Source organism: Amaranthus tricolor, chromosome 3 (genome assembly GCF_026212465.1).
Source record: "Amaranthus tricolor cultivar Red isolate AtriRed21 chromosome 3, ASM2621246v1, whole genome shotgun sequence".
NCBI classification, from domain to species: Eukaryota; Viridiplantae; Streptophyta; class Magnoliopsida; order Caryophyllales; family Amaranthaceae; genus Amaranthus; species Amaranthus tricolor.
The window spans coordinates 29,402,284-29,474,372 of record NC_080049.1 but is presented as its reverse complement, the minus strand read 5'-3'; the positions used below and the strand labels follow the sequence as shown (position 1 = coordinate 29,474,372).

The 72,089-nt window shown below is 30.6% G+C and overlaps 4 protein-coding genes across 5 annotated transcripts; 3 read left to right on the top strand and 1 right to left on the bottom strand.

The window, feature by feature from the left end:
* Nucleotides 1-1,083: 1,083 nt before the first annotated feature.
* LOC130807491 (uncharacterized) lies at nucleotides 1,084-2,158 on the top strand. Its single transcript, XM_057672706.1, has one exon. It carries the CDS (start codon nucleotides 1,215-1,217, stop codon nucleotides 2,049-2,051), a length of 837 nt encoding a protein of 278 aa, XP_057528689.1. The 5' UTR covers nucleotides 1,084-1,214; the 3' UTR covers nucleotides 2,052-2,158.
* Nucleotides 2,159-35,149: 32,991 nt separating this feature from the next.
* Nucleotides 35,150-36,732, bottom strand: LOC130807490 (adenylate isopentenyltransferase-like). Its single transcript, XM_057672704.1, has one exon. It carries the CDS (start codon nucleotides 36,356-36,358, stop codon nucleotides 35,354-35,356), a length of 1,005 nt encoding a protein of 334 aa, XP_057528687.1. The 5' UTR covers nucleotides 36,359-36,732; the 3' UTR covers nucleotides 35,150-35,353.
* A 4,926-nt stretch (nucleotides 36,733-41,658) lies between these two features.
* Nucleotides 41,659-46,122, top strand: LOC130807488 (caffeoylshikimate esterase). 2 transcript variants are annotated; one of them, XM_057672702.1, is made up of 8 exons: nucleotides 41,659-42,053; nucleotides 42,148-42,177; nucleotides 43,350-43,452; nucleotides 43,550-43,696; nucleotides 43,797-43,927; nucleotides 44,292-44,429; nucleotides 44,829-44,927; nucleotides 45,017-46,122. In XM_057672702.1, exons 1-8 carry the CDS (start codon nucleotides 41,745-41,747, stop codon nucleotides 45,230-45,232), a joined length of 1,173 nt encoding a protein of 390 aa, XP_057528685.1. In that variant the 5' UTR covers nucleotides 41,659-41,744; the 3' UTR covers nucleotides 45,233-46,122. The 2 variants fall into 2 exon arrangements, with proteins under 2 accessions (XP_057528685.1, XP_057528684.1); XM_057672701.1 differs by having other exon boundaries at nucleotides 41,660-42,053; nucleotides 43,323-43,452; nucleotides 45,017-46,118.
* Nucleotides 46,123-47,014: 892 nt separating this feature from the next.
* On the top strand, nucleotides 47,015-58,500 carry LOC130807489 (uncharacterized). Its single transcript, XM_057672703.1, has 6 exons — nucleotides 47,015-47,498; nucleotides 50,949-51,081; nucleotides 51,179-51,282; nucleotides 54,995-55,166; nucleotides 55,282-55,422; nucleotides 57,629-58,500. Exons 1-6 carry the CDS (start codon nucleotides 47,449-47,451, stop codon nucleotides 58,004-58,006), a joined length of 978 nt encoding a protein of 325 aa, XP_057528686.1. The 5' UTR covers nucleotides 47,015-47,448; the 3' UTR covers nucleotides 58,007-58,500.
* The last annotated feature ends 13,589 nt before the right edge of the window (nucleotides 58,501-72,089 follow it).

Below are 72,089 nucleotides of genomic sequence, written 5' to 3'. Positions count from 1 at the left end.
GTGCTCGGTGGGGGAGTAATTTTAGGATGGTTGTCCTCCTGGGAAGTTTTTCCGGGTGCGCACGAGTGAGGCCAAAGTGCGCTAGAAAAACTTGTGTTTGTTTGTGGGCCAGTCTACAGTCTCCATGAATAGTCACCAACCGTCCGTTGGGCGGGGTGTTACAAATGGTATCAGAGCAACCCTGGGACCGTGGATGATTGTGTGTTCAATGCACCTAGCAGGGAAAAAGGTCTTGAAACTACGTACCAACGAGTCGTTGTATAAATAAGTGGGGGTGAGTGTGATACCCCAGATTTAGCTTGAAAATGATTGATAAACTACTCATATAAATAAGGTGCATCTTCTTTTCATGGGAGCCCATTTGCTAAAAACTCCACAGTTAAGCGTGCTTGGTGGGGGAGTAATCTTAGGATAGTGACCTCCCGGGAAGTTTTCCCGAGTGCGCACGAGTGAGGACAAAGTGCGATGAAGAGACTTGTGTTGGTCTGTAGGATCAGTCTACAGTCTTCATGAGTAGTCATCAGTCGTCCGTTGGGCCGCGATGTTATTGTAGAGTATAATTATTGTCAAACCATAGTGGAAGACAATGAAGTGATGCATTAAATAATTTGATTCTATTTTACTTTGAATATAATTATTGTAGAGTATAATTTTTTGGGTGTGGGTCGGATTTCCTTTCTTGAGTATATATATTGGTAATTTTATTTTGATTTTTATATATAATTATTTCGACAAATGGAATCAACTCATTTTAGAATAATCAGATTAATTTTGGATCATTATAAATATATGAGTTAGGTGCATGCTAACTATGAAAAGAAAAGTGCAATTAGAAACAACTCCAATTAATTAGATGGTTACAAAATGATTATGTATACTTGATTGGGATTTTAATGTTTTTTATTAAAACCAAATAATCAATTAGATTAAATTAATCAATATAGTTGGAAAAGTATTTATTTTAGTTGATAATAAAATAATAATTAGTTTATTTTTTTAGGTGATAATTTTTGAAGTCTTTATCTCCTAACCACCACAAAGCACCAAGTAAGCAAAACTATTTTGCTCCTACGCTCAATTATATAAACCTCATCTTCTCTTCAATTCAATCCTCTCCTTCCTTTCTTTCTTCCTATCTTTCTTCATTTTCCAATTTCTCTATCCTCTGTTTCTACGTCAATCCAAACAAATCCATTTTCTTCCAATCAATTGAAATGGAATTTCCTGTAATTAATCGAATGACGGATTCTTTAACAAACCCATCATTGATTTCTCGGGTTTTCTCTACATTCGAGCTGGGGAAACTCTCCCATGCTCATAGATTATGGAAATGGGGTGCTCTGTTTTTAGCTTTACTTTATGCTTTAAGTAGTCTTGTTAATAAAATCAAGCTTTTAATGCTTTTTTATCACAATAAATCTAAAGCTTTGTTAGCTAAATCAGAACCGTTTTTATCTCATTTTGACGACGTTTTTCTTACTGATGATGACGAAAACGACGGCGTATGCTCTGTTTCTGGGTCTTCTTCTGATGATGAAGAAGAAGAAGAAGAAGACGAAGATGAAAGTATATCAGAAGACGTTTCTAGATTTTTCTACGATGATTTCAATGTCAAGGGTAGTTTCCGTAATTTCTCATTATCAGATCTGGTTAATGGGAGCAGCGTTGTAAAACTTTGGGATGGGTTAGATTTAGGAATTGTAGAAGTTCATGATGCATTTTCCTTTTTAAATTTTAATAATTATGAAAATAGTAATTGTATTAGCAGTTCAATTTTTAGTGGTATTCCGGCGGTTTCATCTTCTCCAGCGGTTTTTATTTCGGGTCATGAAAAATCCGGGATGAATATTTGGGACTTACGAACCGGTGGAAAATCACCGGCGGTTCATTCAGAATGGAAATCCGAAAACTGTGGAAATGTAATCCGAGTGGATTCGGGTCGAACCGGAAAAGTGTATGTAAGGGATGATGTGAGTAGGTGTTTGACAGTTGGTGATGTGAGGCGAGTTAAATCGCCGTTGGCTGAATATGATGAGTCAACTCACGAGTGAGTATATTGTGTTGCTCCCACGGTCCTTTTGAAATAGTTACAAAAACTGTTGATAAAATTTTAATGTAATTTGTGAATTACAACTTTAAAATTTAGAATTTTTACGAATTATAATTTTAATATTTATTTTTACGAATTACAACTAATAAAGTAATAAAGTTTACGGTGTTTAGGTCCATTCACATACTTTCAATCATTTTAGTGGTTGCAATTAAAGGTTAGATGGTTGAAACATTAAAACTGTAATTTATAAAAATTTAATTTTAAGATTGTAATTTTAACAATTTCAATGGAACAAAGGATTACGTGAAGAATGTGGGGGGAATGACGTTTGATGGGGTAGAATTCACATGGAGTTGTCATTGGGGACAAGATGACAGCTAAATTCAAAACAAATGTGTTTCATGTTGATGATGGAAAAGATTTTAAAACTCTATTTTCTCTAGATTTATTATATTTAAATTTGTAATTTTATTTGAATATTGATGTACTTGTAGTAAAACATTGAATTGGTTGAACAAGTGTTGTGGGGACAGGGGATACGGGTGAGTTGAAAATGATGAACTCTTTCCTCCCTTGCATTATATATATATATATATATATATATATATATATATATATATATTGTACATTAGTAAAAAGAAATTAAAAATTACAATGGTAACTAATTAGAGGTTGATTGGTTGACATAGCAAATAAAGAGAGAGTTTGTATTTTTTAAGAAAAAATTGGATATTTAAAAATATATATGAAAAAAGATAAAAGAGAAAATAGTAAAGATAAAGTCAGATAACTTATGTTTCTCTAGAGAACGATTTAGTCATTTAGATAGTGTTTGACAAATGATTGATAGTTGATAGCTAGTTGTTAATAATTTATAATTAATTACAGGGATTAATTTGACTAGTTAATTTTATTAATTAATTTAATTAATCGGATATAATCTACTAAATCATTCTTAGACAGATATTTTTCATTTTATGTCCAAATTTATGGCTGCAACTTAATCAAAAGAAAAAAGACAAAATAGGAAACTACAAAATCGCTATGCTTGGAAAATGAATAGCCGAATCTCAGCTGGGCCTATTGACATTTAATGTTTGATAAACTAATGAATTGGAGTTTTTTAATAATCACGAATTGTTCTGAGAGAATGAGAAATCTTTTCTAATTGAGCTGATTTATTATATATTTTTTAAAATATTATAAGTAGGTATTAAAAATTATGTAAGTAAATATTTAAAATATTGAAAGTAGGCATTAAGAATACGGCAAGTAAATATTAAGTATAATGTAAATAGATATTAAGAATACGATAAGTAGGCATTACTTTTTAATGGGTCGGGATTAAGATACGTTTTACAAAAAGACAATCTCTCAAGAGACCAGTTGATTTTTTATAATTTTTAGCTACATAATTTAATTATAGCAAGTACAATGGAAACAAACATATTTAGTACTACCTTCTATTCAACCCATTAGTCTCATTTAGATTTTCACACTTGTCGAGACAACATTTTAACATTTAAATTTAATATCTCTAATTATTCTTAATTAAAAATTATAAAAAATTAATATTAATAATCTTTGTATTGAGATGAATTACACAAAATCTTATAACTATGTCTTAACTTATAGACTAAGAATAAAATACAAATTAAAAGTGATAAGTAAATAGTGATAAAAAATAAGTGGGACTAATGGGCAAAATAGGAGGGAGTAACACTTTTTCATGGAATTTTTTATTTTATAGATCTCTTAACTTATTTTCCCATTCCTCTACATAATTCAGTTTTGTGTACCTACCGTGCCTGTTTCTCCTCGCGCGGCCAGCGCGTGGTCGTCACAGCCACTCTCATAGCGGCTCTAATGGTTGTGACGACCTCATTCATCACATCATCAAAACTTATGGACCCTTTTCAGCTGAATCGTGGTACTATCAACTAGAGCCGGTTATAGCCCTTATCTGCATGAGCTTGAGCATCGGGCCCCTATTTTGTGGGGTCCAGTTCAGATTTTTTTTATCGAATTTATATAGGTATAGTCATATAGACGTGAGATAACTTTAGCACTACTGACATAATTATCTACTGGGAAATTTGTAAAGAAACACCTTTTAAAACCACTTTTTTGTAAAGAAACACCTTTTATAATTTTTTTTGTAAAAAAACACCTTTTAAGAGACTTTTTTTAAAAAAAAACATCTTAAATCAGTTTCCGGTGAGTTTTGTCAACTTTCCGGCGTTGACTATGCCAGTCAACGCCGGAAAGTTGACCAAAGTCACCGGAAACTGATTTAAGGTGTTTTTTTTTTAAAAAAGTTTCTTAAAAGGTGTTTTTTTACAAAAAAAATTATAAAAGGTGTTTCTTTACAAAAAAGGGTTTTAAAAGGCGTTTCTTTGCAAATTTCCCTAATTATTATTATTATTAATTTTTTTTTAAATTTTTTTTTATATAATAATAAAAATAAATTTTTTTTAAAAAAATAATATTAATAATAAAAATAAAAACAAAAATTTTAAAAAAAATTAATAATAATAATAATAAGGGAAATTTGCAAAGAAACACCTTTTAAAACCCTTTTTTGTAAAGAAACACCTTTTATAATTTTTTTTGTAAAAAAACACCTTTTAAAAGACTTTTTTTTAAAAAAAACACCTTAAATCAGTTTCCGGTGACTTTTGTCAACTTTCCGGCGTTGACTGGCATAGTCAACGCCGGAAAGTTGACAAAAGTCACCGGAAACTGATTTAAGGTGTCTTTTTTTAAAAAAAGTCTCTTAAAAGGTGTTTTTTTACAAAAAAAATTATAAAAGCTGTTTCTTTGCAAAAAAGGGGTTTTAAAAGGTGTTTTTTAGCAAATTTCCCTTATCTACTGCTACTTATTAGTCATTTTAGTAGTACTATTTTATTAATAAATTTACCTATCGTATTTTATTAGCACTATTGACAAAACAAACTAGAAAATATTATTTCTGTTAAGAGGTAGGGAGAATATAAGGAGAAATATTAGTATAACAGATAAATTTATATCTGTTTTTATCTTTCTACTACTTCTCGTATATTTACATTACAATACCATGTAGGTATTTATAGAAAAGGATGGGTGAAATGTTACAAATGTAGCACTATTCATGAATGACAATGCATTCACTTGTATTGTCAATCACAACACTCCCCCTTGAATGCATTCTAATTATGTAAAAAAAGTAAAATATTATTACAATATTTTATTTAATACTGCCTCGTTAAAAACCTTGTCAGGAAAAACCCAATAGGATAAAAACCTGAAGGAAGGGAAAAAGAGTGCAGTGAGAATGATTCTCCCCCTAAGTTCAACAGATATCTCGTAGATGACGCATTCCAATTTTATAAACAAGTTGCTCGAATCTCTTTGATGGAAGGGACTTTGTGAATAGATCTGCAAGATTTTCACTTGATTGAATTTGTTTCACCTTTACTATTTTATACTTCTGGAGGTCATGTGCAAAGAAAAGTTTTGGTGCTATGTGTTTGGTTTTTTCCCCTTTTATGAAGCCTCCACTAACTTGTTCAATACACCCGGTATTATCTTCAAAAATTATAGTTGGAGAATTTATTATCGAGTTTATCCCACATTCTTCTTGAATGTGACCAATTACTGACCTTAACCAAACGCATTCTCTACTTGTTTCATAAAGGGCGATTAATTCTGCGTGGTTTGATGATGTAGCTGTCAGTGTTTGTTTCGTGGATCTCCAAGATATTGCGGTACCTCCATATGTGAATACATATCCATTTTGTGATTTAGCCTTATGGGGATCTGATAAGTATCCAGCATCTGCATATCCAACAAGTGTAGCATCTTGCTTTGATCTATAAAATAGTCCAAGATCTTTAGTTCCTCGAAGGTAGCGCAACAAATGTTTTATTCCGCTCCAATGTCTATTTGTTGGTGAATTACTATATCTAGCTAATAAATTAACAGCGAAAACAATATCAGGTCTTGTATTATTAGCTAGATACATCAGAGCTCCAATTGCGCTTAAATATGGCACTTCAGGGCCAAGAATCTCCTCGTCTTCTTCACAAGGTCGAAATGGATCATCCTTTTGTTTTAATGATCGCACTATGATTGGGGAGCTCAGCGGATGAGCTTTGTCCATATGAAATCTTTTTAGCACCTTTTCTGTATAGTTGGATTGGTGCACAAAGATTCCACCCCTTAAGTGCTCCATTTGTAACCCAAGACAAAACTTTGTTTTCCCAAGATCTTTCATTTCAAATTCTTTCATCAAATATTTTGCAGTTTGTTCAAGCTCTTTGGGAGTTCCAATGATATTTAAATCATCAACATAAACTGCAATTATAGAAAATCCTGATTGAGTTCGTTTAATAAATACACAAGGACTGATTTGATCATTTTTGAATCCTTCTTTCAGGAGATATTCACTAAGACGGTTATACCACATTCTTCCAGATTGTTTTAGTCTATAAAGTGACCTTTTCAGCTTTATGGAAAACATTTCTCGTGACTGGTGGTTTTCTGGCAACTTAAGTCCTTCAGGGACTTTCATATAAATGTCTGTATCAAGTGAACCATATAAATATGCGGTCACAACACCCATAAGTCGCATTTGCAAACTGTTTAAGACAGTTAGACTTATCAAAAATCTTAGTGTAGTCGCATCTACTACTGGAGAATATGTTTCTTCATAATCAATCCCTGGTCTTTGGGAAAAACCTTACGCTACAAGTCGTGCCTTATATCTAACCACTTCATCCTTTTCATTTCTTTTTCTTACAAACACCCATTTATAGCCGACCGGTTTTATACCATTTGGTGTTTGGGTAATTTGTCCAAAAACTTCTCGTTTCTCAAGTGACTTTAATTCTGCTTGAATAGCATCTTTCCATTTTGGCCAATCATTTCTACGCCGACATTCTTGTATCGTTCTTGGTTATATATCATTTTCATCAAGTGTTATTTCGGTGGCGATTGAATGAGCAAGTGCATCATTAACAATAACATTCTTTCGATTTATTTGCCTTTTAGCTGAAATGTAATTAATCGAAATTTCATTGTTATCTTTGATGTTATTATTTTCTTCTTCTATAAGATTTTCATCCTCATCTCCAAAACTTGTTTCTTTATGATTCATTGAAGAAGTAATATTTATAACATTTGCCATTTCATTCAACCTTTTGGATTTTCTTTGTTTCAAATCCTTTGAACCAAGTGGTCTTCCACGCTTCCGGCGTGCAATAGATTCATTTTCAGTGGCTTTGTTATCAGTGGGAATTTCAATTCGTGCCGGAACATTTGCCGCAGGAATATATGATTTTGTCACTTGCTTTGTTTCTACAAATGCATCAGGTAATCTGTTTGCAATATATTGATTATGGAAAATTTTTCTAACTTCTTGTTCAGAAGCATTCGTTTTTGGATCATATCTTTTCAAATGCATTGCATTCCATGTGAGATCTATTTCCTTCTTATTTGGGTCCACTTTCTCTCCCCCTAAGGATGGGAATATTGTCTCATTAAAATGACAATCCGCAAATCTATCATTAAATAAATCACCACTCATTGGTTCTAAATATTTGATAATTGATGGGCATTCAAATCCAACATAAATTCCCATCCTTCTTTGCGGACCCATTTTTGTGCGTTGGGGTGGTGCAATAGGGACATATACTGCACATCTAAATATTTTCAGGTGTGATATATTTGGCTCTTGACCATGCACTAATTGTTGTGGTGAATATTTATGATAAGCGCTTGGTCTTAATCTTATCAATGACGATGCATGTATTATTGCATGGCCCCACGCAGATGATGGCAATTTTGACCTCATTAATAATGGTCTTGCTATTAATTGGAGTCTTTTAATCAATGATTCAGCCAGACCATTTTGAGTATGAACATGAGCTACTAGATGTTCTACGTCAATTCCAATTGACGTACAATAATCATTAAAAGTTTGAGATGTAAATTCTCCGGCATTGTCAAGCCTTATTCGTTTAATCGTATAATCTGGAAATTGATTTCTCAATCGAATGATTTGAGCAAGTAATTTCGCAAATGCCACATTTCTAGATTGTAGGAGACTTACATGTGACCATCGTGTTGAGGCATCAATCAACACCATAAAATATCTAAATGGTCCAGAAGCAGGATTAATTGGCCTACATATATCTCCATGAATTCTTTCCAGAAATTTAGGAGTTTCAGTAGCAATTTTATTTAAAGATGGTCTAATTATCAATTTTCCTTGTGAGCATGCACAACATGATAATTCATTTGGTTGGGGAATTCTTATTTTCTTCATTGGATGCCCAATTGAATTTTCAATAATTTTTCGCATCATTCCCACACCAGGATGACCCAATCGGTCATGCCATAAATTTATCATTTCTTTATTATCTAACTTCTGGTTAGATACCATGTTTATCTCAACCGGTTTTATATTAATGCGATATAATCCCGATGAGTATGCTGGTAATTTTTCATGAATGCTTTTCTTGCCGCATTTTTCAGATGTGATGCATAAATATTCAGTATGATTTTCGGTCATTGTTTCTAAATGATAACCATTTTGGCGTACATCTTTGAAACTTATGAGATTTCGTCGAGATTTACTCGAATATATAGCATCATTAATTACTAGCTTTGTCCCATTAGGAAGCATTATTTGAGTTTTTCTATATCCTTCTATTAGTGTAGTGGTTCCAGAGATTGTGGTGACATCTGCTTTCACCATCTTCAACTCAGAAAAATATTCTTTGTGCTTTAGGATAGTGTGAGTTGTTCCACTATCTAGGAGGCATTGATATTTGACTCCATTTTCAAACTGATCCATATCTTCATATTAAATAAATAGATAGTTAAAATAAAATTTCATTAACATAAGGTGATATCAATACATAAAAAGGGAGATTGCATATAAAAAGAAATACAACTAAATAAGCATCACAACATTGTTAAGAAAAATTCAAATATCTTCGTCATATTCTTTATCATTTTCATCGCCATCTAAATAGAAGTCTGAAAGGTCAAGATTAGGCATTGACGTGCTTGCTTTATTGTAAGGATCGACATTAGGCATTGAGGTGCTTGCTTCATTAAAGTTTGTTTCCACACCCTTTCCCTTTTTCTTTTGGGAAGCTAGATACAGCTCCACCAAATGTTTGGCAGTACGACATGTACGTGACCAATGCCCTGTCATGCCACATTTGTAACAAATACTTTCTTTTCTTTCTTGATGGTTATTTTTATTGTGATAACCAATTTGTTTTCCCCTTCGAGAATTATTATTGTAATAATCATTTTGATAATATTGGGGAAAGTGGCCTCTACCGGATCCTTGAAACTTTCTACCGTATCCGTTAAAATTTCCACGGCCTCGTCCTCGTCCTCTTCCTCGGAAATTTCCGCGTCCTCTACCACGGTTATTATAATTTCCACGGCCTTTATTTTCAACAGCATGTGCTTCAGGCACATGTGTTTTAGTAGAGTGTGTCTCACGGATAGCTTGAGATCCAATAGGTCTCATATTATGATTTTTCCAGACAAGATCATTATGCTGTTCAGCCAGTGAGAGTACTACACTCAGATCTGAATATCTTTTGAAATTTCTTTCTCTATATTGTTGTTGCAGAATAATGTTTGATGGATGAAAAGTAGATGATGTGAGTTCAATCATTTCTGCATCACTCACCGAGTGCTCACAATATTTCAACATTGATGCAATCCGGTATAATGTTGAATTGTACTCACTGAGAGTCTTAAAATCAGAAAATCTTAAATTCTTCCACTCATGGCTAGCTTGTGGAAGAAGCACCCTTTTGTGGTGATCAAATCTTTCAACGAGAGAGTCCCACAATGTTTTGGGATCTTTTATAAATAAATATTCAGATTTAAGGCTATCATGAATATGATGCCTCAAGAGGACTAAGGCTTTGGCCTTTTCTTGATTTGTAGCTACTTTTATTTTGGCAGCTTGAGTTCCATCAATTGGATTCTTTACTTCCAATACAGTATGTTCAAGTCCCTGAGCTTCTAAATTCATGATGGCATCTTCTTTCCATTCTAAGAATTTTTGTCCAGTTAAATCTAATATGTTGAATAGCCTTTTGGTAATTTCTGCCATACTTTGCTACATAATATATAATTGTTTTGTAAGTATATGACAATGCAATAATTCTTATATTTTCATAATAATAAACCATTAGAAAAATTATGATGTTTTAATTTCATAATCTTCTCCCCCTTGGTTTATTATTATGAATTTGTTATAGATAATAAATTTAGAAATAAATCAAGAACAAGAGAAATAATAATGATAATAATAATAACAATGAGAAGAACAAGAAAAAATTAAAGACAATAAATGCTAAAGAGGGTAAGAAAATAGTAATTACATAATATATTAGTATAATTTATCATACAAAATGCACTAACAAACAAAAGAAAATATGACAAAGAAAATCATGTGCATTTTATTTCTTCTTCTTCAAAATAAATTACTTCTTCATAATTATTACAATTCCTAATGATACAAGGAGGACCACCAAACCCATAATTGAGGAGATATATAATTTGAGTTTGGCAAAATTTTCATCAAATCTAAAGGTATGGGAAGAGGAAGAAGATGGATTGTTTTTGTGATGGTGGTACATTGTCGGTGGAAGGAAGAGGGAGAAGGAGTGTTTTTGATGTAAAGAGTAAAGTTGAAAGGATAAGGGGTATGTGGTAAAAAAATTGGGGTAATCCTATTTTATAGAGGGTTATCCCAAATTGTACAATATACCGTATTATTTATGTATACTTAAAAGAAATACGTAAAGTAAAAGGTAAATGAAAAATGCACATGGATATAAATGCAAATACTGCAAATAAAAAAATGCACATATAAATATACGAGAAAAAAAAATAATACTAACTGTCCATTTAGGCGGTAAAAGAAATACAATTAACCAACCATATAGGCGGTTTAAAGAATAACAAAAATAAATAAATAATACTAACCGTCCATTTAGGCGGTAAAAAAAGAAAGACAATTAACCAGCCATATAGGCGGTATAAAATAAAATAACAACAAAAGCAATAAAGTGTCCTTGTCATCCGTAAAGGTGACGTATTGTCCAATAAATTATTTTATGGGTCATTTAAATTTATCTTGCAACGTTTAGTACTTGTTTCTCCTTCATCATCTTTGGTTCTTTTATTACTTGGTGGGGGTTTATTTTCATTTGTTGTTGTTGGGGTATTATTAGTTGGTTGTGTTGATGAATTATTTGTTGGTCGTACTGGTGGAATATTAGTCGGTGGAACTAGTGGATTATTAGTTGGTCGTACATGTGAATTACGAGTTGGTGGTACTGGTGGACCATTAGTATTATTGGGATTATTATGTCGGAGCTGATTTAAATCAGTCCTTGCTGGGTTTGTAGTGAATGGTATGGAATTATGCTCAATTATAAAATATAAAAATGTGTTAGAAACACCTTGGATGATGATGTTGATACCATTTGATTGTTGGTCCATTTGTGGATGCTGATGAAGAAAAAAAAATGCTTAATTAGGTTTGTAAAAATATTACCTTCTTGATTATTAAGGGTAGAGCTGGTGCTGATAACGTGTTAAGAGGTAGGGAGAATACAAGGAGAAATATTAGTATAAGAGATAAATTTATATCTGTTTTTATCTTTCTACTACTTCTCGTATATTTACATTACAATACCATGTAGGTATTTATAGAAAAGGATGGGTGAAATGTTACAAATGTAGCACTATTCATGAATGACAATGCATTCACTTGTACTGTCAATCACAACAATTTCTGATTTTATTGAGGAATTATTTATCAAAATCATTGGTATTGTTTAGGGGTTCTATTTTAAAAAATTTCTCTAGACCCCTAAAATGATCAAGAAGGATCTAGTATCCGCCTTTAAGATATTGGGCTCATCTCCCTTTGCCCATCTCTTCTTGTTCATACCCGTTAGTTAATTGGCAGTCTAGGTCAACTTTTAATACCTCATTCAACAGCCTGGTCTATTAGGCCACTTATATCCCAAGGCCCAAGGGTACATCACTACAGAGTACAGACCCAATAAAAGTTCCTTTTACAGGCTACATTTGTGTTCCTCAGCTAGTCTCTTGAGAAATTGTTTATTTAAGAGACGTATCTCAAAACCAACACATTAAAGATTAATGTCTATTTACCGTATACTTGATGTCTACTTACATTATCCTTAGTGCTTACTTATTGTATCCTTAATATCTACTTTCAATATTTTAAATGTTTACTTATATCATTCTTAATGTCTATTTACAATATTCTTAAAAATATATATGGACCGACCTAATTAGAAATAGTCTCTCAAATAGACCTTCTCTCACAAGAATTTGTGTTCCTACATATATTGACTGGGTGATGTATACTCTTTCCATGTACAATCCAAGTGAGAATTATTACAGGGACACTGGTACTTGCTACAATTTATATGAAATATTCGCAAAACATTTTTTTCTCTTACAATAAAAATGCATAAAATTAATGCAATTATTATCGGTAATTATAACATGTTCTTAAGTTCATAGATACAGTCACACGTATGACTATTTACTTAAGGCCACCTTGGGCAAGAATAAGACGGGCTTGTATCTAGGGCCAACGAAAAATTAGACAAAAATTGCCCCGAGATCTTGTGAATGGAAAGTACTACATTGAGAGACAGGGCCCGCATTGAAAGATAAAAATGAATCTATATTTTATTTTTAGTTAGGGGCATAGGCCCATATTATATTTTTCGCTTAATATTTGAGAGTCAGTCTTGCTTTGGTTTTACTACCACTAACTACTAAAATGTCTTTTAATACGCTAATCTTGTTATGAATGTTATTTTCATCAGAATTTAGTATTGATACAATATGTTGAGTTTAATTAATTTGATTTTTCCATTAAGAATTTGGACATGAGGAACAAAATTTTGAGATGTGATAGTAAGGGCAATCTTTATCCATTCACTTAACTCTTGGAGCCAAAAATTTTTTGTAGCTTCTTATTTATCAATTCTTTCTTTCAAGTATTTGGCCTTCACACTAAGGTCATTGTAGTGATGTCATTTTATAGTGTTTACATAGATGTAAATTGGTCTAAAAAGCTCTAAAGATTCACTTCATTTCTACGATCACTGTCTCGCACTAATTATTACTGCCGTGACAATTCGTTATATAATCTTAACGTGGCCTATTCGTGTGAACATGGGATACTGTGGGTTTATGGGTTTGGGCTCATAAACCCACGGTTCAAGAGCGTTGACTTGCACATATACTTGGTGAGGTTCATTGTATCCCAAAACCATATGGTAGTAGGAAGATTAGCCCATCCAATATACATGCAAGTCTACAACCCAGTATTTTATTGATGTGGGATTTTTGTATTACACGTGATGTATTTTCAACACTCCCCATCACATGTGAGCTACAACATATCCAAGGAACCACCATCGGCTCTGATACTATATTAGGCCGTAACAATTAGTCACATAATCTCACCATGGCCCACTCGTGTGGACACGGGACACTCGTGTAGACATGTGATGTATTTTCAACTTTAGGGGGTATTCGTCTAAAGTAAGTTTGGGTAACCTAATGACCTGTTATTAGTTTGTATAAATGATACTCCTATTTGTTTAAACTTGATATAAAAATTTTAATATAAAAATTTGAACTTGATAGCATCAATAGTATACATTTGCACCATTGTTTAAAAACATATTTTTGTATGTCTATACTAACAATTATATATTAACATTTATTTTCTAATATTTACGGAAGTCATATTATATAAATATTTTAATCTATTACATGTGGGCATATATAAAAGAATTTTTGCAATTGATGACATTCATAAATTCAAAAGAAAAATATTAGACAATTAATTATAATTTGATTTTAACGTGCAACTCCTTTTCTTCATTGAATATAGTTGGAGCCCTTTCTTACATGCTGGAAGCTAGATAATTGGAATGAAGTACATGTGTCACCATTTTATTAAATAATCAATGTTAATTACCATTATACCAGTACTATCAGTATGAGATCGTCTCATTATGAGATATATTTATATAATAAGTCTATATTTTTAAATAATTACGTTAAAATTGTAGCTACATCATGAAACCATCTCACTTAATATTTTGTGATAATAAATTTTTGTCAGATTATAATTATACGACTTACTAGGCAGGTATATAAGTAATTTAAATTAATAAATAGGTATTGTAAGCATGCCTAAGCTAAGACAATTAAAACAATGATCAGACAAACATAGCATTACCAACCCAATGACTGAGGTTAACAGTAACATACCACCTTCAGCCCACTAACAGTAGCAGAGTCACTAATTAAGAACACAACTGTACACATTCTTCCCTTCTTGCTCACTCAAAATTATACACTTACTCCGTTTTAAAGTATTTGTTAAATTATCGTTATTGACAGAATTTATCATTTATGCCTATTATATATATTGCAGCTAATATGCAGAAAAAATATAGTTAAGTTGGATTTTGTTTGAATCGTTTATTCACATATTGTTATAATACTACCAACTATTCATATTTCAATATATGTGTTGGCATACATAAAGTATTAAATTTTTATAATTTTTGGTTATGCATATTTCAATATACATATGATTAAAAATACACATTGAATTATGTAAAAAGTCAAATACAGCAAATATAGATGAATGGAGGAAGTACTTATAGCTCGTTTAGTTATCAGTATTAAGTAATAATAAAAAATTATGAACAAAAAATTTTTTTTTTATCAAAATTTCATCGCCATAAATCACAAATTTTTACACAATCAATAATTTACATTACCAATGGTAATAGACGTGCAATTGAAAACATAGTCTAATACTAGGATCGTGCGCAAGCAAGTGCACGCGTGACTGATACAGTTCACTAGGTTGGGGTTTGTTTTAATGTCATCATCATGTGTTGTTGTATGTTTGTGTCTTTCACATTGTTCAATTGTTATAGGAGTTGTTTGATGAAAGTGGATATTTAAATTTTAGCATTTTTATAACATAAATTCTTATGAGAGATGGTTTTTTTAAAAGACTATTTCTAATTAGATCGGCCTATTATATAATTTTTTAAATATTGTAAGTAGATATTAAAATGATGTAAATAGGCGTTTAAAATATTATAAATAAGCATTAAGAATACAGTGAGTAGACATTAAAATAATAAAACTAGACATTAAATTTTTTAATGAGCTAGACTTGAGAAGACACTAGCTGTTTTTATAATCTGGGGACAATCCAATTGCTTACACAATGCTCCATCGACTCCACTTCTCTATGCTTTTGTCTTTCACTCTTTTTGGTTCATCCTCGGATCTCGCATCCTTTAAGGACTACTCATTATTACTTCCTCCGTTCCGTTTTAGTCGCTACATTTACATGGACACGGGTATTAAGAAAAGTGATTGACCTACACTGTAGCTGATTGTTTACTTTATAGAGTATAGTATTTTATTATTGTTAATTGAAAAAGAAAAAGGAAAAATAGGTTGTTAGGTTACTTTATAGAGTATAGTATAGTATTTTATTATAGAGTATAGAGTATAGAGTAGGATAAAAATAGGGTAGGTAGAATTTTAAATGATTGTTTTATTACTAAAAACAGAAATGTAGCAAGTAATATGAAATTGCCAAAAATAAAAAATATAGCGGGTATTATAAAACGGAGGAACTATTAGACATTGCCTCCTTTTTCTAGGGCATGTATGCTCATCTTCACAATGTGTTTGTCCACCACGCCCCCATTATTCCTCCACGCCCTTACCTAGTATGTGTCCTACTTTATTTGCGGCTCTTTGTTCTTGAGTTCTTGTCAGGTCGTTAGTTTTAAAATGCAACTATCTTATCTATTTTGATTTTTTTGTTTTCTTGTTTAGAAATCATTTAGGAAGAAAATAGTGATAATAATAAAATATAAGACTCTATTAATGTTATATTTGATAATGATGATTTTATTTGGATATTATAATTAAATTAAATTAAGTGTTTGATAAATTAGGAAAAATTAAATTTGGATTTGAGTGAATTCTACAATTTGTTCTTGACTTCTTGAGTTAATCCTTATTATTAAAATTTAGTTTGTGCATAAGTAACTTATTATTATATGATCATAAATTTGTAAATTTATTTGATATTTATCATGTGATGGAAAATAAATTATAAGATGTATAGTTGGAGAAAAAAAACATAAACTTTACTTATACAAGGGCCCTTTTATGTTTCGCCTAGGACCCAAAAATGGTCAGATATGACACTGATTCTTGTCTTACTTACTTCGATCTTTTTTGTTCTTTTTGTTTGGAAATTATTTAGGAAGAAAATAGCGATAATAATAAAATATAAGATTCTAGTAATGTTATGTTTGAGAATAATGATTTTATTTGGATATTAAATTTAACTTAAATTAAGTGTTCGACAAATTAGAAAAAATCGAATTTAAATTTGAGTCAATTCTACAATTATTAAGAAAATACTTATTTGTTTTTCCAAACACAACCTAAAAGTAATTATTATTTAGAATAGATTAATAAAGATTATTGTTGCTTGAAGTCATAAAAAACGAGTTTGAACAAAAAAGAGTAAAAAAGGATTGAAAGAATTTAATAAAAGAGGGAAAGTTTATAATGAGGGGAGTGATATGATTAATACGTAAGAATCAAGCAGATATTCAAGATTAAAAATGTAAGTATATGATCTTTTAGTAAAATTTATTCGGTAAATAAGTTTGATGTTATCCAAAAATATGTCCTAACATAGAAAGATTCAAATAGAAAGAAATTTGTAAAATTTCTATTTGAAGAAAATAGAAAGAATAAATAAGACTATAAGAAGTATTTTTGAGTTTTTTTTTCAAATAATGCATTCATGTATTTTTTTTTAAATAAAGTACTGTCATAAAACATTATTTTCATACTTATATTGAGTTCATATCATTTAAAAACTACTCCCTCGTTTCATTTTGTTAGTTACGTACGTTTTAAATATTTCATATAAGGAAAAATAAATTTATACATGGTTCTTCATGGATAAAAAAAATTAAAATATATTTATGCATGAGCTTGTTACATCAATCTCGAAGTGTACGCTTTTAAGACAAAATTTTATACATGTTTATCAAAATGTATATGTAGATATTTAGACTTGAATTAATTATGCTTTGAAATTTGCGTAAAATTGTTGTAGCTGTTGGCTTAAATTATTGGCTAATTTAATCAGCTGAATGTATTGACAGATGAGTTAGCTGTTCAAGCTAATTGCTTAAGCCTTAAGCCAGCTGTTAGAGAGGTATTTCACAAAAATTATATGTTGAGAAAATATTGGCCAAAAGCCGATGAAAAAAAACTTACATTGAGTAATTTTTTTGTTTTAACTTAAAAGTCAATTTTTCATTTAGCTTTAAATTTATTTACTAAATACTTTTTTTAATTGTTTGACTAATAATAAGCAAAAAGCCAAAAATAATTTTAAAAAATTAATGAAAAGCTAATTGGCAAAAATCTCATAATTATGGATGGTATGGACTAATGGAATATATACATTTCTAATTTCTACTTGCATGTGTTTATTTTTCGAAATACAACTTGTTCTCAGATGCACCTACCGCTCGTTTTGAATTAATACCCATTTAGTTGGCGTATGTATTTTTAAACTTCAAGTTGGTATTTATACTTGAACATAATCATATACTATATACTAAAACAATAAAAAAAAAATAGACATGTGTCACTACAATAAATGTTTTCATTTCTAATTTTAAGGTTATTTTAGGTACTTTTATCTTTAATTTTTTTAATTCATCATACTATCTATTTATCTATATAATATAATAAATAAACAATTAGGACGCATGTCGACTTTACGATTAAATTTTTCTTACTCTTTTCATCTTTTTATCAGGCAAATAATTTTTTAGCATATTATGTAATAAATATCTAATTAAATTTGTTTAATTAATTAGTTACAAAAAGTTTTAAAACTATACCTTATTAACTAATTTTACCATATACAATCAATTAATATATGTAGTATCTTTAAATTATAATGGATAATTATCAGATGACATATTAATGATTTATGTAAAAATTTACTTTCACTAAAATATATAATTTTATAATAAATTATGAAAAAAAAATAATTTTGAAACAGTTTTTATTGATAATCATATATATTACTTATATGACTATATTTAAAAAAACTACACAAATTAATTAGATTACATATTAATTATTTAAGTAAATAATTAGGATTAGATATCGGAGAAATAAATTTCAAATGATAATTCTATTACCTATGTTTCACAAGTTTATAATAGATAAATAAATAAATTAGGTTACACATTAACTAATTTATAGTTTCAATATGATTTATGAATCATATAATAACTTAATTACATATAATAAGATTGGTAATTTTTAATTTAAATAATTCATAAACTGTGTTTAGCACGGGAATCTATCTAATATTAAATATGTACAAATTCTAAAAACTCACCTTCGTTTATTAAAAAAAAATCATGCGTATAGCTTTCTTTTATATAGAACTTTGAAATGATAATCAAGTGATCATTAAAAAGGTCATGTACATTGTACTCATTTGATTATTTGTTCATGACTATGTTCGGCAAATAATCACTAGTCGGAGTTGTTGACTAGTTTGATTAGTTAAAATTATAAAATTATTTTTAATTATCAAATCCTTTATTTAAGTTAATTATTACAGAGATGTTTAATATTTCTTCGAATTAACTTTCTTAGTTACACTTTGACTAAAATATTTTCACAGTTTTGGACAAGGTGTGACCAAAAAACTAAAACGGAGGTGGTAAATATTAAATTTTAGTTTTTGACTGTTTATTAGAGAAAATTAATGAAAATTCAAAAACAATTTAAGATAGCTTTGTGATTTCGACTTAAAAGTCTATTAAAAACTGACTTAAAATTCTTTTTTCTTTTCTCTAAACAGTTTTTTAATTATTTGACAAATCAACATGGACAATTTTAAGTGTGTGCGGAGGGCACAACTGCACTAGACCTCCAAACTAAAATGCCTCATATTTGAATAACTATATAGCATAATTATAGTGCAAAGTATAGGTGGTTTGAGTTTATTTTTTCTCTTTCTTTCTCTTTTCAAAAGAATCCTTTCTTAGAGTATATTAGAGATTTAGAGTATATAATATATTATAGGGTATCAATAAATTTTTGGTTAAGATGGTTCCTTGACATGGTAATGTGACAAGAGGTCACGGATTCGAATCTCAACCATCCCTCATTCAAAGTGGAATGTTCCGCGCCTATGTGCATCCATACTTCTAGTCCAAAAGGCTCTAATGTGAGAGGCGCGTGTTAGAGTATATAACATATCATGGGGTCTCAACTAGGGGTGTTCAATTGGCCGGATAAGGGTCGGGTCGGACTTAAATAAATACGGGTCTAGTCGGATAAGGGCCTTTTATAATTAAAATGGGCTTAAAATGGGTCGGGCTTTCAAATCCCAGCCCGGTCCATTTTTCCTACTAAAAATTATTTTAATTCCCATTTATCAATTTATAATAATTAAACTATCATCTATAATAAATAAATTGAAAAAATGTTAATAATTCCATTGACATTGTCATTTATAATATTTAAAATTATACATTAATTATGCTATTTACAAAGGTCCGTTTTTAGCCCTTATTGAAGCCCACTTCATTTTAATTATAGTATAGCCTGTTTTTTGCACGACCCATTTTCGACCCTGCCCTTACAAAGCTGTTCTAAAAATGGGCAGGATAAGGGCTCAAAATGGGAGTCCGGCCCATTGAACACCCTTAGTCTCAATCATCAGATTAAACTTTTGGTTGAGATGGTTACTTAACATCTTTTAACTCTCAAACATTGTCTGACATCATTTAATTTTCGCTTATTCATGAAATATTGATAATTAGATTAGTCACTACCTTAATTTCTAAATTTAATTAATATATTATTTCCTAATTTTTCAATGCATCAAACATATATGCACTTCTCTATTATTAGTCATTAACCCATTATTTTTTTTTCCATACCTTTTTAACGTTAGGAGTAAGATTTTAACATTCAGTAACTTATAAGATATTTTTGTAAAACCAAATTTAATGTATGTAGTTAGAAAAATTGTTAAATTTTTATTTAATTGTAATACTTAAAACTAAAATTGTGTTGGGTTTTTATTTTAATTTAAGATAACATATCTCTTTAATTATTAAAGGGCGCCAATATTGAAAATTTATAAAATAAAACAAAAAAAAGTGTAACAAAAAGCGCAAAAAAAATCTTTACCTAGATGTATTTTTCTAGGTCTCTAAAATAGCTTTTTTGTTTTAATTAAAACCATCCAAAAATTAATTTTTAAAGCAATTATAGATATGCATGGAAACAGTAAAGAAGGTCCAGTGTTTCAAACCTGAGGGCAGTGTACATAAGAATCGAGATCCACTGGATGATTGATTAATCGATTATTAGTTATTTTAGTAAGTGCATGATTATGCTAGGTTAAATTAATTATCTTATATTTTTGTTATGAAAATAATTAAAATGCAAGTATGAAATATTTTTTTTAAAAAAAATCTGACAAGATATAAGTAAATATTCTTGTCTCCTAAATGATTTGCGCAATCTTTAACTAATATGTACGTGATCTAACTACAAGATTCACAATATCTACTACACAAATCAACAATTCATTTACATGTAACTCAATTACTAGTAAAGCTGTTCAAATGTGACCCGACCCGAAAATTCGAATCGAGATCGAAAGTTAACCGACCTGAAAATATGTTTCTTTTTTAGGTTTATCGAACTGATATTATTCGAACCGAAGTTGTGCCCGATCCGATTTATGAAGAAATTCTTAAAATCGAACCCGAACTGCAACTGATTTTTATAATCGACATATAACATTTAACCAAGATTACCCGAACCTAATAGTGACCGACTCGAGTCATACTCGACCCGAATCATGCTCAAAACCGAACTTGATCGTGCTAAAACCGACTTAATCCGAATAAATTTTTAATCGAAATGCTGTAAACCTGAACCAATTTTAATATAGAAGTATGATCGACTCATATTCAATCATCTTATTAGTTAATCTAATAAAGTAATAGAAATTTTAATAAATTAAATTTTATACATAAATGGTTTCATATATTTAGAGAGTTAATAATCAATGGTCAATGTTTATTTAACTATTTATAATCAAATTTGATGAAAAATGATAAAACTTTAATTTTAATTTACAGTCAAACAAGTAAAAGTAACAAAGTAATAATCACCAACTGATTTGCATTTTAACTATTTTACCTTAATTAAGGGGAATCTTATCATCAATCAAAAAATGTCTAACAACTTAATTTGATATTGACTCAATCTATAGTAATTAGTAATACGTAGTCGAATTCTACTGGAAAATAATACCCGAATCCGATTTATACCCGATAAAACCGAACCAATTATTGACCGATGATAGTCCGAGACCGATTGACTACTTGACACGAACTTCAACCAACACCGAACCGATGCTAACCCGATAGCTCAAATAACCGATCGTCAACCGAACCGTGACTAACCGACCTGACCGAGTGTGACCCATCGTAACACGCATCCGAAAAATAACTGATCCGAAATACAACTGAACCGAATGACACCCGTCCGAAACCGACCCGATCACCCGAATGAACACCTCTAATTACTAGCTTTAATTTGTCATGACGGGAGTAAGACAATTGACTTCTACTCTTAGACCAGGTTAAGTTAACCTTAAAATCAATACTTCTCTATTACAATTTATTTTAGCACGAAGACTAAAGAATAGGCAGGGTCAACTCTTTACAAGAGCAGTATAGTAAAAGATAATGATTTTCCATAATTAATGGTTATTCTTAACCTTGTTAATGACTACTTATTAGTTATTGGTTTGGGTTATTAGTTGATAGATATAATTTGATATTTTTTCATCGATAATCATTGTGTTTAAGTAACTAAGTAAGGATATATACAGAGGGGTTAATGTCATTTATCTCAAGAAAAATCTAAGTTTATTTCTCTGTGTATGTTTTGTTTTTGTATCGAAAACAAATCAGTGTATACGATAGGCGTTTGTCCTCTTACAATTAGGCTTGAGAATTATGACCACTAACCCCTTAAACCGACGTGCTTAAGAGTTATGCATTAGCTTGTATTAGCTGATTATTATCTCGTCCAAGTAAATAAATATTTGTTCACCAAAAAGTAGACCTCAGCAGCTTCATTTGACTTGTATTCTAATTAAGTATGAGCTAAAATGTTAACGAAATTTGAAATAATCCATGATATGATTTTGCAAAGTATATTTTGCTTCTACAAATCTTTTCCTTTTGGATTAATTTGGCATTTTCTGCTAATTAATCAATTGCTAATACAGATTTTATGTATCTGATTCTGCTTCGCATATCTAACGAGGATCTAAATAATGATTATATAAAAATGCACTTGCAAGATGAACCGGTTTTATGTTCATCGTATATCAAGGAATCAATTAAATCAAAAGTTTAAGCTTACAGTTGAAGATTTAGGATATGGTATATAATAATATAATATATAATCCCTCTGATTCTGAATAAATGTTCCATTTCCTTTTTGAGAAAGTTCATCTCAAATGTCCTCATTCTATTGATAGTACGTATTTTCTTTTACCATGTTACCCTTAATATTCCACTTTAATTTTAAAACGTATCTATCTTTTTAACCAATTTATACTTCAAATCACATGTCACCCACTATTTATAGTGATCTTCACCCTTTCTTATTATTTGCGCCAATTCATATGGGACATTAAATGCGAATTGGAGGAAGTATATTCTATTATGCCCTTAATTTATAAGAGAATTTTTCAATTAGAAATGTGAATATAATACATGCCCTTAATAAAAAATGCATAAATTCAAACTCGTAATCGTTTGATGACGTTTACTTAGTATGAAATTTATTCTTCAACAAGTATATGTAACTTGGTACTTCCATGGATTGACAATTTGATTTTGTTCCTTTGATATTACATATTATAATTATATTTTTATAATCAAATTATTATTAGTGATTCATTTAATTGGTAATTTGGTATTGCTGGCATAACATGCTCAGAACAACAGACATGCCCTTCTATAGCCAGCCTAGATTGTTCATACAGTGGACTTTCTCCACATTAATCCGAATTGAAATCCCGATATTATTATTCATTTTGTCATGATTTCTACAAAGTTTATTAATTATTATTTTTTACACCCTTTTTACACAATAAGACTTTCTTGTAAGCACTCTCTTTTTTATTTGTATAAGTGACTTAAAATGTTGAGACGGTTCCAAAAATCATCAAATAGAATATGATGAATTCCTTTTGTAAAAATATCAACAATGGGGTATCATAAATGAATGTGACAAACACAACTTCATGGCATCTAACTTTCTCAAGAACAAAGTGAATATCAAAGATCAATATATTTGATTCATTGTAAGATAATTATATGACAGACACCGATATTATCACAATAGACGATGGTTGTTTTAGTATGAGGCAATGTAACTCAAGTAGCATGTTACAAATCCAAGAGTAGAAAAAGATGTTTGACTTTGTCTATGAGCAATTAAAAAATTAAAAAAAAAAACTGCAAATATTGTATGTAATATTAACTGAAATGAATGAAAACAATACCAATCTTATGCCAACGTGAATGATATTGGAAAATATTTTGAGGCAATATTTTTGAAGTTTTAATTTAATTTGTTTAATATAATACTTTCTCCGTTTCATATTAATTGCTACATTTGACAAAATGATACTATTTATTCATCACTCTTAATTTGTGATTAGTTTTTTTATCTATAAGTTAAAACATAGTCAAAAAAGATCTTGTTTGATTCGTCTTATTGCAAAGATTATTAATATCAAATTATATAATTTTTATAATTGAATTAGTGCATTAAATTGAATAAAAAAGTAAACATTGCAAGTAAATTGAAACGGAATAAATATGTGCATTTTTATAGGGGTTAAAACTTAAAAGGTCTAAGTTGTTGCATTTATCCATTATATATAAAAGGGAAAACGGAGGGCATCTACAATTAGCTTGCAGCGTTGAGCTGTTAAAAGATGGAGCCAGGCCTATGATTGATCCTCATGAACAACTACTTTCTATTTATAGAAATGCCAATCCAGTTATAGAAGCAATTGGGACTTGTATGTTTCCTGCAGGCTTTAAAGAATTGACTCAATTGAGTAGCATATACAAATCCTAAAGTTTGAAAGAGACTATTTGATCCGGTCCCCACACCCATTCAAGTCTTTGATCAGTCAAGACAAGAGTCAAGACCTTATGGAAATTTTAATCTTGGAACTTGGAACTTTCTCGACCTTTTCTTCTCTTTTAGAAATTTTCTCATGTATAGAGCCTAGAGGTTAAGGGCTAGGGCCTAGAGTATCCTTTAAACTTAATAATTATAACACTCATTCGATACATATTATCAATGGAGACTGTAGTGTCTGTAGACTGACCGCACAGATTAACATAAATTTTTTCTAGAAAAACTTTCTGAGAGATTACCTATTTTAAATTTGCTCCCCACCAAACACGCTTAACTGTGTAGTTTTTAGCACATGGACTCCCTAAAAAAGAAGATGCACCTTATTGATATAAGTAATCTATTAATCTTTTTTAAAGCTTAATCTAGGGTATTACAATAATAACATTTTTTCTGCCTTATTTAATTAAAAATTCAGTGTAAATATTAATATAAAGTTGGCATTTTAGTGGAATTAAAAAAATAAATAAATGAGATTAAATGGAATGAATTTGTATGTGACGGAGTGAGAATAAAAAAATAGTGAAAATTATTACCTAAAGAGAAAATGATACAATGAAATTGTGTCAAATGTTAACCAAAATAAAACTTAGGTGCAAATTAAATAGAATTGAGAAAATAATTATTACTTTTGGTTTTTTTTTCAAGAAGAAAAGGTAATGGATGGCTTCATTATCTTTTTCAATTTATATTATAATAATAATGTTAAAGTCTTAAATTTATAAAAATTAAATATATTATATAATTATCTTTTTCAGTGTAGGAGATCTTTTTCGAACTTAAAGACTTCTGGCCATATTCTTTTTTAAGGATATGAGTTATCGTTTTTCTATCCTCCTAAACCTTGATCATAATACATATGAGCATGATGCATTGGGTATGATGTTGATGATAAAAAAATGTGTTATATTATTATGCTTTAATATATTTGTTGATGATTTTTCAATAGTGGAGGAAATTACTCCAGAAAATTAGCAGAATAATATTAGCTAACAACAACTCTGAACAAAGTTAGAGACTTAGTTTCAAAAGACTAAGTCAATTTTGGTTAATAATTATCATGGAAATTAAGTAGGTTGTTATTAATCTAATAATTTTTTCCTTTCATTTAGTTGGTTATATTTGAAATATTACATACAATACAAGGAAAGAGAACATAATTTTTCATAGATATATAAAAATTAAATTACATCTATATGAATTCTTATTAGAATCGTCTTGATGTATAAAATTTGAATATATATTTTTATAAATTCCAAAAACATGTTTTTAGATATTAAGAAACAGACATAGTACAAAAATATATTAATTGTATAAAATTAAGACTCATTAAATAAAAGTTTTACTTAATCAATAATTTTGACACTTTTAGTTAGATATAATCTTATTATATCTAAATATATTAATATTAATAATAAATAAAATGTGTGGATAGTATAATTAATCTTAGTCAATACATAAATCGTATAAAATTGAGACTCGTTGAAATAAAAAGTTTTATTAATATGTTATATTAATTCTAAATATAACATATTAATAATAACAGATATAAGGTGATAGTTGAAGTTTTGAAATATATTATAGTATTATTTATTAATAAATAGCTAGCAGAGTTTCTTTTAAAGGTGTATAGCCGTATAGGGTATCTAACCGCACATAGGCTAGAGCTCCTATAGCTAAAGGATTTCATATATAGAGACTCATAATAGAATAATATCTTAGTAAAGTAGACTAGGTGGTTAGAGTTTTACTTAACGTATCAACTGTTATAAGATTCAATCATATCAATTATATATTTTTTTACCCTTCTTTTACCTTTACCTTTATTTTAACTTCCAAACATCTATTCTTACTTCATGTAATTTTCATTCATTAAACATTTTAACTTAGTTTCTTTATGAAAATAATAAACATCTAATTTCTTAATTTTTTCAATATTTCAAACATTTATACTTTTTTTTTTTTTTAAGTCATTAACCCATTACTTTTTCTGTCTTCTTACTTAAAATTACAGATGAAAATCTAAATTTTAATGTAACTTGAATTATGTTGTGTTTTTATTTAATTATAATACTTATTATTGAGTTTTTATTTTAATTTAAGAAATTTTCTTTTTAATAATGAAGAGCTTTAAATTTCAAAAATTTACAAAAAAAAAAAAAGCCTCCGCATCAATTGCTCTGTCCCTATAGTAGTATCCTCATAAGATTATAACCACAAAATAATTTGAGATCTAAAAAATGTATTCAGGGGCTGTTCGGTTGGGTTTAATAATCAAAGGGAAAAGGAATGAATAGACTCAATTATCTTTATTGTTGTTTGTTTGCCACTTTCTATCATTCTCTTTTTCCTTTTTTATTTTTAAGTTTACCCAAAAATATTGTACACTCGCACCCCACTCTCCCCAAGACTTTTCCCTTCCAATTTCCCACTTCATTAGTCATCACTTTCTTTCTCTCCTCTTAAACACTAAAACCTAAAAAACTATTGAAGCCCTCACTAAAAATCCGGCCACCACGGCAACCACTGGAGCTCCGGCCACCGGCGACGATCTTGAACAGCTTTTGACAAGGTATGTTATACATTTAATTGTGGTATAACGTATATAAAATGCTTAGCAACTGAATAAATTAACAATTAATTCCAATAATTTCAGGATTCAACTAAAGAATTCTCTCTACTTCTCTACTTCTTTTCATCCATTAATGGCGGCCACCAGCGCTACTAACTTCGCCGTTGGTGCCAGATTTTTGACGCCACGATTGAAGCAATTTTCTGCTGCCATGACGCTTCGTCCGAAGACTGCGCTTTTTCGCCGTTGACTCTCAGCGGAATCCATTTTCTCAGTCAATGACGATGAACAATGAAGTTTCTGCAACACACGAGGATAAACACCATAGGAAGATCAATGGAGAACCTGTGATTACAGAAACGGAGGAAGAAGAAAATGAAGAAGTTCAAAAGAGTTGGAGAGATTATTTTGAACTTGCCAAGTTGTTAGTTGGATCTGGAAATGGAGGTTTTGATAGTATTCCTCGTTAGTTTTCTCCATTAGAGAGTGGTTTTAAAAGGAAAATGAAAAATTCGCCGGTGTTACTCTACTTGCCTGGTTGTTATTTTTTTATCTAGAATCAAGTGAAATTTTTTTAAAAATAAGTTTTTCAAGTTTATCATATAATAACTAGTTATTTTTGGAAAAAATATAAAAGAATTTAAAAACTCATTAACGACTAGGCTAAATTAGGGGAATACATTCCTTTTTTCTTCATTCCCTTTCCTCATTCCATTCCGATTTCCTCGTGCGAATCAAACGGCCATTATAACAGAAAGCTAAATCCAATATTGACAACAAGCTAAGATACCAAAGTAGTGTTAAGCATCTTAATGTTCTCCATTATCTCTCATTTAATTTTTGAAAAGATGAATTTTTATGGACATGAAAAGTAAAGAGAACATTCAATCAAGATAATTTTTTTGGTATTATGTGATATAAAGATTAAAGGAGTTCATTGACTCCTTAACTAAAGAAACAAGTCATATTTAAGCACAAACATTGAACTACGTATTACAAGAATATATTAAACGAACATATATTAAAAGTTTTGGCTGAATTGTCACTTCAAATACTAATGCTTCCACCACAGAATCTTAAGGCCAACGATTAATATATTTATAAAAATTAGTCCTATATGATGCTTCGTATAAGATATATTAAAGAAAATAGAAAATTAGAAAAGGCAATTAATTAGATACTTCATATTTGCCTAATAATGAAATGATTGATAAAAATTATTGAAAATTTAAAATAACGGAGTTTGAAGATTGAAAATAATAAATTTTAGAGCACAAATTATTGTTTGAGGCGATTTTTTTGAAAGTTGCACCTTATAGATAGGTTAAATGGTCCATATAATACACATTATGAAAATATGAATTCTTTGCTTGAAATCGTCTCACAGAGAGACGTTCTTTCTCAATAATAGCTCAAATAAACATATCCTAACATATAGGGCATGTTTAAATTGGGTGTAAATATTTAAAAGGGTAAAATAAGTCAAAGAAAGAAAACGAAGTTAATAAATGAAAAATTAGTAAAATTTGATTGTTGTAGAGGTAGAAAAATGGTTGCAAAGAATTGAAAAATGAAGGGAGCTATCAATTTTGTGGGGTCAATATTTATCCTAGGTGAGGGTGGAGGAAAGTATTACCTTCATAATAGGGGAAATCATTTTCTTTTTCCTTTATTATTTTTATTTCATGTTCATTTTACCTTCATCACAACTATCTCAACTATTTCAAATGCATCTCTATTTGCTTTTATTTCATTAGTTTGACTTTATTTCACCTCTTAAATATTTACACCAAATCTAAACATGCCCATAAGAATACTAATTAAAAAATGCAAAAAAAATAGAAAAGTTATGTCTTTATATGAACGGAAAAGAAAAATTTAGTATAATAGGAATAGCTTTCAGAAATTGTTCGAAAATAGTAGACTAGAAGTATCTAGCTTTTACTCTATTTAATTTTTATACAGTTATACTTATTTTCATTATACTTGCAATACAACATGTTATAATCAATTGAAAATATTTAATTATTATATTTGTATTTAATAGTGACATTTTCTCACATAACATGTTACAATTATAAGTATTTCAAAATAAAAGTAATATTCAATTTGATGAGAGTGCATCAAAATTGTATTGATAATATTTATTTACAGTACGGTAGTTAAGAATATTAAAAAGCATGTGATGATTATAATCTTACTCAAATATAATTCCTTATTTGCAAATTAAATGAATTTTATAAATCAATAAAATACATCACATTCTAATTAATTTTTGTATATATAAGTGTTGTAATAATTTCATACAAATACTTTACCTATTTTATATCAAGGAAAATATAATTGTTGCAATAATTTCATACAAATGCTTTACCTATTTAAGCATTAAATTAAAGAATTATTTTCTAAAGACGTCTTTAATATTTGTTTGGCAAAGATTGAATTTGACACTAATGTGTGATGTAATAATCAATTATCTAGTAAAAATGTTCCATGTACCAATGTTCTTAAAGAATCACATTTATAATTTTTATCATTTATAATAATATTTATGATTTATGATAGATTATTAATTATTTATTTTTCAAGGACATAATAAGGAGAGAGTCTTGTATTAGGAATCGTATTTTGATGTTAAACATTTTGATAGTAACGTGAGAAAGTGTTGTATAAATTATAATTATCTTGATCCATGGTGTAGAGAGGTAGTCATGATTTTTTTAATAATTAAATGGTAAGCTAATAAAAGGGAGGGCTAGGAAGAGGGGAATAAGAATTGAATAGAGGATATTATCCTTCAAAATGGATGATTCAAATTTCAATTTTAATTTAGAATTAAATTGTAAGAGGGGATTATTTTTATTTTCAATAATATAGCAAATTTGCTAAAATGACTAAAATGGTAATGTAGCAAATTAATTAAGAAGGATCGAGGAGTACTTATTTGTGATTAGAAGGTTGAATATTCATCCATAAATTTTAATGATATTTATCAATTCAATTTAGAAAAAATTATCTAGAATAATCCAATTTTTTCATCATTTTCCGACAATAATTCCATCTATTGATTAACCATGAATAATCCCAACTTTGAGGGGTATTTTCTTAGAATAAACCCGGTAATCAGATGATTTATTAAAATAAAATGTCAAAAAAAATATTAAAAAATTGTTAAAAAAATTATAATTTTTTATTATTTATAATTTTTATGTAAATTTTTAGAATTTTTCTCTAATTTTAAATTAATTTTTAGTTTATTTTTTTGGTAAATTGCCTACTATAACAGGTCATCGGGTTAACTAAGTTTACTGTAGAAAAATACCTCTTAAAATTGGGATTATTCATGGTTAATCAATATGTGGGATTATTATAGGAAAATCATGAAAATGTTGGATTATTCTAGGTAAATTTTCCTTCAATTTATCAATAAACATGTAGAAGTTTTAAAGGGAAACGTCATATTATTGATAATTAGTTATTGTTGTCGGGAGTGACTAGACTTATTAGGCTGACTCATATATATTTATTCTCTTAAAGTGCTTACTTATAATTATCCATGGAATCTTATCTATTTAATTTCACTATATACTTGTAGTTAATTAATTATTTACACAAATTCTTAATATTAATAATAAAAAAAATTTAAAGAGTACTAAATGTCATTTGTGGGACTAAAGGTATGAGGAGAATTTTAGTTGTGTACATTTTCTATTTGCACAAAAACTAGAGATCTCAAGTTCTGCCAACTTCCCTTTATTTCTAAGGAGGTGAAAACTTTGAGCATTTTGTTGGTAAAAGTTTATATTCTATTTAATTTTTCTATCAATAGCTTAAAATGCTTTTATTCTACTCATAGGGGGATGCCTATTTTGATTTAGACTTAAAGTAATATGCAAAGAAGATTAGGATTGAATCCTTGTTATAATAAATTTTATTATTTACTTTAATTTTAACCGTTAAAATAATATATGTTTGTATGTACGATCATCTAAAATTCGTACAAATATTGTATAAACTTCGACTGTTAATTACTATAACATTCTACTTCTTCAAATCATAATTTTTATGATATATATTATAGAAGTAGTTGATAACACTTTTGTTGTGAGTATAAGAGGTGGAAACAAATATAAAGTTTTGAGTTAAATAAAATGAAAATAAAAATGCAGAGTGCAAAGAGTATTTAAAATTTTATCGCAAAAGTTAAGTTATTCTTATGAGAGATTGTCTTATAGTGAGATAATTTGAGACAAAGAGCCTATATTTTAATAATATGTAAGAGGAGTCTATTTATCCTATATGTAAAGCACGAATTTCGATAAAACCGTCTCATATAATATTTTTGTGAAAAAAATTTTATAGCACTATCATATTCAAAACTTGTTCAACCATTAAATAAGTTTTTACAAATTGTATTATGTTATAAGTAAATCATTGCTATAATTTTTGAAAAAAATTTCTCCCTCTAAAGTCTTATAGAGTGTCCTTTTTAACATATGTAAAAATACATAACTATATTGAGCAAAAGTAGGGATGGTCATGGGGCGAGTCTGGTCAGACTTGGACCCGGACCCTTTTATTTTTTATGGATCCGGACCCTACGGGTCCAAAATTTTCATTTGACGGGTCTAAGGTCCTTAATGGGTCTTATACAAAGCCTTTTTGATTTGTCAAAATTGAACCTTTTGCAAGTCTTTTTGTATTTTTGTAAGCAACTTATTACCGTATTACAAACACTTGTTCGAGTCCATAAAATTCAAATACAATATAATTACTAAAACGTAAAAACACTTGTCTAAATACATAATTAAAAATCAAATATAAAAGACTAAATGAGATACATAGTTTATATTCCATAACATTACAAAATAATTACTGGATTGAGATTAATGAGAAGGCAAATTAGGCAATCAATATTCAAGGAATTGTATATTAATAATAAAAAAATTAATATTAGAATTTAGAAATCAGAAATTCATAATATAAAACCCGGACCCGTCAAATATTTTTTGGATCCAGATCCAACCTGGATTCGATGGGTCTCAAAAATTAAGACTCAGACCCTTAAAAAAGAGGCAAGTCCGAAGCGGATCCAACAGGGTCCTGGACCCATGACCATCCCTAAGCAAAAGTGATCAAGTAAAAATTTAGAATGCACATATTCATCCAAATTCCCAATCACAAATATTAAAAAGGCGAACTTAGAGACTTAAAGGGGTTGCTATGAAGAAACCAATTCAACTAAAAGTTTAAGCTGATAGTTGAGGCCCGATAATATGTTATATATTCTAACACACCCCTCACACGAGAACCTATTAGGCTAGAATTGTGGATGCGCACAAGCGCTGAATATTCCACTTAAATGAGGGGTGGTTGAGATTCGTATCTGTGACCTCTTGTCACATTTGCTTCTGATACCATGTCAGTTCTCTCTTTTTTGTATTCTTTACATGGTTTCTGTCAGTTCTTTCTTTTTTATATTCTTTACATGGTATCAGAGCCAACGTGCCAAAAGATCACAGGTTCGAATCTCAACCACTTTTCATTTAAAGTGGAATATTCAGTGTATATGCGCATCCACACTTCTAGCCTAATAGGCTCTCATGTGAGGAAACGTGTTAAAATATATAACATATCATGGGGCTTCAACCATCAATTGCTCCCGCAAATTTTATAAATTTAGAGTATTAAAAATTAAATGAAACAATAACAATGAATAGAAAGAAATATTTTCTATATAAGTAATATATATTCACTCTAGTGTTGATTGAGATTTTATAATCTTTAACCTTTTTTAATTTTAGATATGATTTTATTACTTTTACAGTTTTACTCTTATAATTTCTTTGTTTATTATAAATATTTTAATATTTTCACTCACGAAAACTAATTTATTAATTTTTATACCAAATATAAATGAAGCTAATTTGCTGAAACAGAGGAGAATATATTTACCCCTCATTCAAGTTCCCCACAGCACCCATTTACTTAGAGTTGTTCAAAAGTCACCCGATTCGAAATCGAAAGTAAATCGATCCGAAATCGAAAGTAAACCGATCCGAAAATGTGTTCCTTTTTTAGGTTTATCGAATCAATATTAGCCGACTCGAAGTTATACTCGAACCGGTTGACAACTAAAAATGAGAAAACTAAACCCGAGCTGTAACAGATTTTTCTAACCGACACGTAACTATTAACCGAGATTACCCGAACTTAATAGTGACCGATCCCAGTAATATCTGACCCGAATCATGCTCAAAACCGAACTCGATCCGACTAAAACCGACTTAACCCGAACGAAGTTTAAATCGAACTGCTGTAAACCTAAGCCAATTTTTTACATAGAAGTATGATTGACTCATATTCAATCATCTTATTAGTTATTCATTTTAATAAAATAAATTTTATAAATACATGGTTTCATATATTTAGAGTTAATAAACAATGGTCAATGTTTATTAACTACTTTTAATCAAATTATATGAAAATTGATAGAATTTTATAATTTTAATTTCCGGTCAAACAAGTAAAAGTAACAATGTAATAATGATCACTAATTGATTTGCATTTTCACTATTTTGCTTTAAATAAATGAACCTTATCATCAATTAAAAAATGACTAACAACTTAATCTGATACTGACTCGATCAATAGTAATTAGTAATTCGCAATTCGTAGCCGAATTCTACTTGAAAAATACCCGAAACCGATCTGAATCTGGTAAAATCGAACCAATTATTAACCGATGACAACACGACACCAATTGAAACTCGACACGAACTTCAACCGACACCAAACTGATGCTAACCCGATAGCTCAAATAACCGATCTTCAACCGAACTGTGACTAACCGACCTGACCCGAGTATGACCCGCCGTAACACGCATCCGAAATATAACCGATCTGAAATACAACCGAATCGAATGACACCCGTCCGAAACCGACCCGATTATCGGAATGAACCCCTCTACATTTAGTCATTTACTAATAGTTGAAAATTCTTTTCCAATTGTCGTTGTACAACTTTTTTTTATCAAGATTCTCATATATAACAAAAGTACTAGAATATAATATCTCAATCATTTGCCGGCCGTAAATTATGAAAAAATTCATAATGTTCTATTACTATCTAATAATAATACATTTTATTAATGCATTAAAATAAATTTTGATGAAGATGAGATAATTAAAAAAGAATAAGTATCATTATCATTATTTTACTCAGTCTATCCCGCCCATAAAATTATAAGCAGAATTTGAGGAGGAAAAGATAGCGGCAGCTCATACCCATAAAGGAGAATAAGTATAATCATTAAAATTGTTAAAATATTTATTTTCCTATAAAAATTATATCAAATTTTTATTATAATTTTCACCATTTAGTAATGATCACCAAATGAGTCGAATTGGTTATATTGTTTAGAGAATATTATACTTCCTCCATTCTGAAATAGTCACTACATAAGAATTATTGGTACTATTTATCTTTCAACCTTATTTTATTATATACTACGGCTAATGTTTTGGAAAAAATAGTCAATTTAGATTTTGTTTGAATCGTTTAATCGAAAACTTTCACAATATCAAATATTTATAATTTTTAGGTAAGCATAATTTAAGATATAAATAATCAAAATTACGCATTAAATTGCATAAAAAATAAAATGTAATAATAATAATGAAACTAATACGAGGAAGTAAAAAGAAAGATAAGAACAATTATGTATCACTACATCAGAAGAAGTTAAAAAAGATGTTAGTAAACTATGTGACGACATTTTCATTTTTACAAATGGCTCCCAAAACGCAAATGAACGTCAGGAAGCAATGCAAACTTACAAACACTTAGCTCATCAATCACATATTCAAATCTAATTAGAGAGCTATTCATGGTATCCAAATTAGGTCGATACCATTGAAATCAACCTATCACAAGTTTGAAAAAATTGAAAAATATATAAATGCCATTAGAAATTTTAAGATTTTTGATAGGAGTAATATGATTAAAATAGCAACATAATAATAAAAATTAGAGATACCGAGATAAGAAAAAATAAATCCGAAACTAAAAATATGGAAAGAACTTTTGGAAAATTCTCAACTTAATTTTCTCATGACAAAATTTTAGAACTCTATAAATAAATTCTATCAACCAAAATTGATCATTCAAAGTCCCATCGATATTTACTCATTTTTTGAAGTAAATATATAGAAAAAATGTAATTTATATAAAAAAAATAAATAAAAGAAAAAACACAGAGAAAGAAGAGCTGGAAAAAGCTGGAAACCTACTCATTCAAGAAACTGTTCACAATCTTCATGCTTGGTTCAATTACCTGTTTTTGCCAAATATCAGACCAACTCTTTGATCCTTCCAAAACTGCTCTAAATGAATCTGTACCGTCTATTCTATTAAGACACCACCCTCCATTTTGAAGCCGTTGGATTTTTTCAATCTGTGTTTTAGCTAATTGACACGTATTGTCCTTGATATTCCTCACCGCTTCATCATATAGTCCTTCCCGCACTGAATCATTCCCTTCCTTACAACCGTACCTAAAGTACCGCTCAAATTCAGGTACCCCAATCGCCCTGGTTAATCCACAGTTTACCTTCATTGTATTGATTTCTGATTTATAAAACTCGGCCAACTCGTCCAACATTCCCGAGTCAAGCATATCATCAACTCGCTTCACTAAATACTGGTTTAACACAGGAAGAGAAACATCGATCCATATGAAACAACATCTGTATTTTAACTCTGAACAAACCGAGTCTTTCCCGGAAAATATATCCGAATCCGGGTTGAACCGGTTTGATAAAAGAGCGTAAATTAACGAGTTTGAACCACCTACTATTAATGGAAGTTTTCCGCGGGAAATAATATTGGAAATAACTTTAGAAGCAAGAAGACGATACTGAAACGGAGTCAACTCACCGTAAAGCGCCGAGTCAATCTCACCGAGTAAATGGTGAGGAACACCGCGCCGCTCTTCGATGGAGATTTTATTGGTTGTAATGTTTAAACCTTTGTTTACCTGAATCTTATCGGAGTTAACGATTTCGGAAGGAATACGGGTCGCTATATCGATAGAAAGTCGAGATTTCCCAGCACCAGTAGCACCACAAATGGCGACTACTTTATCTTGGGGACATCGTTGGCGGCAGTACATTCGGTTTCCAGTGATGAAGATTATTTGACATGGTGTTGTTGAAGGGGGTTTAATGGATGCTAAAATAGAGAAGGGAGATGTTATAATACAGAAATATTTGTAGGGTAAGGTAAACCTCATAGGAAGAGAGAGAGGAGAGAGAATGAAGAATGAAGGGAGAGAAAGAGGGTATATTGGGGTTTGTTAGCTAAAACGTAGAGGTAGCGATGAGGTGTAAAAGGAAGAAACAGAAAATATGTGTGAGAGAGAGAAGGGAGATGGAGTAATGGAAGGAAAGAGTGTAATTGTTAATCGAAGATGGAGGTTGAAGAGAGAATGTAGGAAGGAGAATGAGAAGGAGAATGAGTGAATGATGCATGTAAATGAAAGCCGTTGATTTACAGTTTTACAACATACAATGATTCAACACACTGCGTTTGGTTTTTAAGTGATGACCAACCAGGATTCTTTTAGAGTTTCAGTCTTTCAGAATGATGCCGCAGTTTTACTTTTTATATTGATGGTGTTCTTCTATGGCTATTTTTTTTGATGTTTTCGGTGCTTGCCATATATTCTTAGTTCATAGCTCATTATTATAATTAGTTATTTGACAAATTAATTTTGATTTTGAATTCATTATCAGCAATTTGTTTAACAATAACTTATTTATATTAGTAAGCTGTTTTAAATAGTTAGTTTATCAGAATATTATAACTTAATGATTTGACCATTTAATTTTTTATTTGTATTAAAATAAGCTAAAATTGTTTAATAAACTACTCTCTTCTATTCACCATAAGTGTCCTATTTGATTTATGCAATTTATTCAATACAGTTATTCAATCTTTAATATCTCCGATTGTGCATAATTAAAAATTTTTAAAGTTGATATGAATAATTCTTGTATTGAGTCAAATCAAACAAGATCTCACTTGACTATGTTTTAACTTGTGGTGAATATTGTCCAAAAGCAAATGAAACACTTGTTGTGAATAGGAGGAAGTATTTTGCTAAACACCCTCATAATTTATTATTATTGTATCATTTGATTTTGAAACGTGTGTCTATTTACTATTTTAGTTATAAATTTATTTAATTATGTTTGAGTAAAAATTATAATAAGTTGATATTAATAAATTTACATTGAAACGAATAAGACATCACTTAATTATGTTTTAATCTATAAATAAAAATAAATATAAATTAAGAATGATTGATAAATAATACTCTATTCAAAAAGCAAATGATACTATAATATTGAATATAAAATTATAAAAGATGCATGCGATTGAATCTTCTTAATGCCTTTAAAAAGTAAGAAAAATATTGAAAATATTATTTTATTGAATTAAAAATGTTACAATATATGTGATGGACCATTACAAACATTAAAACTTATCATAAATATTCATTTTAAATCGTAAATTTTAATTATAAAATTATTAACGAAAATTTTAAGAACGACAAGGTTTAGAAAGTCATTCTAGATATTTAATTTTGAATTTCATCGATTTGCCAATTAAATTTGAGTCATTTCTAGATATTCAAATAAAAACGTCACTCTCAAACATAGCATAAAAGTATTCAGTACGTTGTTATATTGGCTTGAGTTGTTAAGTGGAATTCTTAGTTGGTCTACTCACTGAAAGTATTTGTTAATTTGCTAGTTGATAAGTAAAAGGGTGAATTTTTAAAAATTTTTTTACAATTTTATTTTTCTTTTGTTGAATAATTACATATTATTAAATGTTAACAAGTTATAGGTATGATGGGGTAAACATATAACACCGGCTCAGACAAGGGAAAAATTGGGGCCAAGTTCTTAGTTCCTTATTTGGGCTTGATCCTCATGTTTTCTTCTACGACCCTTGTAAGGGTAAACTTTGGTGGCTGACTACTACCTGGACTAACTAAAGCTATTTTTGGGGATGTGGACGCCTATATGGTTAAGACTTAGATGGACCGGTAATTCAATTGTTTGTTATCTATATGCTCTTTCTTGAAAATTTGAATAAAATAAGGTTATTTAATAACTTAATTCTAAAAATAAGCTTCGTGAAAACTTATTTTCCAAAATAAGCGTCCGCACATCCAAGCCTAGCCTTGGGAACATTCGTTGTTACTAACAGCGAAACATTGAAAAAAAAAGGGATCAGTCTTTGTTACTAACAGCGACTTAAGGAGTTGATTGGTCAACTCCTTAAGTCGCTGTTAGTAACAACGACTTTAAGGTTAACTAGTAACTCCTTAATCTCATCGGCTGGAATAAGGAAGTAACTGAGAACTGAAAATTTAAAACGCATTAAGTCGTTGTTACTAACAGCGACTTAAAAAAAAAAAAAATTTTTAAGTCGCTGTCAGTAACAGCGAATGATCCCGAGGCTAGGCTTGGATGTACGGACGCTTATTTTGGGAATTAAGTTTTCACGAAGCTTATTTTTGGAATTAAGTTGTTAAAACATCTTATTTTATTCAAATTTCTCTCTTTCTCTATATATCTAAGTATCTAACCATAGTTTTATAATACTTTTTAATTTTTTTTTCATTTATTTCATAATACTTGCTCCATTAGATATAATATGCTATTCACTCTTACACTTTTTTATTTTTCTTTTTCATTTATAAATTATCTAATTTACCTCATTAACTTTTACACTTTTGTTATTAATTTATGTACAACAATAATATTTTGCTATTGACCAATTATTATCTTAATACTTGTGTCAATCTAAAATTTTGAAGTATTATGGATTGGAGGTAGTAGTATGCTTTTACTCCATTTATTTTTCTAGGATTGCATCAAAGAAAGAAATAGTAAAAAGGTTTATGCCTAGAGAGTTGTAATTTTTTTTTGGTGTAATAAATATCACATTAAATGATGAAGGAGATTAAATTGAATAATTTGTACTAAAATAGAATTTTAATGTTTAAAAATTTGATGTGACTGACCAAAACTTGTGAAATCTAATTCCAAATAAAAATGATATAAAATTAGATGGACAACTTCAATAGAAAATTGATAAAAATTATAAGGGAGGGAGTAGTATTATAATATTCCACCATAATAAAATTTTTAACCTCGTAAAATTAGAGATATTTAGAATCAAAATTATGCATTAATAAGCGTGCGAAATCAAATGGAATATTATCTAATTTACACTTATGTTAAACATGACATAATTGACTAAAGTCAACTCAAACCTAGTATAATAAGATAAAAAGTTAACCCAACCTCAAAACCAAAACGACATAAAGTTTGACCAAAATTAATTTAATCTAGATCATATTATCATTTAGAGCGTATAATGATTATCGGATTTAATAAATTACTAATCCAAATAAATTAATTAAATAAATAATTAATTGGAAATATCCCAAAATTACAAAGTTACTAATTTTGTGGAAAGTGTTTTTCACGAATCATGAAAAGGCTCGCGGGTTGCGAGTTTGTTTTGAAAAAAAAAAACACAATTCGCAGGTCGCGTCTTTTGTCACTGGTCGCAAGTTTGCGGGTCGCGACTTTCGCGTTGGTTTTTGCAATGTTTGTTTTATTCAGTTTTGTTGGTTATGCTATTACTACCTACAGTTATATTGGTTATATTAACTGAATATATTGGGATGAATTGATTTTATGATCGACATTGATTCGTGAATCGATGTTGCGGTTCATGAAGTGACATATTACTTTATGTATTGTTGTATGCTCTTCTAGAAATATAGAAGGCATGTGTGAGTTATTTCATACATGAGATATACATGTAAATTCTGAATTTCTTATCCTCTCTAGCACTTTATATAAAGAAAAATCCTCGATTGTAAATTTTCATATTCTTCTTCCACTTAAGTTTTCTCATGTCATTCTAATTTCCTTGTGTTAGGAATTTAGTGAAATTCTTTGTATCTCATAACATATTTCCGGTTTATATTCTCAAGCACCGTAGTAAGGAGGAAATGATGTTTTAGGATAGAGCATCTCGCCTAAAATTTATATCAAGTAACATACAAAATCTTCTTTCTACTATGTTCGATATATGGTGATTCCTGATGATGAAGTTCACATTTGGTATATGTTAAGCAAATGTTTGAACTTGTCATATGTTTTTGTAACCAACTGAGTTTTTGTAACTTCACTTTATATGTTTGATTAATACTTTAAAGTCACATATACAACAGATCCTAATAGCTAAACCCGAATTTAACTCTATCCAAAACCTTTTCTTACTCGATTTAGTGTTGATTCAACACACATGCACAAGGTTTATCTTAATAACAAAACTTACACTACTCAAATTAGCAATATGACCAAAAAAGTCTAAAATCCAACAAAACTCAAATCCAACCATTATCATCATCATCTATTTGGTATATTCTGCTTAAAGAAAATATAATTACCTTTGATGTGGGATGAAAAACAACAGACAATAACTTATTAAAAGATAAGGAGATAATAAATATAATGATATACGACTCGAAAAAGTCATGCCAAAGAAAAAAAAAAACCCCAAAACACTTTTAGACAAAAGTAAGACAATATAAATTAACAAGGAAAAACAATAATTATAAATGGCCTGTTTGGCTAATAGATGTGAAAAGAAGTTGTTAGCTGAAATTATTGACTAATTTAACCAGTTGAAAGTATATAGCTAATAAGCCACCTGCCCTCCTACTTAAGCTAGAATTAAATATTTTTAAAATTACGTATTGATTGTTGACAGTTTACTAGAGAGAAAGTATGACAAAATCCAAATACTAATAAAAAACTATTAAGAGTAGCATACAAGTCACTTATCAAACATTTTTTTGACTGTTTGTCCAACCTAAAAATCAAAAACAATAAATCATCGAAAAGATAAATAAAAAACTAATTGTCAAAAACCCAAAAAACTTGAAACAAATCAAATCAAGGTAAATGACATTCCTAGTATCCTGCACAAAGCAGGGTTCTGATGGGGTTTTTTTTCCCGAAAGATACGGACAGGGCTGGCCCTAAGCAAGTGCAAACCGTTCGTACGCCCAGGACCCCCAAAAAATTTTAGTTTTCAACTAGTGCTAAGGTTCGAAACTAAAGGGCCCATAAATAATCTTTCGCCCCTAGACCCTGAAAACCTAGGGCCGACCCTCATAAGACAAATATACATGTTCCCTTGACGAAAGAGTAAAAAGGATACTTGCAAATTGCAATCAAGAAATCTCCCGATTGAAACTTGCCCTCACTAAGAATCAAACATAAATTTTTACTCAACACGCAGATACTCTCAACAAATCAAATAAACTATATAGATAACAATATAAAAACACATATTATAATCATTAACAAAATCGGACATGCTAATCAACCAAAGCTCAAAGCTCAAAGCTCAAAGCTAGTCCATCACCCGGTTATCAACCGGTCATGCCGTGTCAAAATTGAAAAATACTCCGCATTTTTCACATTTAAATTTGAGTACACAATTCTTTATCACTCTTAAAGGCCAAAATCACTAATCAGATCAATGAACTGACGACTTTTCTTTCACCAAATCACAACATGAAATTATCTCTCTCTTTACCCCTCCGACCATCTCCTTCACCTTTCACAGCTCATACTCATACTCATACTCATAATCTCCCTTTCAAGATCCCCACAAATTATCCTCCATTTCTACTTCCTGTTATCAAATGTTCTAGTTGGCCTAATCTTAAGGCCATTGCTAAAAAGAGGAAAAAAGGACTTGAAGATTTAAGTGATGAACTTTATAAGTTTTCTTCTTTTAATCTTGATCATGCTCCTGCTCGCAGACAAGTCCGATCTGCTTTCATTGATTTTCATCAGAAGCTTGATCATGTCTTATTTAAGGTATTTGTAGTTGAATTTCGTACGATTTAGGTTTTGTTTCTTAATGTCTTTAAATGATTTCATTGATGTTGACTTCTGATATTTTTTTGGGTAGTTTGCTCCTCATGGGATCAGAACAGAGGAGGTATGTTAGCAATTCTTTTCATGTCATGTCTAATTGTTCTTTAGTTTTTCTCATATAAATTTATCTCTGCTACCATTTCTGTAGGGTATTAAACTTAATTGTTTGGTGTTGATTGGAAAATACTGATTGTAATTTGTTTTTTTTTGGGTTAAATCTTTTAATTGAGGTTAAGATTGCATTAAATTTTTTCTTAGTTGGTCAAACTTAATACTCACAGTCACAATGTGCATACCGATGAAAAGATGGAAATGATTTTATTAGGTATGCCAATCTTGAGGGGAAAAGGTATAATTTGGTTTCTGAATTCTAATATCAATAATGAAGGTTATTCGAGTATAAAAACTAGTTACTTGGTGGAGATTGAATTGAGCAGTGTAGGTTTTCTAACATTAAAAAGAGTTTTTCTTAGTTGTTTAGTAGTGCTCCAAACAACCTTGATCTGAATTGAGCTCAAAAGATGCCAATGATTAGACTATGAATGCCAATACTGGATAGGCAAAAAGCTAGAATTACCCTCTTTTGAAATGAATGATTTCACAAAAATTGAGAATGGAGGTGAATTAAGGAAAAACTAGTGCTTATTGGGTGTTTTGTGGCTAGTAGTCGTAAGGGCTATGTATTACAGGATACAGTAATTGTTGAGCATTGTTGAAGTGCCGGTTGTTGCCTGCATATGATTATCCCACATAGAAGAAAGAGAAGAGCGTATACCACCTTATGAACAAGACGAGTAACTCCTACTACTACCCATTAATTTTAGTACTGAACCTTCTTTGGACTTGTAAGTGAGTAAACTTTTTCCTCATTGTTTGGGTTGCCCAACTGCATCTCTTAATGGCAAGAGCCGGGTTTGTTATTGAGGCTTTATAGCTGGTCATTTAATTAAACTATTGGTTTAGGGGCCTTTAGTGCCTAATGGTCTTTTATGGGCTTGTAGCTAAAGGACCATGTATAACAGGAGAAAGTAAAATGTTGAGCATCAATAGAAAGTGATCTCGTCATTAACTTAGAAACTAATATGGATAGTTATATATGAAATATATTTTATTGTTGTTATGGAGTATTTCTCAGGAAATATATTTGTATTAAACATTAACAAAAATGTTTGATCAGTTGCTTAATGATGTAAATGCTTGATTTTAAAGTGGTATGAGTTAAACTCAAAAGCACAGGAGATTTTTTGTAAGAGCTGGTTGCCAAAAGAAGGAGATCAAATCAAAGGTCTTGTTTGCTTTTGTCATGGATATGGTGATACGTGCACGTTTCTATTTGAAGGTCAGATGGGTTCTTGAGTCACAATTTAAGGACATTCTATTATAATTGTTAACCCTGATATTGTGAAGATTACATTTTAAGGAAATTTTCATTTTAGGTATTGCAAGAAGAATTGCCGGTTCTGGATATGCAGTATATGCTGTGGATCATCCTGGCTTTGGTCTATCTGACGGATTACATGGTTACATTTCCAATTTCGATGACCTAGTTGATAATGTGATAGAGCAGTATGCAAAAATTAAAGGTCTGCTGTGTCAAATTATGATAAAGAATAGCTGAAAGTTGCTCTTTATGAACAGTTTATTGAATTATTCAGCTGATTGTGCTTCAGTTTAATATGACAGAAAGGCCAGAGTTGCAAGGTCTGCCTCGTTTTATCTTTGGGCAGTCGATGGGTGGCGCAGTTGCATTAAGAACACATCTCAAAGAGCCCGATCAATGGGATGGAATGATTCTTGTTGCTCCTATGTGTAGAGTAAGCTAACCCCAACAAGAATTCTCATGTGTAGGAGTGTTTTGTGCTTAGATTGGTTTGTTTTGATGGGTTTGATGCAGCAGAATGTTTAACTTTGAATCTTCTTTTTCCGTAATCCAGAGCCATAAATTTTCATTGTTCAGAAATTACCCTTGAGAAATTTCTGAATTTCTGAATCCTGTCCAAACTAAAAGGAACAATTTCTGAATTTCAATGTGACTTAAAATTGTGAAATTTTACATGACCATTCATCAGAAAAACAAATTTAATCGGAGTTCTTATAATATGAATTATGATTGTACAAACTTTTCATTTACCGACTTTTGGGGTTGAGAACTTATTGTAATATATATGCAATTTTAAGGTTGCAGAGGAAGTGATGCCTCCTGCTGCAGTATTACAAGTTGCAAATATCTTGGCTAATGTTATTCCAGAAGTCAAATTCTTTCCAACCAAAGACTTAGCAGAGCTTGCATTCAGAAACTTGAAGTACAGAAAACTGGTTTGTTCTTCGTCTTCTTCTTGCAAAATTTTCAGGAATTCGGTCATATAAATTTATGGTTGCAACTAATTAACCAAACATAAGATTAGGTCAAGGACCTGCCTGTATAATAAAATGTCAAAGGAACCAACTCAACCAAATATTAAGCTAACGGTTGAGGCCTTGGATATGTTATACACGAGAGCTCTCTGGGCTAAAAGTGTGGCCCTCATATATAGCGCTAAATACGCCACTTCAAAATGTGAGGGGTGGATAAGATTTGTACTTGTGACCTTCTGTTACATTGAGATTTAATACCATGTCAAAGAATCAACCAACTAAAAATTTAAGCTAATAGCTGTGTCATATACTCTCATAACATCAACTTAATAAATTCCTCTTGTTATGTGTTAATCACAGGCTTACTACAACATGATCTGTTACTCTGATCGTGTGCGACTAAAGACTGCAATGGAGATTTTAAGGGTCACAAGAGAAATTGAATCAAATGTTAACAAGGTTAGGTGTTTATATACCTTAAATTAGACCTTCAATCGAATCAAATTAGATGAATCTTGTATTAAGGTTTCATTGGCACTGAATTACAGGTCCGTTCTCCACTGTTGGTTATACATGGAGCAGCGGATATGGTGACAGATCCAAACGTAAGCAAATTTCTTTATGAAAAAGCATGTAGTAAGGATAAGACATTGAAACTATACAAAGGAGGTTATCATTCCATTCTTGAAGGTGAACCTGATGATACCATTTTCACTGTTTTTGATGATATTGTTCAATGGCTAGACGCAAGATGCTCCTCTTGATTGAATTTTTTCGTCATTTGCTCGAACCCTGCCAGTCTTTTATGGTAAAAACCCTTCTCTAGAGTTATCATTCATAATCAAATTTACTTTTATGATAACTTTAACATGTACTTGTTTTCATTCAATTATGTGAATTGATGTAGAATAACTAAGAATTGGCTTCATGTAGAGAAATTATCGAATTTGAGACACGCCCAAGTGCTGTCAACATATAACCCATTGTTTTTTAAACCGAATAAAATCGAAATATCTTGTATCGATTGTAATTTCTATGTCTCAAATACCTGAGCCCGCCCATAACTGATATGATAATGGTTTACATTTTTCCATCTTTTTTCTTTTCATCCATACAAACTGTGCCTTGTAGTATGTTTTATAAATCATGTGTATGATTTTACAATTTAGTAATAGAAATCAAGGGAGCTTATGCTGTTCACATAAAGATAAAGGTCAATTCTGAGCTGAGGGAGAAATCAAGAAAATGAATCAAGGGAAAGGACATACATAATGGTCTCAATTCTTGTATATGGTCCCTTTTTTTTTTTTTTTTTTTTGTATGAAACCACAACATTCCACTTTCAACAGTCAACACCAAGAAAATGAAAGAAAGCATAATGACAACAGGATCCACAATATTCAACTGCTATTTGTTTGATGATGGCAATTGGCAACAAGTAAAATATTCCATTCCACTTGAATCCATAATACTCGTACTATTTTAGCTTGATATGAGTATTTGGGAAATAATCGGTTAATAGCAACATGTTAGTTTTTCAATTTTATAAATAGGGACATCTCAAAAATTTTAGAGGCGAGAAAAAAATATTATAGGCCCTTAAGAAATAAAAGTTTTTCAATTATTTTATATATACCAAGACTGTTAAATAAAAGTACTAAATAAATATGTACTAAACTAGTATAAATACTCGTGCATTGCACGAATTTGTTAGTATAAAATATATATAAAAGACCAGTTTTAAATAATAATGTAAGTTTATACTATTGCTATTAAATTTATTAAATACATGACTTTTTAAAATTATATTGACGTTTTTTAAATTATTTACCCAATATATAACTTTTTTTCATTTAATTGAATATATTAAATTCTAAGTTAACTAAAAGAATTTCTATAGTAAATTATACAAATACTTACCTAATTTAGCTCTAATTTTAAATTAAAAAATATTAAATTATAAATTAGATAAATATTGTTATGTAATCAATTATCATCTACTGCATAATCTTTTGATCTAATTTCCATCCTAAGACAAAACATGCATTACGTATAAAAATTCATCAGTATGACGTGTAATCATTTCACATTCAATAATTTTTTTTATTTGTCATATACTCATATCTCTTTGAAAAATAACACTTAAAATTTTCTAACTTTTTTATAATATTATATGATATGATAAACCATCACTATTTACTATCCTAAACAAGAAAAAACCATAACATAACATAATACTCTATAAACCATTCCGAACTTGTTTTATTACCATCCCAAACAATAGAATGAGACTTAAAAGTATATTGTCATCAATTCATTTTTATTGTTATCTCCTTATAGTTTGCAACATATTTTTTTCCATGTTATTTAGTTACACTATTTGTTTTTTTACCCTTTCTAACTTATAAATTCAATCGTTGATACTTTTAATTATATATTAAAAAATTATAAAAACTCAAAATTAATAAACTTTAAATTAATACGATTCAAACAAAATTTCATATAACTATATTTTAATTTATATATTACCGACAATATAAAAGTCAATTTAATTGATAAATAGTACCTAAGTCAACTATATTGCAATTAAAAAAAAACGAAAGAAAATAGTACCTTTGCTTTTTCTTCATCAAGCGATCTTAACTTAGATAATCAACCATCCATTAACACCATTCTTACAATTCATATATACATAACTCATCCTTTTTTGTTTGGCTCCGATTTCGCATATGGTTTAGAGAAAACAGTATCAATTGTAGTAAATTGAGAATTTTGATTTAATATAGTTATTGAGGGCGTACCCAAATTACTCTCAGTAGGGTTTCGATAGCCTACCCGAATCAAAATTAAAAACTTGTACTAAATTTACAGAAGCTAGTAATTCCAACGTAGCAATGGGCTTCCTAACCTGATTCAATGAAATTCGATTGGATTGTCGATTAGCAGAAAGAGGAAATCCGATATCTATAAAATCGATTGGATGTCAGTCTTGAATCAGCTCTTCAATCGGGGTGTTCTCGGCACCAGATGGTTAGCTCACTACTTTCCTTTTTATCCCTCTAGATTTCCCTCACCTCGAATAATACTTTTTTGTTTTGCAAATTGTTGATGCCTAATATTATTGATTTTTGTTTCAGAAAAAGTCTTGATTTTGTATTCTTTTGTTTAAGCTTAATTTTGATCAAGTATATGGTGTTGTGAAGATGGGTATGCTGTCAATTCGAATTTTTTTTATCAATAATGGCTATAAGTAAAATCAATGTTTGCATATGATTGTACTTGATTAATGTAGCATTTGGACTTTGAATTGAGAAGTGATGAAAATTTACTACCAATAATTAAACGCCCTGACCTCCTGTATAGGTAATAGCCTTGTTAGAGCCTAGAGGCATTAGTTTCAACTTTCAAGTTAAGGAAAATCAGGTGTGCTGTTATGTGATTCTAATCTCTGATGCAAATTCATGGATCTGGTATATATATTAGTAACAACGAGTTTACTAATAGGAAATTCATTTTTGTTAGTATGATGTTGTGATTGGTGACTTTTGTTCACCCAAGTATTGAGTTAGCTTAGCCAAGTGTTGGACTCTCTCATCAGGTTTCATGGAGCATGGAAAGAAGTTTTGATTCCCCAAGTTGTCACTTAGCCAATTTAAGCTTAGATTTGTTTTAGGTATCTTGGAGTTTCAAGCTTGGTGCTTGATGACATTGAGCTGAGTTTGTCTTGGTTAAGGAGTTCAAGGCACAATGGAGAGTTGCTTTCAAGGTTTGTCTTTGTTGCTTGGAGTATTGAGGTGAATTGGGGATTTGAGCAAGAAGCAAAATCTGTCACGTGAAGAATGACCTTCTGCTAGCCTTTGCAAGCTCGAACGAGCACCCTGGAATTCAGGAGTTGGAAAGTTTGAAAGCCTGCTGCTCGAACGTGGAGCAAAGCTGCTGATGCCTCGTAATTCCTTTACTCAGCTGCCACGTTTCTGCATGCACATATTTGTGTTGCATCTCAAGCTAATGTCCCTTATTCCCCCATTTGAGCTTCCCCTTACTTTCTCTATGTATTGTATCCCTCTCTTTCTATTCTCTCTTCCCTACTCACATTAGTTGTTCTACCATTCTAATTTGTAATACCTTCATATTTGTGAGCTTTAAGCTCTTGTCCTTTAAACACATGAATCAAACACTAGCTCTAACTAAGGACGTAGCCAGATTTGGTTAACCTCGTAAATTTGTTGTTAGTTTGTTCATCTGTTTTTTCATTCTGAATACTTGCTCTATTATTCTACTCCATTGATTGCATCAGCCAACACATTCCCTAACGTTTCTAGACTGATTTCATCGTTTTCGCTTGATATCTACTGTGCTATCAACTAAGTAATGAAGTTATTATTGAACTACTAAAATAGAATAATCTTCTTTTTTCAATAATGTTTGAATTGGGATGTGCTTCTCAAGTTTCCAATTACTTGTAGATCAATAATATTTACAACATGTCTCTTTTTTTCATGGGGCTAAAGATTTATAGTAGTTCTTTAATTTTAATCATAATAGACTATATTAAAACGCTCATCAAATCATGTGCACTTAAGTTTTTTGAAATTGTTGATTATGTTTGCTACCAAAGGTTAATCCGAAATAACCTATTTGCTATCACCAATAAGAACTCCATCTAGGTGGGAACCACTTATGCCCAACATAGTTTTCCCAAGTAGAGCAATATACTTTGGCTTTACTACTTTATAATGAACATTACATACTACTGATCCCATGTCTTGGAAAATTTGACAGCTATGCTGTGAGTACCAAACGTGACAAAGGCAAAATATTAAGGCCCATGGATTAAGAACTTATTGTTGTGGAGCTAAGCCGCGCTTGGGAAACTGATGTGGCATATAGCTATAGGAGGTGTTTGGCAAATGACTATTATTTGTTGGCTATTGGTATTTTTAGTTGGCTTGTTTAACCCAACGAGCCAAAACCCAATGAAAAAGGCCAACCAAGTTGGCCTTTTGATTTTAGTATAAAAGCGGGCTATTCAGCTAGTTGAAAAGCCAAAAGCCAACCAAAAAGCCATTTACCAAACACCTCTATAGACTGAGATTTCTCAAGGGCTGATTAGGACATGAGGTGTACTGTGTATGTTAAAAGTCTAAATTTTTGGGGCCAAACCCTCCAAATTCTGGTACTTTGTTTATACTATTGAGACACCTGTGAATGAAGTGTATGATATACTTAATGGTCCAAAATAACTGAAGATCAGTCAAAAGGTACCGGATAGAATCACTCTTCCCAAGATCAAATAAAATTGATGGTTTGTAATCACAGGACATCTTAATGACAAAAGACAAATTTCATATGTATGGGATTTGTTCCAATAATCTAAGGAACATTGTTTTCGAATTCAGTCTAATTAACACCTGTTCTTTGAGTACTAGTATAGAAAACCTTGTCTTGATTCTGCTACTAGGTGGCTAGGATTCAGGCAGAAAAATTGGTCTGTTCATAATCACTTGATCTGGGTGCAGAGACTATACAGAGGAGTGAAAAGAAAATATCTTTGACTTCTTTGGCTGCTGTTTTACATATACATGACCTGAAACACTACTTTTTCGCCCAATAATTTCGTTTCAAAAGAATATTCTGTACACAGATACAAAATTTATCAAAACTTAGATGTAGATATGTTATAGGAAAAATGAATATATTAGAAAATAGATGACATTGAAACTGTAGTTTTCATGTTTTGTGTTTTTAGAGATTGTATAAAATTGCTTTCATTGGCATGTTACTTAGATGTTCATTCTTATTTCCCTGGAAGCTCATTCTTAACAGCTTGCCCTTGGCTCTTTGATTGTAGGTTGCTTTGCTTTTAATTATTGTAACGGCCAACAATGTAAAGTTTTCATCCAAAACATGGCCGAGAAAAAGCCATAAATCCAAAGGATGGCCGATAAAATTCAAATTTGATTAGAGCCTGGATTAAATCAAGTTTGTGATTCTTTTGTCCTTCACGGTCTCTTATCCGCCTTCTGTTTTCAGTAAACTGTTTATTTTGTCTTGATAAATATGTAGTGGGTTTGTAGACTGATGGATCCTTAGTCAGAGAGAGGACTGAGGAGAGAGGGTGTCCTAAAGCGACTTTATTTAAATGTCTTGTTTTCTATGGAAACAACTGGATTCAGAATTCTGTACAGATTGAAGCTTTACTTGTTTCATGTGTTTATGCATGCATGTCACATTATTATACATAAATGCTCCAATTTTTAGAAGACTTTTATTTTTGGATTTGTTGGATTTTATCATTCACTGAAGTGTTTGAATTTTTGCTGAGGTAATTTCTAATCTTGAAAGTGTTTTTGACTGTCCTTTGATTTAAGATGTAACTGGTATGTATCATACATTATGTCACTTCCTTTAACCATATGTACATCTTCATTAAGGACAATTATTGCTCAATCAATAATTGTGTTGATGATGGTTTTGTAGCAAAACGTGCTTAACTTTGGCGATCTCCCGAATCAAGTTGCTGCAGAATAGGAGAGATGGCCAGCTGAAACAAGCACGCAAGGAAATCGCACAATTTTTGCAGAGTGGCCAAGAACCCATAGCTAGAATCCGGGTAATTGCTCATGTCTTGCAAATATGCTCCTCTTCCTAAATAGGCACTTATCACATAAGATATCATAGTCTGAGTCATGAACCGTTTTTTTTCGAAGGTTGAGCATATTATACGAGAACAAAACATTTGGGAAGCATATGAGATTTTGGAGATATTTTGTGAATTTGTTCTTGCACGAGTGCCTATCCTTGAAAGCCAAAGGTAATAACCTAAGACATTTCATTACTTTTATGCATGATGTTGATTGATAAGTTATACAATCGTAGATCAGAAAGATATTTTTGGACCTCTCAAGAGGTTGGCATTAATTTATGTTATCATTTGCTTTAATTAGCATCATGTTTATGTATGTTAAAATTTGTTATGTCTTTATTGAATTTTTTGGGTTATTATTTCATGAAAGACTTCAAGGGGGCTACCTTATAGGAAAAAAAAATTTTCTAATGTAATGAATAATCCATCTTTAGTGTAATTCAATTTATTCAACAACAATAATGCCAAAACCTTAATCCTAACATATTGACTACTCAAATCAATTGTGAGAGATCCTTAGTAACAAATATGGAGTATTTTATTCCTATGTCCTTGGACTTATATATCCAATTCAGGTTAGATACATTTCAAGTGTTCAACTTGGCTATTCTTAAAAAAATCCCTATATTATGAAACAACTTGAAACATCCAAGTGTCTTACCCATGTTTGAGTCGGAGTCAAGGGTTTGACACAAGTACTTGAGGTAATGAAGAGTTTGACTTATAAAGCTTTATATGACCTTATTTAATATTGATCTAGAACCAATAAATCGGTGGCAATGATTTTTCTTATATATTCTCATCTTCCAATTATTCCCTATCTATGCTCATGCCTATGTTGCGGACACAGCTTCAAATTTCGGTGTTCAACACATAGTTTGGTGTTTGAGATACATGGACATTGTGAAAAATTCGAACACAAATAGGGACATAACAAAATTTATTTATCCTCTTTTTGAAAAAATTTAGCATAGTATGAACCATATTCAAAAATAAATAATTGAAATAAAAATTTTCTATTTTGGGTTCTTGTTTTGTGACTTTGAAACTTGAAGAACAAAATTTATACTCTCTCTATTCTTAAAGTTGTTCTCAATTGCCATTTTGGGTTGTTCCATTTGTTGTTCACTAATGATCTTCTATTTATATCACAAATTTTGGATAAAATTAACCCTTTTCATCTTCATTTTAATATTTTAATGATACTTATGGTCCTTATATATTTTTCACTAACTTTTTAACATTTATATATTGCATATGGTCCTCACATATTTCCCAATATTTTTATAAAAACATTTTCTAATGTCGTGGTCCTCATATTTTTCCACTAACTTTCATTTAATATTTTTTAGCATTTATGGTCCTCTTTTTTCCTTCAAATTTATTATTCAATAAAATAATATATTTACCATTTAAAAAATTCTATTTTTCTTAATTCTGGTGAAAATTCCTTGTGGGAACATCTTTAAGGAACGAAGAGAGTACTTTGCAAACTCTAATGATTGTTTTGCATCAAAACATAAGGTAAAATATAAAGAAACAAAGTAATCGTATCTGCTTGCACAAAGGTCGGGTTTGACAATGTCCTGTATCCATGTTATGTCGTGTCTTTTTACACGACGCCGTCAACCACGTGTTGTGTTTGGGGACATAGAATCCTGTAGATTCCAATTCTTCATGTCATTCTTTACTCATATTATCCACATCATCTTAAGCCAACCTATTCTCTTTCTAAGCCCCTAAAAGTTTCAACATTCCACTTTTCTATATGATGCATTTTCAATTTTCTTTGTAAAACTCCAAACCAATGTAAATAATTCTCTCGTTTCTCTCAATATGTACTCTAAGACCCTTTCTTTATGTCTTGATTAGATTTTATCTATCAAATTATATTCTTTCATTAATCTTAGAATGCCCTTCTAGCTGTCTCATTTTCCTATAATGATTTTTTTATAAAATTAACATTTTAACCATATAATAGTAATGATATAATGGCGCAACTGCCAATGCCGGCAAACCTTGATTGCACAGTTGCGTAATATTTTTGGTCGACCACCATCTGAGCCACCTGCACTGTGCTTTACATTGTGATCAATATCTTCATTTGTGAAAAAGCAAGCCATGTTACTTGAAACACTCATTTGAAAGGAGGTCCTTTGTATCCAACTTTCCAACATTGTGAATTGCGAGTTACTATAATCATCCATGCTAAAATGACACTGCGTATATTGTGTCTTATTCGACTTGATTTCAACTCTTGATGCTCGCATCATGTTTAATTTATGAATGACCCAACCTCTAGTTTTTTCCACTAAAACAATGTTTTCAACAAACACCACGCACCATGAAACATTTTAAAAACTTAACCTCATTTGATAAACCACTTAACTTTTCAAGATATTGATTGCGAATCCATAAGGCAGAAACTACATTTACTATCTATTGTGATGACTTTGAGATTGCATTTGAATGATGGTCACTAGTTTGATAAGTGAATGTTTGTTGAAGTATCCAAGTAGTCATCCACCTTATGAAAAATGGAGAAGGAAAAGGATCTAGCTTGAAAGAGCTCAAAATAAAAGGATGAAAATTAGATTGTTCATAAGCAAGAAACCAGTGTTTGTTCGGACTCACCTAGTAAGTAGTAACAATGGGATCTTTAAGCACTTTTGGTATACCATGGTGTAAAATGCGGTAACGCGGTAATAGAACGGTGATGCGGTAACGAGAGGATGTAGTTATTGTAAAGACTAAATATCGGTGTATCGTAAGATATACCTAGATATGACCCAAAACGAATTTTTTTACAACTTTATGACGCAGGAATATCGCTTTGTTTGTTGTAAAAACCTTTACAACGGGGCGTATGTGATGTGATATGATATGACCTTGTTTTTAGTCTTTAAATTCAAAACCTTTAAATAAAAATCTAAACATCCCAAAGAACATCTTTAGAAAAGGTTGAGTTACAAAAAATTTGCTTGTTTTACTAGGAAAGAATCAAGTTAGTATATCAATTAAAGCATACCTTAAAATAGGTTCATTCATTTCTACATATAATAAAATTAGGCAAGGTTAACTCTATGACCTTTCATCTGATACAACTCTCTAATTTAAGACTTTTAGTTAAAGCTCACTAACTCCAAGGTCATACGTTCCAAGTTACAACTCATGAACTTATATACCTATAATTATCCATGCATGTTGGACTTTACATCATCTTAACTTCTTACTTAATTAAAGTAAAAAGCTAACTTAAATATGAACTTAACCAGCTCTTATTACACATAAAAAGCTAAACATTTATTCCTAGAATGCTGAATCAGACAGCTTAAGTAATGTCACTTTGGTATTTATGGAGGCCTTGAAATCTTGCTTTTAATTTCTCCCATTAGTTTCCAGTAACCTCCCACTTTATTAGCTTCATTAACAACATGATCAACTTGCATATCATTAAGTCCATTTCCAACGACTCTTGAAGTGACCAAGAGAGTTAAAACGCTCCTCTTTGTAACTGATTTTAGCCATAAAATGAGCATTGGGAGGAATTTAATTAATTTGATTTCAATGAGAAACTTAAGGCTCCCTTTGATTTTTTCACACGTGTACTTGAATTGTACTTGAAGGTACTTTGGTCAAGTCTTGCATCTCCTTTGTATTTGTTTGACACTTCTTCATTTGAGACAATTTCCTTGATCTCTTGAGAAAATGCTTCTTTTCTCTATATCCTACCTGCTTCTAGCTCTTTTAGCTGTCTTATTTTTTTGTGATTTATACAAAGATAGATTTATTTTGGAATAACACTTTCCATTTAGCACCTGTGAGGTGCTCTTTTGTACTGTAGTATTTAGTGCTTATATTTGTTATATGTGGGTGGTAGGAATTGTCCTTCGGAGTTGCAGGAGGCTATAACGAGCATAATATTTGCTGCTTCAAGGTGCTCTGATATACCTGACCTCCTGCAAGTTAAAAACTTGTTTGCTGCAAAATATGGAAAGGAGTTTATTTCAGCTGTCTCCGAGCTCCGACCTGATACTAGTGTTAACCGTACAGTTAAGAGTTGTATTTTCCTTTAATGTTTGATGTTGTGCATGTGCCAGCAGTTTAGTGTCTCTGTTCTAGAACTTATATGTTTCACCAATTTATTCTTTTAGTTTACACTTGCAGATAATTGAGAAACTCTCAGTTAGTGCTCCATCTGGACAACTAAAACTGAAGCTATTAAAGGAAATTGCAAAGGAATATAATGTCAACTGGGATCCTTCCGAAACTGAAGTAGAATTCTACAAGAAACATGATGATCTACTGGTATGCCTTCTTTTTTCATTTCTTCTGCATTTCAATTGTGTCAAGCATAAAGCGTTTTATCTATTGGCTCTTCCGTTATAGTTTTGTGAGAAAGCCCAGCATCTAAAAGAAAAACATGGACTTCGGTTTTGGATCAATCAAATTTTAAAATACATCCTTGAATATATTATGACAAAACTGATTAGCTAGAAGGAAGAGTTGAATGCACTCAGAGAACATGACGTGCCAGTGTCAATTTTGGTAACTCATGGAATTTTTCTTTCTCTTAATATGAAAAGTAAGGGTTGGTCATTGGGAGAGGGACCTCATAGTGTCAAAACTAGGCCACATCCTATCATGTCGTTCGAGTAGTAAAGTTTTCCAAATTTGGTGAACTGATACTACATGCATTGTAAAAGTTTAATAAAAACAACGATTTAGGTCAGCTCAAGAACATCTCATGGTCTCGATTGAATGTCATTTTCGAAAGGGTGGAAAGCTAGCCTTCATCATCTTCCTCCATTGTCCAATGTTCATCATTTTAAAGTCAACTAACTTTTAAGTCCCCACCATATCGGAAAAGTGAGATATTACCATAATGCAGCTCTAAATTTCTTCTAAATTGCAGCCGACTACGATATGATTACCTTTCTCCTTTTAGAGATCATCTTTTGCTGGTACATAATTTGGAAATGTTGGTACCAAAAAAATAGTTCATACTATCTGCTAATAATTTTCGACTTTACATGAAACAAAATGGGTCATTCTCAACTTCTTCATTTAAAGGGATTATATAACCAAGATGCTGACCCCTCCAACCCACTGGACACTTTTTTTCAAGTCCTTTTTCTTTATAATCCATTCAGGGGGACATGTCTTTTATTTTTTCAGATATAAATGATCAAGCTGAAAGATACAGAAGTCTTTCATTTGATCAGAATTCAGATATATAAGACCCCCCAAATTCTTTTGGGTCGTTATGTAATTATAAAATCAAAAGATTGTCTAAAATTTACAATTAAAAGAAGTGGCTTAGTGGTTAATAGTATAGTTTTTGAACCAAAGGTTGGGACTTGCGTGTCAAATCTTAACCCCCTTACGTTTTATTTGTTTGATTAACTTACCCTTTCTAACTTACGGTCGAAGAGTTGCCTCTACTTTTATCTTCATTTGTCTGTTTTTGCCGTTTGAGGTAAGCAGAGAACTGTAAAGTTTGAAGTATGAGTGCATGTTTAAAGCTCAAGCTTCTTCCTTCTAACAACTCATGCATCTTTTCCACACTCAATATATAATCTTCTAGTTGGCGAGCTTTTGACCAAACATCTTAGTCTGCAATATGCTCTCTTAAAACAACTGTCTTTTAAGATCTCTTAGTTTGACATTACATTGTCTTCTGACCTGTTTTTATCCCCAGGTGATTTCCTCAATTCTAAAAGCTGTCCTTCGACGCAACTTTATATGTAGGAGATTTTCACTCTAGCCATTGGCACACACCCAAGGCATCCTTGTTAGTTTTTTTGCCTTAGAAATGCTTTAGAACATTCAAAGGATACCTTTAGAGAACCACCAGTCACCAGTCACCAGTCACCAGTCAAATAAGCATGAGCTCATTGTTTCCAGTGTTCATGAATGATATCAGGTCAAGTCAATAAGTCTAAATTATTGAAAATGAGTAGCTCTAAGATAGATTGAATATTTCTTATGTTTATTGATTATTCCTGAGATATGTCTCATGAAGTGAAGACCAATGCAAGGACCCATGACTTACGGAAGAGGGGAGCATTATATTTCTGTTAGGATTGGATAGCACTAGGGATCATATTGCAAAAATGTTGCTTCAATTACAATTGCTGTAATGATCATAGTGATGCGATGACAGGGTGATGCAATTGTCGTGTATCCAAAATCCAAATCCTGGACCATGGCCTAAGTTAATTGGATAGCACTACTAACAGTTGAAGTTCATGGAACTAAATGGAACTATATTCTTAATAAAAGTGAATTAGTGAAATTTGAGAATAAAAGTTATGTGCCAAAGTGAATGAAAATCAATTGAAAACAACTAAACTGCACTGATTTTGTTGGGACTTCACCTTAACCTTGAGTTTCAGTATTGCTATAATCTTTTGTTTTTATTTTTAGAAATTCTTGCATCTGTGTGTTTGGCCTTTTGAGATGCCAAGTAAGTCTAATTTTTTCCTGGAACTAATTTAACAATTGTTCATAGAATGGTCCGAGGTCAATACTTGAGAATTCTTTGCTTTCCGGGCCTCCCACCCAGCACTTACGGGATACAGCCTCTCCATCATCCAATGATGCACAATCGGTTATGCCTCCGAATTCAACAACCAAACCGAGTCTGCAAAATCTTCAACAATCCCAGCCAACATTGAGTTCACATGGGGCTAGAGCATCAAACCGGAACAGCTCTACTGAAAGCTCTATAAATGACGATAGAAAGGAGGCAGGAATACGTTCTTCCAATATCTTAGAGAAAGCTAGAGCAGCAATCACCTCAGCGGAACGTGCTTCAGCTGCAGCCCGAGCAGCTGCTCAATTGGAGAATGTTAATTTTGGGTCGTTGAAACTAGAAGGGAAATCCTGAATGAATTAAAAAGACGAGTTCAATTGTAATTGTATCTTATTGTGAACCGCTGTCTGGAAACTAGAGCAGTGAAGCTGCATATATAAATTCTAGGGTTTGGTATCCCGCTTTTTCGCTTTTTTTGACATTGAATAATTGGTTTTAGACGCTTAGCGTTCACATTTTATCCACATTAAGGAGCGTTGAAAAATAACCGCTTAAAAGCTCTGTGTTTATTTCAACGCTTTTTATTGTATAAAAATAAGTGTAGAAAAACTGTATATTTTGTTGTAGTAGATGTAAGTAAGGCATTTGAGATGTTGAAAGTAGGCGTTAAGGATACGGTAAGTAAGCATTAAGGATAATGTAAGTACGCATTAAGAATACGGTAAGTAAGTATTAATTCTTAATGGGTTGGACTTGAGATACGTCTTTTAAAGAGACAGTCTCTCGTGAGATTAGCTGTAATGTATTTATAAGGAATAGTATTGATAGGTTTCTTGGATTTTCAATGATGAGGTGGCAGTCATGGGATTCACAAAACGTTGAACTTGTCTTTAAGTATTGAACGTTTGTCTCGTTGGGCTGTCTTGACTTATTTAGAGTACTTTGTACTCCTATTTATTAGGTTTCTTGAATGGAAATAAGGTAAAGTTTCTTGGAAATTTGAATAAAATAAGATGTTTTAACAATTTAATTCCAAAAATAGATTTCGTGAAAACTTAATTTCCAAAATAAGCGTCCGTACATTCAAACCTAGTATTGGAGTAAGTCGCGACTTAAAAAAAATTTTTTTTTTTAAGTCGCTGTTAGTAACAGCGACTTAATGAGTTTTAAGTTTTCAGTTCTCAGTTACTTCCTCATTCCAACTTACGAGATAAAGGGGTTGACCAGTTAACCTTAAAGTCGCTGTTACTAACAGCGACTTATGGGTTTTATTATTATTATTTTTTTTGTCTTTCATTGTTAGTAACAACGACTTTTACCAAACCTAGGTTTGGATGTATGGACGCTTATTTTGAAAATTAAGTTTTCACGGAGCTTATTTTGGGAAAAAGTTATTCAAATGTCTTATTTTTTTCAAATTTCCAAGTTTCTTTAGGGCTTTTTCATGAGTTGAGATAGCCCAAAACAAGTAACTTCATATACTTATTCTAGCATACTGCTAATAGTCTTGGACAAAAATGATTTTAGGAGATAACATAAGTCAAAGTGCAAATAATTACATTATATGAAGCTATATATAGTTATTAGAAATCTATATTATAATATTAGTCCAGTTTTATGGGTATGAGAGACTCTTTGGCCGCATTCTTTTTTATGAGTATGAGTTGTCGTCTTCCTTCCCTTCCTAAACGATTCTGTTCATAGTTTTTTCTATGGGCGAAAATACATTGGATATGATGATAGATGAATATTAGTCTAATTTTAATTTTTGAATTTGGGGTTATTTCTTCTTAAAGCCCACAAATTCAAGACTAGAAGAAGCTAAGGGTCCCATATATATTTTAGAGTTGGTGATAGTAACGGAGCTCCTGAAATTCACTAACAATCAACATGCATGCAGCAGCATATAGTGATGTTTGAACTAGCTACCTTGATCTTCAATAACTTTGATATTATTCTCGTTGCACCCAACACCACCACCATGGACCACCTCGAGAATTACAAACAATTATGGATCAACCATCTATTTGCTCATATTAACAAGTTATGATGTCATATACTCATATGAATAATTTCAATCATTTCAATCACAAGTTTAAGGTACAATAATGATTGAAATTAAGGGTATATTATTATACACTATTTTCTCTAATTAAGTCTCAAAATCTGATACTCCTATAGTATAAATACTAAATAGTGCCCGTGCGATCGATTTTTTTTTAATTTTTTAACATATTTGTATAAACTACAAATTAAAGTTTTTAGAAATAAATTTTACATTATAGTTATATGACATTTTACTTTGAACAGTTGTATACATTACGTATATTGTATGAAATTTTGCATTGTGTACCCCGGTTATTGTGAAAACTTAGTTCATGAAAAATAAACCACAAAAAACAAAAAGTATATTACACTTTAACCATCTCAAAATATCCAATACATTAAATATACTCATTTAATAAATAAAATTGAAAAGCTTTCATAAATAATTGAAAAAATTAAAATAAAATATATGATTCTCTAATACATTAAATAATGTGACCTGAAAAGTTAAAAATAATAATTAAATTGTAGTAAAGTCAAAGATATAAAATATAAAAATAAATCATAATAATAATGACATCATCATTGAATTTTAAAGGGAAAACTTTTATTGAAAAAGTGACACATAAGCAATTTTTAAGATGATGATATTAGCAGTGTTTTATTTTAGTAATAGTTATAAATTTCTCGTACTTTGCATTGATAATTTACTTTTATAGTGAAGGATTTTCATTTTTCAAATGAAGGACGGAGGGAATAATTTCTACTCGTGAATTTTTTATCATGTTGACTACTAGTATCCATATCAAAGAACAATATATAACTTAACCAAAAGCTAATAATGATTATTAAAGCTCAAATATATATATATATATATATTATTAGTAGATCTATCAGATCGATTGTTCGGGTTTAACCTAGCAAAATATAGATTTAAAAAAGTAGCTCAAAATACAATGAGATATTTTGGTAAAAAGTTTGTAAAAATATTTCTTATGATTTCGGAAAAAAATATTTAAGTCATAATTGTGCAATATTTAATTGAAATATAACAATAAGTTACAACTCAAAAACATTAATATATGTAAAATTTAAAAATTTACTAAATTTTGGAAAAAAAAAAACGAGTCGGATTTGTCGGGTTGTGTTCGCTAGGGTTTCCTTGTCGGATTGAAATTTGACATTCACAAATTCTTAAATGAGATAGTGTCATGGTGAGTCCATCTTTCTTGGACTGAACAACCATATACATTTAATGTGCTTAAGTGATTTCTTAAAATTTAAAAGTGATCAATTAAAAAAATAAAATAACTATATTATATGCTCGTAAACCGTCACCAGCTGAATATTACTCCTTAGGTGTAAACGAAATTGTGAAGCATCAACCCAGTTTCCAAAACGGGCTTCCATTGTTTAGACCGATGATGAGTTGATTACTGCAAAAACATACTCCGATATCATGTTTTTGATGATAATGTTTGTATTTGTATATATGTATTTGGATGTTTGGTTGCGCATGCATTCAGAATTTATTACGCAAATACACATGCTGCTTCCATTTATGACTATTATACTAAGTCCTTCCATAAATATCACCATTTTCAGCATCACTGTCACCCAACTGTCTTCACATTACTTGCTCATCAAAAACCTCTAATCAATATATACCATTTCAATACGTATTGTATACCCTGATCTATACACACATGCGTACATACCAAAATATTAAGCTGATTGAGGCCTTGTAATATGTTATATAGTCTAACATGTCTTCTTATATGAGAGTCCTTTAAGCTAAAAGTATAAATGCAATATAGACCCTCTTCATACTTGGCGCTAATTAATATTCCACTTTAAATGAAGGAAGGTTGAGATTTGAACCCGTAACCTTTTGTCAAGAACCAACTCAATTAAAAACTTAAGCTGATGTTTAAGGCTTCGGAATATGTTATATAATCTAATATTTAATATCCTACACTCATTTTCGGTAACCCCTCTTATAGCCATCTTTTTCCCTAGCTAAGCCTACCCTGTATAAAAAAAAGCAATTATATTTTGATTAATCTAAGTTCATGTGTTGAAATATCTATGATCCAGTGTTAAGATTGATATAATTGGGATTCATTGGATATTTCTTGGGATGGTTTATTCACATTTGACGAATTATAGACAGTATGCACATTTTATAGGTCATTGGAGCCCTTCCTCCTATTAACATATGGTTTTGAATGGTATCTCTTTAGCTTATGAAATATATGCACCTTGTGTTTTTCCAATAATATGCTGACATTCACAATAAATTAAATCTATAGTTTGACAATATCGGAAAGAGGGAAAAAAAGAGTGTATGGACTAAGAAAAAGATGGGTCAATGAAGAATGGTCTGAAAACACTGAAAGCAGAACTTTGTATCACCCAATATAAACCGCTTGGTGTGATATAAAAGTGTATATATGTTCAGGTAGCAGTAGCACTAACTAAGAAGCTAGCTAGGTATAGTATTCAATATTCATGTAAAGGTGAACAATTATACACAATTAATAACAAAAATAACAAAAAAATGCTTAAAGTCGTGATCATCATATCTAGTGTATCCTGCTCATAAGAACTATAATTAGGGTCCGGGAAGAAATGCATTAGGCCATAGAGTGATCAATTAATTAGTAAAAAAAAAAAGAAAGAAAAAAGAAAAAAAGGGATGGGAGTTGGGAGTAATTGGGAGTGGATGGTAAGTGTAGAATGATAGAAGTAGAGTAGACCGCGTGATCAACAGTCTAAAACTCATACTGCTCTTATTGTGATGAACAGTCGCTTTCATCTTCAATTATACATCATGTTTTGGCAGGAGTTTTAGTTTGCTTCCTTCCATCATCCACTTGCTTGCTTATTATTTTGTGGATACTTTCTAACCTTATAGTCTCTCCAAATCAATTTAAATGTCTCATTTGCTTGGGCATGGTTACTAAGGATGATGTGGGATCCATTAAAAAGGGTAAGTAGTGAAGGGTAATTGGGTAAGTAAGGTATATGGGGGTATATTCGTAATTACTTGTGTGAACTAAGGATATTTAGGTAAAAAAAGATTGACAAAAGTAGAAATTGGACAACTAAAAAGACTTTGCCAAATAAGAAAATGGGACAACTAAATTGATTTGGAGGGAGTATTTTTGAATTTCATAAAATTAATTATCTAGCTATAATATTTTTTCTTTTTGTTAAATATCGACTACACAATAAAGACAAAAGATAACAAAAAAACAATTAACACAGATAACAATAATAAAAACAATGTTAACAAAATCAAGAACGAAAACAATAATGACAATGACAAACAATCAATAATAATAAGTACAACCGTAACAACAACAATAACATCAAGTATAATAAGCTACATGATACTACATCAACAATCAAAACAACAAAGAGTAACAACGATTACAAATTTACAACTATATATCAAGCTATCAACAAAACAATAACAATAACATCAATAACATACAACATAAACATAACCACATTACAATAATAACAATAACAATAACAACAACACCAACAACAATAAAAATTAGTGATGCTTGAAGTTAAAATTGGTAAACAATAATTGAAGTGAACAGTACTATTAATACAAAAAAATTCAGTAAATTTTAGGGAATTAAAAATATAAATATGTAATGCTCTTTTTATATAATGTATTATGCAATAAAATTATTTTATTTTTTTCCAAAAATATGTCTCGAAATAAAAAGATCTATAATGAAATGAATTTTGTAAAATTTTCATTTAATTTGGCAAAATAGAAAGAACAAATAAAAAATAAAAGGTGTAAATATTATGTATAAATCAATTGCTGTTGTGAGATTAAAAATCCTAAAAGTAAAAACTAAATCGCTAATCTCATAGAAGTGTTGAAGTCTAAGATAACAAAATAGTTCTTACAAATTATTAACATTAATACATTAGTACGTAATTAAGTCAATTATTCTTTATTTTCATAAAAAGAATAATAATGAATATATAAAAAGCCGTCGTCATCATTAGCATCATACTCAGTGTCTTCCGCTCATAGAAAATTATGGTCAGAGCCTGGAAAGGGAAGAAAGACAACAACTCATACCCATAGAGGAGAGTGCACTCAAAGAGTTCCACGGCTCGAGAAGGGTCTTCAAAGAGAGAGAAACTTATAACTACCCATAAACCTGCAACTTACAACCCACGTCAATCATAAATAGTAATCAAATAACTAAAAATACATAATAAAATACATAATAAATACATAATGAAAACCTTTGAAAAGACTTGTGCAACCAAGACCGTTACAAGATAACTTGAAACTTGTTGTAGGTGTGAAATTATTTTTCTTTTGTGATCTTTCCCCCTCAAAGATACTTGGATTTAAATTTGGGAATTCACAACGAGATATAAAACAACACAATATACCCTTAGTACTTAGGGTATACCACATACCAACAAAGTGTTTGAATGAATTATAAAACTAGAAAGATTGACAAAAATTTTATAACTCTTTTTGGAAATCACAAGCAACAGAGAAAGTAAGGAAGTGAATAAGAATTCAGAAATTAGCGTAATATATAAAAAGTGATAAGAAATAATATTTTTTACTTATAAATGTTTTTAAAAATAAGAAAATTCTATATATTAGCAACTTGTTTTTAAGAAACGCAAGTGGTAGCTTTTCGTATAATATTTTTCTAAACAGTAGCAACATGTTTATGCATTAATTAATTGACGTGACCTTATTACTCTAATTTTTACATATTTACGTTCAGTCTTTGAGAATTACCTTTTTATCCTTACTAAGGGTGGGAGGGAGACTTTAAATTCGAAGCACATACACTGTATGCAACAAAAACATCTTCTTCTCTAGACTAAAATTCACCATTTTTAGTACCCTTATTCACCATTGTTGGTCTTTAAATTCAAAGTACATGCATATATCTTCTGTCATTTAAGCTCACATACAAGGTGAACTTACCATCCTTAATCCCATGGAAACCATCACCAGAGTTGAAAGCCCTATATATTTTGTTGAATTAGAATTAAGAGTATTCACCCTCTAATATTAGGACATAAATCAATGTCTGTCTAATTCTCACTCTTTTCTTTTCTTGTTGTCTTTCTCATCATAGTTATCCTAATTTCACTAATAAACTAGTTATTGAAATAAATTTAAAGGTTCCAATAGCAACCATTAACACAATAAACCCTAATTTTTGCATAAAATCAAACACAAAAAAATCAACGAGTGAGGAAGGAAGATTGGTTTGATGATGCCTTCGTGGCCTGGAATTAGAAAAAATAGACTAAAATGGATTTAACGATTACTTTAGCATTTTTTGCTTATTAATGTTACTTAAAACCTAAATAGACAAGTATAAATGTATAATGATACACTGTGGAATAATCTTTAAAAAAAATTACCACTCGCATTTCTTAAAAACACATTGTTACCGTACATAATTCCTCTTAAAAATATTATCACAATATTCTGCGTTTATAATATAAGTGCAAAAGAAAATGTATAAAAAAAATAAAAAATTTAATTGTAGAATCAGTCGATGCTGAACGATCCTATGACGATGGTAATTAGTCAATGTTGAAGACTTGAAGTCTCACTAAATCCCTCCAAAAGCATCAACTATCCATGCATATCGGTGCAGTTCGATACTACTCTATCCAATTGAACTTGTAACCTCCTCTAATATGCAAATGGTATCTAATTCTAAACACAAAACAAGATAGAATTTATAAATTTATTTTTTTATGAATAAAGGTAAGCTTTATGTTTCAATTAAAATTTTAAGAAAAAATTATCTAGAATACTTCAATTTTTTTTACTAATTTTCTTACAATAATCTTAACTTTTAATTGAACATAAATAATCTTAATCAAAAGAGGTGCTTGCTAAAAATGCACCAAGGTAATTTCTTACCTTATAAAATAAGTTATTTCGCATGAAAAATTAAAAAAGTAAATACAAAATTAAATTATAAAAAATTAAAAGATTTTTTTTAAAAAAATAGAGAAATCAAGTAGATTTATTTTTTAATTTGAACATTTATTTTTTCAAATTTTAAAATTTTTTTATATATTTTTCTTTTTTTTTTTAGCAATTAATCTGCAAGAACTGGTTAACTTATGGGCAAAAATGTTCTTGGATAAGTGACCCTAAAATGGAGGTTGCTCGTAGTTAATCAAAAGTTTAAATTATTATAGAAAAATTAATAAAATATTAAATTATTTTAGGTAATTTTTTCAAATTTTAAATGTAAAGACTAAAATAACAAAGAAGAAAATTGAAGGTTATGATTCATTAAACATCTTTTTCTATTGAAAGGTTGTCATTTATTAGAGATGTACTAAACAGAAATGAATTGTAGTAGCCAGCACTACAATTAGAGTCCGTTTGCTAGTTTGTATTAAATGGTGAAAATTACATTACAATATACGTAATAAATATTTAGTGTAATTTGGTATGAAAATCTCTTGCCAAGTTTAATAGTCATATTTGTCCCACATCAATTATCTATTTTCTTTATAAAATTCATTTTATTGCATTACTATTTGGAGATGTGGTATTAGATGATAATGAAAGTTTATAAATGACAAATTTTTTTAATCCAAGTTTCATCATCATGAGAATGACATAATACATTTTATGAAAATTTATACTAAAACTCATTTTTATTACTACCAAGTATCAAGTAGATCACAGAGACCATATGACAATCTATTGGTCATTGGATAAGATGTGTTCATGTGTAGTACATAATACCATATTTGGGGTTCAAAATTTACACATACTATAAGTTTTGTGAGTTAATTTGAAAATTATTTTATGGTTATCATTTTAAGGTAGTTCTGATGATTCATTTTGAATTTACTTTAAATTTTACTTAATGAGTTGCTTGATTGGTATGGACTGTCGTTTTTTTTATTTCCTTAAACCCTAATTATTATCTTTTCTATGAATTGAGTATATTAAATATAATGATGATAAAAGTACGAATGTATAAATGATAAGTGAGACATCATTATAATGATCTACATAGGATTTTGCAAGAAATTAGGTGTTATTTTCTTTTGCCAATTGTACATAGCATTAGCAACATTATATAATACAAATAAGATAATGCCACAAATGATAATACCTGCTAGCCAATTTAGCATCATTATTTTACTCCTCAGGTAGCGATATTCTAGTTTATGGAATCGAACCCTATAAACTTATAGGCTATAGGGTGGTCCTTATAAATTTGTCGGAGAGATAATCACCAGTACATACACGACACATGTACAGCTAATTCACTTGTAGTTCACAAATAAAACTGCTTCCTCATGGCTCATAGCTAGTACTACTAGAGTACTAGTGTTTGTGTTTCAACTATATCAAATCAACCTTATTCATTAATCTTTGGGGTTGAAAATATTAACCAGGCTTCAGTCCACTCTTGCAATAAGAGATGATGATCATGCTCAAATTTGGGTCGAATTTCATATTATTCTTAATCAAACTTGTAGTCTACTATATTATAGGAAATGATTCTTCTGAGTAACCTAAATAAGAAGGAGAAAGGATAATCTACATACAAATCTAAAAAAGATTTCTTACGTTTATAAAGTGATTTATACTTTTCTCATATATATATAAATATATATATATATATATATATATATATATATATATATATAAGTGATGATTAATTTGGATGATGATTGGTCATGATTGGGGAAATATTGAATGATTATTAGTGTAATAATTATTATGTATATAGTTATTAATATTTATTGGCGAATTAATATAAAACGAAAAAAAAAATTGGGTCATATGTTACGGTTCTAGAAGAACTGCTTATAAAAATAAATTGGAATTTGCACTTAATCAAACAGAAAAAGGTAAGAGGTTGTTTTTGTTGTTTTGTTCTTCGAAGAGAGAGAACACACGGTTCAGGCTTTATTTTGGCTATAAATAAACCGCTTATTTTTATTTTTTTTGAAGCGTTAGATCTTACTTAGATCAATGGTTGTAAAACTTCTCATTTTGAGACCCCTTCTCATTGGATCCCTCCCCTATATATATATATATATATATATATATATATATATAGATATATATATATATATATATATAGATATATATATATATATATATATATATATATATATATATATATATATCTATATATATATATATATATATATATCTATATATATATATATATATATCTATATATATATATATATATATATATATATATATATATATATATATATATATATATATATATATATATATATATATCTATATATATATATATATATATATATATATATATATATCTATACATATATATATATATATATATATATATATATATATAAATATATATATATATATATATATATATATATATATATATATATATATATATATATTTGGGGTGTCAAACAGATCAGGTTGGGTCATTTTCAGGTTCGGGTCATATATAAATGGGTCAAATCTTAACCTGACCTGTTTAATTAAATGGGTCAAAAATTAAAATCCCGACTTGATCTATAGAAAGTCATGTCAACCTGCTAAATACCCATTTAACATGCTTTTTTCTTGTTTGATTTTATTCGGTTTTTTCAGGTCATTGAACCCATACACTAGTGGAAAAAACTTCATTTGCTGCGGGTTTTTGGCCATAATATGCTGTAGTTTTGGCCCCAAGCATTTGTGATAGCAGCAGATAGCCTATTTTAAATGCTGCGGTTTAAAACCGCAGCATAAAAGTGCACTATATGCTGCGGTTAACCAAAAAACGGCAGCATATAGTCATACACTATATGTTGCGGGCAACCAAAAAACCGCAGCATATAGTGTAATATGCTGCGGTTTTTTGGTTGCCCGCAACATATATTATAACTTTTTTTTTCTTTTTTCGTTTAATACTAATAATAATTCAATAATAATGTACAATGTAATAAACAATGATTAATCAAATAATCCAATGATAATCACAAATAATCTCTTTGTAATAATAAATTCTCGATCGTATATATAATATAATAATATGTACGTACACATATACATTAAAGTCCTAAAAATCTAAACTAATTACAATCTACCAAGAACAAAAATTAGCAAGATACGCGGAAATCTTGTCTTTTAATTCGTGCATTTCTCCATTTCTCAAAGGACGTGTTTCCCTTGGAATGTCGTATAAAACCTATAATATAATATAAAATTAAAAGATTAATAAACATTAGATTTTACCAATAATATAGTAAATATATATATTATAATTTAAGAACGTAACAAAATACTTACGGCATCTATATTTTCGATCTCCAACCTCCTTCATGGATTTTAGAATATCGTCCATGTATTTCAGAGTGTAGTAGAAGCAATCAATGGAATTAGAACGTTGTCGAAAGCACTAAGAGAAAATAGATGTTAGTGCCAAAAAAGCTTAAAAACACATAAAATCTCAACTTAACAAGTAATTTCTAGCATATGACTATGCTTTTCAATACTAACCACTTCAACACAATAATATATACAAAATAGTGTTGTGTGCCAAATTTCGTGCAAAACAAACCAAGTTTGAACTACTTTATACGCGAAAGTGCCAAAAACGCTTAAAAACCCTTAAAATCGCAACTTACCACGTAATTTCTAGCATATGACTATGATTTTCAATTCTAACCACTTCAACACAATAATATATACCAAATAGTGTTGTGTGCCAAGTTTCGTGCTAAACAAACCAAGTTTGAGCTACTTTATGCGCGAAAGTGCCAAAATCACTTAAAAACCCATAAAATCGCAACTTAACACGTAATTTCTAGCGTATGACTATGATTTTTAATTCTAACCACTTCAAGACAATAATATATACCAAATAGTGTTGTGTGCCAAGTTTCGTGCAAAATAAACCATGTTTGAGCTACTTTATGCGCAAAAGTGCCAAAAACGCTTAAAAACCCTTAAAAACGCAACTTAACACGTAATTTCTAGCATATGACTATGATTTTCAACTCTAACGACTTCAACACAATAATATATACCAAATAGTGTTGTGTGCCAAGTTGCGTGCAAACAAACCAAGTCTTGAGCTACTTTATGCGCGAAAGTCCAAAAAAAGCTTAAAAAGAATTAGGATCCCCATGTTGGCTCGGGTGTTCCTACGGGGGTAATGTGCTCGAGTGTTGGCTCGACCGAAGCATTAGGATCTCCATGTTGACTTTGCTGATCCTTGACAATCAAGTTTGCCAAGTCAACAGTGGGTACTCCCATCTTCTGCAACACGAGTGCCAGTTTGGCGAGAATGTCCTTCGTAATTTCTTGATCCCTATGTGTCTTTCAAAAGAATAACACCACCTTAAAAAAACTGGACCCAAAAGCTTGATCTTACGAACGAGATGGACAATAAGATGAACCATTATGTCAAAGAAAGAAGGTGGAAAATACATCTCAAACTTGCATAAAGTTACAATCACGTCGACTTGAAGAGCATCAAGTTTAAAGGGATCAAGAACTTTACTACAAATTGTGTTGAATAACAAACATAGCTCGGTAATAGCATATCTCACATGTTTTGGCAGTATTCCACGGATTGTAATTGGTAAGAACACTTGCATCATTACATGGAAATCGTGAGATTTCATGCTTCCCAACTTCAGCTCACCATTTAGGGTCACAAATCTCTTCATGTTGGATGAGTACCCAGACGGTACCTTAGTGTCATACAAAGACTCACAAAATGTCCGCTTCTCTGCTTTGGACAATGTGTAGCAAGCTGGAGGCAAATAAACTTTGTCATTACTCATCTCTTCTTACCGCCCCTTCCCTTGTTACTGCCACCAACTTCATCAGCTCTATTTCTTTTCTTACTCACCTTAACATGTGTCCACAACTCCGGACGAAGACCCTTACATTCAAACCAATCTCGCACGGCCATAACATCCTTTGTCTTACCCGAAATGTTCATGAGAGTCCCGAGTATGGCATCGCATACATTTTTCTCTATATGCATAACGTCAAAACAATGCCTAACCTGTAGATCTCTCCAATATGGAAGCTTCTAAAAGATTGATTCTTTTTTCATAATCAGTCTTGACTCCCTTGCACTTGCCCTGTTTTACCAAATACAGTCTCAACTCCCTTAACCTGTTCATAAACCTCATAACCGGCCAACGGTCGACGAGCTACACGGTCCTCAACCTCCCCGTTGAACATCTTCTTCTTCTTACGATATTGGTGATCTCGTGGGAGGAACTTTCGATGGTGCATGAATACGCGTTTGCACTTAGAAATCCACGTGGATTCCATGTCATCGATACATATCGGGCATGCTTTCTTCCCTTTGTTCTTATACCTCAATAAGTTACCATATGCCGAAAAATCATTAACGGTGCATAAAACCATTGCATGCAAGGTGAACTCCTCATTAACATATGCATCAAACACGGAAACGCCTTCATCCCACATCTTTCTTAAATCCTCAACGAGAGGTGCAAGATATACATCTATGTCATTGCCAGTTTGTTTAGGACCCGAGATAAGAAGCAAAAACATAATGTACTTACGCTTCATACACAACCAAGGTGGCAAATTATAGATCTCTAATAGTACCAGGCCAAGTACTATGTTGAGAACTAAGATTGCCGAATGGGTTCATTCCATCCGTACCCAGTTCGAGCCTTAAATTATGAACCTCATCCCCAAAAGTCTTATGTAACCTTTCAATACTCTTCCACTCCGAAGAATCAAATGGATATGTGAGCAAGTGACCTTTCTTCACCCTATCAGCACGCCACCTCAAATTTAACGCATCTTTCTTTATAGAAAACAAGCGCTTAAATCTATGTATTATTGGAAGATACCACAATAACTTAGCCGGGGGCCCTTTAGCATCCCGAGCCCCTTTATGCTTATAGCGCGATAACTCACACCTAGGACACTCTTCTAAGTTCTCGTTTTCATTCCGATACAACACACAATCATTCGGGCACGCATGAATCTTCTGGTACTCTAAGTCGAAAGGACACATGAGCTTTTTGGCATAATATGTCGACTTTGGAAGTTCATTTCCCTCAGAAAAAGCATCTCACCTAACGCTTCTAATAACATTGTGAAACTAGCGTCACTCCAATTGAACTTTGACTTAATGTTAAAAATTGTCAACACTGATGTTAGTTTGGTGAACTTTGTACATCCAGGGTACAAAGGCTTTTGAGAAGCCTCTGTCAACAAGTCAATAACACGAGAACGTTTTCCGAACTCATCCTCGACTCCCTCCATCATCTCATCAACACGATCTACATCCTCATCGACATTCTCTTCATCTGTCTCATACCCATCAACATGATCTACTACATCCTCATT

Excerpts from the sequence above, each read along its gene's own strand:
- LOC130807491 (XM_057672706.1), top strand. The coding sequence starts at position 1,215 with ATGGAATTTCCTGTAATTAATCGAATGACGGATTCTTTAACAAACCCA.
- LOC130807490 (XM_057672704.1), bottom strand. The coding sequence starts at position 36,358 with ATGAGGTTTACCTTACCCTACAAATATTTCTGTATTATAACATCTCCC.
- LOC130807488 (XM_057672701.1), top strand. The coding sequence starts at position 41,745 with ATGAAATTATCTCTCTCTTTACCCCTCCGACCATCTCCTTCACCTTTC. Across the intron at positions 43,453-43,549 it reads GTGCACGTTTCTATTTGAAG|GTATTGCAAGAAGAATTGCC; the intron begins GTCAGATGGGTT and ends TTTTCATTTTAG. Across the intron at positions 44,928-45,016 it reads TTGAATCAAATGTTAACAAG|GTCCGTTCTCCACTGTTGGT; the intron begins GTTAGGTGTTTA and ends ACTGAATTACAG.
- LOC130807489 (XM_057672703.1), top strand. The coding sequence starts at position 47,449 with ATGTCAGTCTTGAATCAGCTCTTCAATCGGGGTGTTCTCGGCACCAGA. Across the intron at positions 47,499-50,948 it reads GGTGTTCTCGGCACCAGATG|CAAAACGTGCTTAACTTTGG; the intron begins GTTAGCTCACTA and ends ATGGTTTTGTAG. Across the intron at positions 55,423-57,628 it reads AGAAACATGATGATCTACTG|AATGGTCCGAGGTCAATACT; the intron begins GTATGCCTTCTT and ends AATTGTTCATAG.